The sequence below is a fragment of the Pristiophorus japonicus genome, chromosome 23 (genome assembly GCF_044704955.1).
Source record: "Pristiophorus japonicus isolate sPriJap1 chromosome 23, sPriJap1.hap1, whole genome shotgun sequence".
Classification (NCBI taxonomy): Eukaryota; Metazoa; Chordata; class Chondrichthyes; family Pristiophoridae; genus Pristiophorus; species Pristiophorus japonicus.
In genome coordinates, this window is record NC_091999.1 from 41,212,805 (window position 1) to 41,284,893 (window position 72,089).

Genomic DNA, 72,089 nt, shown 5'->3' on the forward strand with positions numbered 1-72,089 from the left:
GGATTTATGAAAGTGAAATCATGCTTGACGAATCTTTGAGAATTTTGTGAGGATGTAACTAGTAGAGCGGACAAGGGAGAACCAATGGATCTGGTGTAGTGGGACTTTCAAAAGACTTTTGACAAGGTCCCACACAAGAGGTTGGTGTGCAAAATTAAAGCACATGGCATTGGAGGTAATGTATTGATGTGGATAGAGAACTGGTTGACAGAGTCGGGATAAACGGGTCCTTTTCACAATGGCAGGCAGTGACTAGTTGGGTGCCGCAGGGCTCAGTGCTGGGACCCCAGCAATTTACAATATATATCAATGACTTAGATGAAGGAATTGTGTATAATATCTCTAATTTTGCAGGTGACATTATGCTGGATGGCGGTGTGAAATGTGAGGAGGATGCTAAGAGGCTGCAGGGTGACGTGGACAGGTCAGGTGAGTTGGCAATTGCGTGGCAGATGTCGTGTAATAACGATAAATGTGAGGTTATGCACTTTTGTGGCAAAAACACGAAGGCAGAATATTATCTGAATGGCGGCAGATAAGGCAAAGGGGAAGTGCAACGAGATCCGGGTGTCATGGTACATCAGTCATTGAAGGTTGGCATGCAGGTGCAGCAGACAGAAAGAAGGCAAATAGCATGTTGGCCCCATATCTTGGGGATTTGAATATAGCAGCAGGGCGGTCTTGCTGCAGCTGTACAGGGCCTTGGTGATGCCTCACCTGGAATACTGTGTTCAGTTTTGTTCTAATCTGAGGAAGGACGTTCTTGCTATTGAGGGAGTGCAGCGAAGGTTCACCAGACTGATTTCCGGGATGGGAGGACATATGAGAAGAGATAGGATCGACTGGGCCTGTATTCACTGGAGTTTAGAAGAATGAGAGGGGACCTCAGAAACATTCTGACGGGACTGTCAGGTTAGATGCACGAAGAATGTTCCCGATGTTGGGGAAGTCCAGAACCAGTGGCCACAGTCTGAGGACAAGGGATAAGCCATTTAGGACCGAGATGAGGAGAAACTTCTTCACTCAGAGAGTTGTTAACCTGTCGAATTCTCTTCCGCAGAATGTTGTTGATGCCAGTTCATCAGATATATTCAAGAGGGAGTTGGATATAGCCCTTAAGGTAAAGGGATCAAGGGGTGTGGAGCGAAAGCAGCAAAGGGGTACTGAGGTGAATGATCACCCATGATCTTATTGAATGTTGGTGCAGGCTCGAAGGGGCGAATAGCCTATTCCTGCAACCTTTTTCTATGTTTCTGTGTTTCAGGGTGCATGCATCTAATGGCCCAGTGTGTTGTGCCATTTCTTTCAACTGGGTACTATTTATTGAATCTGTAACTCGCCCGGTTTGTATCTGATCCATATTGTGTCTCACCTGACCAATCATCCATCTCCCATAGGCATGACATGTGTCTCTTTTCCTGTCCTCGGCATCGTCCTCTCAATTCCTGCTTATTTTGCTCGTTAATTGTTCGTGCATGGCCTTCCAATACGGATACACCCTCTAGCATTTGTTTGGATGTTTTAGATCCTAACTGTGAAGATTGTATCTCAATCCTGGTCTGTTTCCTGATTAGTAACTCCGTTGTTCCCCTCAAACTATCTACACCTGCCTGGATCGCCTGTATATCTGGTGCATCTACTAGAGATGTCCCTGTAAAGTTAATACGTCATTCGCTGTAAATCTCCTCTGTCTTCCTTCTTTGTGTCTCAGCTTCTTGTGTTACTCCCTTGCTCCTGATGTGTCACTAGCTATTCTCAGGATTGTGTCTAGCAATCCTATTTACAAAGCTTTAGTCTTGTGGCTATTTTTTTCTGGCAGGTATAGGGCTGATTAATTTATGCTCACAGGTAACATTTCATGCTGCACATTGTCAAATAACAACATTACTTCTGTTCCAGGTTTAACTACCACGCAATTTCGCAAGGTTAATTCCCCTGGTTTACAATATTCAGGTAACATTTTTTACACACTTATCTTATGGCTTCAAGACAAACGCTCCGGACACTTAGATGCCGCCCCCTAGAGGCTGCTTTACGTAGTTGTTGTTCCCTCCGCTGTGGTAAAATGCTTCTGGGCCCCCTCGGGGCGGCCTTGTAGCTTGTCCTTGTAGAATCGGAAGGACGGTGATGATCACGTTTATATTCTGTTGATAAAACACGTCCTGGATATTCCAGGTTTTAGTTAGACTCTTACCATTTCCATTTCAACCGGATTTTCCTTTCACTAGCCATTGTATTGGTTCTGCAATTGCTGTGGTTAGGCACAAAATTCCTACAATAGCTAACGAACCCCAGTTCCTTACACACCCCTCAGGCTGGTTTTGGTCGGGGCATAATTCTAATGTCCTCCTTCCTGTCATTGGACATGGTCCGAGTTCCTTGAGATATTTCGTGTCCCAGGTACTGTACCACAGGTTGTCCGATTTGTGCCTGTTTGGGATTTACGTTAAATCCTGCTTTCCGTTATCTCAAATGTATTTTTCATAACTAGAACAGAGTCTAGCACGGAGGCTTTGATAGCTGCTTTCTGTTATCTCAAATGTTCCAGTTTCAAAGCCTTTACGTCTCAGTTTCTGTGGTTCTTCAACCACTGTATCTTAAGTCACAAGTTCAACTTATATTTTCCTTTGTTCTAAACTGCTAAAGCCTGCCGTTTTAACATTTAATTTTTTTCAAAATTCATTTTACACTTTCGCAGATAACTCCCCACTTGCCCAGGAGTTTGACCTGATCCCTGAAGGTATTTCTACATTGTTTCCAAACATTATAGTTTTATTTCTTTTTTTTATGAGATCAGATTTAAATTTTTATGTTAAATGTATTTCATTTTGTTGTGTATTTTCTTAAAGAGTGGTACTTGAAATATTCACAACAAAATTAACTCTTCACTGCTCCCATCCTAATTTCTGCTCCCCTTTTGTAGTATTTGTATTCATTGTTGGATTATGAAATGTCAAATATGGTAATACTGTTTTTTAATCGGACTTATCATTTATGCTTATAGTGATTCACAGATCACAGAATGCAAAGTACTTGTTTTATAATTATGTGCCTGACTTCTGTTTTAGAAGCTGAACATCAAAAACTCTAATCTTTTGCGCTGTAACTTCAATTTTGTGATACAGTATCTCATAATTTTAATCTTTTTAAGCTTCAGCTTCAGACGCAATATGTTTACTTTTATTAAAAGTCTTCCAAACCCAAGATTTTCCAATACAACCAAAATGTTTATCAAGGAGAATCACCAGAAATATCTCAAAATCCCAATTCAAATATCGTATTGCAAATCTTTTATTTAAAAATCTTTTTACTGAGCTAGAAGCTTTCGCATCAAGATTTTACACAAAGGAATATGGGGGCGTATTTCCCCAGCCCACAGCCTTGAGACACCCACGCAGGCTTCTTTTTTTAAGGCATTGCAATTTCCCTTCTCCGTTCTTTATTTCATTCCTAGACTAAATGTATTGTCTTTCAACAAAATGTAATCAATGCATACGTGTTTTCTTTTGACAAGTGAGCGTGTCAAAAATTTTTTTTTAAAACCATCGGGACCACACATTTTTTATCTTTTGCTCAACAAACCTATCCTTTGTGCATTTCCTAGCTCCATAACATATCATCTGAATAAATCCACACCTGCGTTTCTAAATTAAAATGTAATTCAATTCTAGGTTCACACTTTCTTAAAACTTCCCTCATACAGGACAACACTGCAAAGGGTTAAAAAAATTCACTCTGTCTGAAAAAGTGGGTGGGGCCATAACAACAGACAGCTCTACCACTTCTGAAGCAGGCTTTCAGACACCTGAAAAATTCATTAATTCCCACCTCAAATATTCCGAAGTTAAAAATCACACAAGCACTTTCATTCAAAAACAGACATTCACAAAAATCTCTCTTCATTCAACAAAGCTTATTGTTTGGCCGGCTCTATTTTTGTATCCATACTTCACTTAAGATAGTCACGAACAGTTTTTGTTATGGACTTCCTGAAAATATCTACTAAGCGAGCCTTCTGGCCCCCAATCAATCCTAATCATAACCCTGTTAGTGGGGGATACAAATTTGGGCCAAATTCCTCTGTCTATTCCCTTCAGTCATCTATATCTATTTTTATACTTACATCCTGTTGTCTTTTGTCACTTTCTCTGTCCATCTCACCTTCGGTTATCTTTTTATTCATCTTTCCGGCTGTTAAAATTATCTCTTTCCCTTCATCATATCCTGCCTTAACCATCTTCATGACCTTTTCAGATTTATCTCTCAGAAACTCTTCTGGTAGTTTATACATCAGCCCTCCAAGGGCCTTGGCAGATTCCTTTGCCATTTCTTACATTGGGGCTCTTTCCCCAGTTCCTGTTTTACCATCTTTACTTAAGCAGAACTTTTTAAACCAAGGCTTTTTACCTAGTGCTGTTTTTCCGCCTTTACTTATGCGGAACTATTTACACTGAGGCTTTTTCCCCGATATCTCGTATACGTACTTATTGTCCCAACACTTGCAGTACATATTTACATTGTCCTGACGCACCCTTCAACTGGATTTACTGGCTGCATGGACTCTACCTCAGATTCGTTGGATCTCTGGTTACTTTGCGAGGAGAATTTCTCAAGGTAATTCTCTACTCACTCGTTATTCGGTTGGTTTGGCTTTTTGAGTCTAATCTGCCCGTCCAGTAGATCCTGCTGACTGCGCCAAGTTGTTAGAGTTAACTTCAAACCACAACTCGGAGATACAAGCTGGCAGGTGATCTATCCTTGAATGAATGCTTAGAGAAACTGCCAGAGACATCTTATTTTATACAGTTTCAGATTATCGTCTTACTTAATTACGCAAGTTACAATTAATATGTGCTGATTGATTAATACATGATTATCTGGTAGGTTGCTTCCTCCAATCTGGCCTCTATATACTTTAATTAGTAATTCAGGATACGTGTTGTTATGATTCCTTTTATTTAACTTGTATCTTATTACAGAATTCAAATTCTATGTTATCTGTGTCTGTGCCCAGCTCCCAAGGCCTTTGGTCTATGAATTGAAACATCTGACCCTCTGCGGAAGGCATCCCACACATGCTTCCCAAATTCTGAAAAACAGGCTGTGGGATCTATTTTAAAAATCTGTTAACTCCATTTTAAAACATCCCAATTATTATTATTAATTGTAATTACAATTTGTGATCTGCCCTTTCAGTCTATTATGGGGTATCTTATCGAAGGCCTTTCGAAATCTAGATAAATTACATCTACTACATTACGTTAGTTTACGCTATCTGTTACTTCTTCGAAAAATTCAAAGAATTTGGTCAATTCAAGACTTTCCCTTTATAATCCATGCTGACTATTCATTTTTGGTTTCTAGTTGTTCTTCCACTTTCTCCTTTAGTAGGGAATCCATTATTTTTCCTCCCAACGACGTTAAGTTGACTGGACTATAGTTCCTCAGACACGTTCTACCACCCTTCTTAAAAATAGTTATTACATTAGGTATCTGCCAATCCTCCAGCACTGCACTTTAGTCCAACGAAATATTAAATATGTTTATTAATGCCTCTGCTATCTCTTCCCTCGATGTAATTTGTCCGAAGCCGGCATTTTATCCATTTTCGGTTTGATTAGTTTATATAATATTTTCCCTCTTGTTATTTTAAATGCAGTTATTTCATTTCTAATATCATCCAATGTCATGTCCACCTGTGTTGACTCCCTGATAAATACTGATGCAAAGTAATTGTTTAATATTTCTTCCTATCTCTGCCTGTGGACAACCTTCTGAGCCACGTACCTTGGTATGTATTGTGGATGTCCTCCACGCAATCTTTATCCTTCTCGTTGGGCAGGAGCAGTATCTCATTCTCAGCCTCACCTCAGTTCTCGCTACACGGCACCCAATCAGACACGGACTTTCCTGAACCTGCGTTTTTCTGTGGGATATGACTGTTTTCTGGATTAAATTACTTATCCGGTGTGTTTCAGAGTGTGTCGAACTCGCACTCCAGCCCAATTACCCTGAGCCAGAGAGAATAAAGCAGAGACATTTCCTGCAGATGTGGGAATGTGGGACAGATTTGATGTCCACAAACTCACACACATTAATGTCTCGACTCATTGCCTGCCCTGCCATCTTTAGATATTTTTTATAAATGTATTTGCTTATTTACACACTGAATTAATTTAATTACTTAGTTTTTATTCAATGGTTATTTATAATGATATTAATTAATTAGTAATTATAGTTAAATTATTAATTTAATAAAGTATTTTATTGCTCCCAGGTCTTCGTGTGGACCAAGCTTCGAGAAAAAAGGTAATACTCACCAAACGTTCATCTACCTGCTGTATTTTGGAGGCCAAAGCAGCACCTCCTTCAACCACTGTTCCCATTCAAACTCTCACCAAATTCCGTTTAATATCACTGTGCAGAACACACTGTGATTCAGCAGTTAGTGTTTAGTTTTATAATTTTGGAGCCACACACAAGTTACAAGTGCTGTCTCAGCTCCATGCCCATTGCTCGCAGTAATTAGCACATATTTAAGACTAACACTTACAGCTGACTGATAGTTAACTACCACTAACAGGCAGTTTCTGCTAACTTCTGTTTTTAAAGTTCTAAGTTCAATTCAAAACGTTAAACTAAATTTCCCTTCTTACAGCTAATACTCAGCCAGACTCACCACGGACTTACCACCGAATCTCACCTTTCTCTACGTTCCCAAGTTTACCACTCTCTTTGTGCACTCTGTTTAAGATCAGGATGTGATGATCGAGTAATCTCTGGCATGCTCTGCTGGGCCGAAAGGGTCGGGGTGGGGAAGGTCGCTCTGTAAATTTGCAGTCCACAGGCAGACGGGCTGCTAACTCCCAGCACCCCCAGGGAAACCTCAGGGGAACGCCTCAGACCAGTTTGCAGCCGCGAGCACCGAATGGCCTATTTCTGTGCTGCAGACATTAAGTAACTCTATGTGAGGTGATGTGTGATGGAGATGGGATGTCTGAAATGCGATTCTGAGTCAGCCACAGGCCAGGGCGTGGTCAGAAGGGCAGGTCTGTGATGTCACAATGCTCAGGCACAGTGTCATGGGGGTTTCACCGCTGTATTACTTCACAGGTACAGCAATACCTAGTAAAAAAGCTCGTTACCACCCTCCCTGAACACTGCATATTATGGGCTATGTTGAGCTCGGAGATTTTACACAGAGTGAGGAGGAGCTGAGTTTAATGCGTGTCGAGTGTGTGCGGGGAACACTTCATCCTGCAGATCACCGCATTGTTCAGGCAAACTTACAAATGAACGTTATAGTGGTGAATGTTACTGGGATACACTCCGTCTGCAGGAGACCCTTTAATCCCAAAGGTAGATTATCTGAAACAAGGATACGCCGCTATCACCAGGCGTTGGAGCCGCTCAGGTTAAACCCCACTGGGAGAAAAACACAAGGAGCCTGCAAAAGGATGAAAGCACTGACCTTTGAGCCTTTGAAACCTTCCCTCTCTGGCTGTTGTTTGGTCCCAGGCTATTTCCCCCCAGCTTTTCCTGGGAGTGCTGGGGACTGACGGCCCGCCCATGGACTGAAAAGTAACAGAGCCACCTTCCCCGTGCCGCTCCCTTTGGGTAAACACATCCGACACGAGCCTGGCGGTCGGGAGCTTTATAAATCCGTCCCAGGCCGCAGCAGACGTCTTAGCGGGGATAAAACCTGCTGGAGTCCAGCGGGACTGATCTCCGTGGACTTCCTCACCTCTATCAGTTTTGTTAGTCGCTGAATACGCGCGGTGAAAGATGAAAACAGGCCTCACTGTGTGTGTATAACAGAGATGAGCGGATTGGGCAGAATACACGCCCAAAACATTGTGTGATTCTTATTATTTAATACATTTAACAATTACAGTAAAGGGATATTTCACCACATTCTTCAACTCCTCTCTGAATTTCGTCTGGGTCACGGCATAAATACATGTGTTGGTGCAGCAACTCAGGAGCTGAAGCATAAATCCCATTTCCTGTACATATTCAGGTAGATATACAGGAATAACGTTTAACAAATACAATCGTGTAACCACAGAATATAACAGAAACACTGCCCATAACAGGATAAAATTGCCGGATATAACAAACAGTAAAATGATGGATTTCCTTCGCTTCTCCATCTCTGGGTCACTGCGACTCTCCCCACTGCTGTGGGTCCTGAGTCTCCTGCGGGCTCTGCTCGATACTAAAACCTGTCTGACAGTTAAAGTATTGAGCAGAAGGATCAGAACAAATGGAATAAACGGTGTTATAATATAATGAAGGAATTCAATTACTGCCCATGATAGTGACTCATAGACTTCCCATGTAACAAAACAAAACCAGGGATTATTGTAAATCTGATACATACCTCCATACATAAAGTACCAGAAAGTGTTCTTTACACAGAACAGCGCAGTCACTGTTCCCATAGCCACAGTCGCCGTTTTCTCGGTGCAATATTTGGTTTTGAGCTTCTGACAACAAATGGCTATACATCGATCAAAGGTAAAAGCAACTGTGAACCAGACGGAACAGTCTGTGACTGCGTAAAGCAGGATGGCATGGATATTACAAACATTCATCTTCCACATGAACTCAAACACGGTTGAATAAAGAATAGGAATCTGCCTGGATATCAGGTCGAGGATAACGACCAGTAGATCTGCCGCTGCCATTGCCACCAGGTAACGGCTGACACACTTGGAGAGACCGCACCTTCCTCGAGACAGGATCATTATCGTCACTAAGTTCACTGCAAGAAAGAGAAAAACAGGGAATTTATATTTCAGATGGAGAGCAACATCAGCTGTCTCAAAGAATTATGTGTGAAATGTGTCAGGATTAAATGAACCATCCAATGGGACGTGTGGTGTTTGGGTCAGGACTGATTACACCAGCGGATGGAACGTGTGGTGTTTGGGTCAGGACTGATGACACCAGCGGATGGGTCCTGTGGTGTTTGGGACAGGACTGATTACACCAGCGGATGGGTCGTGTGGTGTTTGGGACAGGACTGATTACACCAGCGGATGGGTCGTGTGGTGTTTGGGTCAGGACTGATTACACCAGCGGATGGGTCGTGTGGTGTTTGGGTCAGGACTGATTACACCAGCGGATGGGTCTTGTGGTGTTTGGGTCAGGTATTGAAAGAACCAATATATGGGACGTGTGGCTGTCGGGGCAAGGACTGAATGTACCAATGGATGGAACGTGTGGGTGTTGGCTCTGGACTGAATGTACCAGTGGATGGGATGTTTGGGTGTTGTGACAGGGAGTGAGTGAAGCGGTGGATGTGATGTGTGGTTGCTGGGTCATGACTGAAAGAATTAATGTGTTGGACTTTTGCCGGGATGTTAAAGCGCTGAATGAGACTAATAAAAAACGCCATATCCAAGTCAGAGTGAGCAATAATTCAGCACAAGAAGCCGCGATTTTGTCAATAACCTGTGTCCATTGAGGGGAATAGAGTCATTGTCCAGGGATGGGAATGTAGTCTGGGGACAGCGAGGGGAATGGAATCTGTGTCCAGGGAGGAGAATGGAGTTGTGGGCCAAGGGAGGAATGGAGTCTGTGGCCAAGAAAAGGAATGGAGTCTGTACAGGGAGGGGAATGGAGTCTGTGGCCAAGGTGGGGAATGAAATTTGTTGCCAGAGAGGGGAATGGAGTCTTTGGCGAGATTATGGCGGTTGTGTCGAAGGCTGAAGAAGGTGAATTAAATTGCATTATGTATCGAAATCAGAACCTTTCCAACCATTGTATTGAAAGTACACTTTGTAACTGGCTTAAGCTGACTTTCCAAGAATATTGCAAATAATCTTTAAAGAAGGGACTGTCGCTTTACAATAGACTAATGATGACCCATGTTGTATGATGTCACAGAGGATTTTCGAACGTGTCTGTTTACAGCTGGAACTGTGTCAACCAACTTCCTTTCACCTGGTGTGAGAAAGTTACAGACTTCCAGTTGACAGAGAGAGTTTGAGACTGGAAATATCAAAATATTTCACAATATAGTGCTCCATTTTGAATAGTTGCTACCGTGCGGCCCACACCGAGCTCTCCTGAACTGTGGCTGAAGAAAGGAAATAAATCAATTCAAACACAACTGAACAAACATTTTACTGGAAGACGTATTGCAGTTTTAACCCTGTCCTGACCATCTGGAATTAGTGACTGTGAGGCAGAGCGGGAGGCAGTGGAAATTACGACAACTGTCTATAGCTGAATCATTCGTGGATAATGTCTCATATCTCAGTGTATTTGTGAAGGATCTCTCAACGGTGATTTCCACAGAGCAGTGTCATTAACAATAACCAGCGGTCCTTAAAACACTTGTTACCGCTGAACACGTATTTATTATCCAACACTGGGCATCAGTGCAGAAAGCTGACTGCAAGCTGTTCAATAATATAATCGTTCACTAACATATCTTGTGTCAATAAAATCAAATTTCTGTTAAATCCTGTAAACCACTATCACTGAAACAAGTTGCGGAAACAACACACTATTTATTGAACTGGAAGCAGTGAGTCAGCAAATGAGCAAACATTACATGACAGAAACTTCTGTGCATTGCCAGACTCAGAACAAGAGGTTTAAATTGTGAAAACAACATTCTCTTCATTGAACTGGGAGCAGCGAATCAGCAAATGATCAAACATTACATGACAGAAACTTCCGTGCATTGCCTGACACAGAAAACAGGTTTAAATTGTGAAAACAACATACTGTTCATTGAACTGGGAGCAGCAAATTAACAAATGATCAAACATTACATGACGGAAACTTCTTTGCATTGCCAGACACAGAACAAGAGGTTTAAATTGAATACAATTAATAACTAGAACTAAAGGACAAGGACAGAAAATACAGAGAAACATGCGTTACATAATTAATTGCAGATGAAGGACTCACCAGGAACACCAACAGCAGCGAGGAATGGGTAATAAATACGTTCCACATTTAAAAGTGCCCACACGATCCTAAGCTCAGTTGGAATCTCCCAGAACATGATTTGACTTTCTGTGACCTCCAATGAGAACTGTTCGTTTTAGACAACAACTTCAGTCAAACGTTGCTATATAGGCTGAAAAAAAATCCCTATTTTTAGCCTGAGTGAACTCTCCAGTGAGACAATTAAACTGCACACTGAAGGATATTAATCACAGTCACTGAATAAACAAGTTGTCCGAACCTTTTCTTTGCATCACTTTCAATTGCAAAATATCTTAAAAGCAACGTGGCTTTCAGATCAAATAACTTTATCCAAAACCAAGCACTATTGGTAAAAGCAGAAATAGTTAAGTCCACAGAATCACAGCATGCATGTGAAGGGAGCAGCTTCATTTATGGAGTTTCTATTATTACTGAGATATAAAATAACTCTGTAATTTCAGATTTTCAATTCACTTCTCGGCGTAACACAAGTGAAATAAAACAAATGGAAGGATAGATTTCTAAGTAAAGGTCAGTAACATACATGGGGACTGACAGTACAGTGCTAAGTAAGGATACATTGGCACTGATAATACAATGGTCAGTAAAGATATATGACGACTGATCACACAATGGTCAGTAAAGATACATGAGGACGGATAATACAATGGTCAGTAAGGATACATGGGGACTGATAATACAGTGGTCAGTAAGGGTACATGAGGACTGATAATACAATGGTCAGTAAGGGTACATGGGGACTGATAATACAGTGGTCAGTAAGGGTACATGAGGACTGATAATACAATGGTCAGTAAGGGTACATGGTGACTGTTAATATAATGGCGAGTAAGGATACATGGGACTGATAATACAGTGGTCACTAAGTGTACATGCGGATAGATAATACAGTCGTCAATTAGGATACATGGTGACAGATAATACAATGGTCAGTAAGGGTACATGGGGACTGATAATACAGTGGTCAGTAAGGGTACATGGGGACTGATAATACAGTGGTCAGTAAGGGTACATGGGGACTGATAATACAATGGTCAGTAAGGGTACATGGTGACTGTTAATATAATGGCGAGTAAGGATACATGGGACTGATAATACAGTGGTCACTAAGTGTACATGCGGATGGATAATACAGTCGTCAATTAGGATACATGGGGACAGATAATACAATGGTCAGTAAGGGTACATTGGGAAGGATAATAAAATGGTGAGTAAGGGTACATGGTGACTGTTAATATAATGGTGAGTAAGGATACATGTGGATACATAATACAGAGGTCAGTAAGGATACATGGGGACAGATAATACAGTGGTCACTAAGGGGACATGGGGCATATAATATATTGGTCAGTAAGGGTTCATGGGGACAGATAATACGGTGGTCCGTGAGGGCATATGGGGGCAGATAACATATTGGTCAGTAAGGGTACATGGGGACAGATAATACAATGGTCAGTAAGGATACATGTGTGCTGTTAATACAATGGTCAGTAAGGATTCATGGCGACCGATGCCATGCAGATAGTCACGCGCCATGCTATCGTTTATTTTACTCAGAGCATGGAATGGAGAGACTGGAGGTGAGGAAAGGCGATGAAAGGAGCAGAGAGGTGAGGAGGGGAGAAGAGAGAGGACAGGAGGCGGGAGGGGAGTAGGCGAGAGTAGATGAGTGTGGAGGTGAGGAGAGGAGGGGAATAGGAGAGCAGAGGTGAGGGGAGGAGATGAGTGGAGTAGAGAAGACAGCAGAGCAGAGTAGAGGATAGGAGGTGAGAGGAGAGGTTGGAGGAGGAAAGAGAGAAGATGAGCAGGAAGGGGAGGAGGGTTTAGTGGAGGAGAGGATAGAGGAGAGGGGAAGTAGAGAGGAGAGCAGAGCAGAGATGAGTAGAGGAATGGAGAGGAGAGTTGATAAGAGATAAGGAGAGGACAAGAGAGGAGAAAAGAGGGCAGAGGAGAAGATAGGAGAGGGGAAGAGAGGAGAGGAGGGGAATGGAGATGAGAGTGTAGGGGAGACGGTAGGAGAGGAGAGTGGAATAGAGGTGGGGAAAAGGTAGGGGAGAGAAGAGAGATGAGAGGGGAGAGGAGGAGAGGAGCGGAACGCAGAAGGGAGGAATGGAGTGAAGTAGAGAGGGGAGAGAGGATGCGAGGGAAGGAGAGTAGAGCAGAGGAGAGGGGAAGGGCGGCGGGAGAGTAGAGGAGAGACCATCAGAGGAGAAGAGAGGAAGAGAGTGGGGAGAGCAGGGGCGAGAAGAGATGAGAAGGGAGGGGCGGAGAGGGGAGAAGAGAGGGGAAGTGGGGAGGAGAATGGATGGGAGAAGTGCTGTGGAGAGTCGAGCAACGGAGAGGAGAGTAGAGGAGATGAGAGGAGAGGAGAGAAAAGGAGAGAAAAGAAGAAAAGGAGATAGGAGGGTAGTAGATTAGAGGAGAGGAGAGAATGAGACATGGGACAAGAGAGGAGAGTAGAAAAGAGGGCAGGAGAGGAAAGAAGAGTGGGTAGTGGAGAGGTGAGTAGAGGTGAATGGAAAAGAGGGGTGGTGAAGTTAGGGGAGAGGAGAGGAGAGAGAAGACAATGAATGAGAGGAGGAGGTGAAAAGAGGGTAGAGGAAAGGAGAGCAGATGGAAGGAGAGGGTAGGAGGGCAAGGAGAGGAGTGGAGAAGAGAGGAGTGGAGAGGGTACAGGAGAGCAGAGGGAACGAGAGGAGCGGGAAGGAGAAGAGAGGGGAGAACATCAGAGGACACAAGTTGAGGAGAGGAGTTAAAATGAAAGGGGAGAAGAGGTGAGACGGAGGGGAGAGGGGAGAGGAGAAGAGGGGAGAATTTAGGGGAGCGGAGTAGAGATGATTGGAGTGGAGAGGAGAGTAGAGATAGAAGCGACTTGAAAACAGGGGGGAGGAGAGGATAGGGGAGGAGAGGAGATGATTGGAGATGAGAGAGCGGAGGAGAGGAGATGAGAGGAGATGAGAGGAGAATGGAGGAGAGGAAACGGGAGGAGAAGAGGGTCGGGGTGAGGGGAGAATGGAATAGAGGCATGGAGAAGGTAGGCGAGAGGGGAGAAAATGAGGACATAAGAGAGTTGAGAGAACAGCTGAAAGGGGAGGAGAGTTGTGGAAAGGCGGGGAGATGGGAGAGGAGAGAGGAGAGAACGGGAAAACAGCTGAGGAGAGAAGTGGAGAGGAGAGAGGAGCAGATGGGAGAAGGGATGAGCCGAGTGGAGAGGATAGAGGAGGAGAGGGGAGAGGAGGAGAGAAGATGAAAGGAAAAGGAGGTGAGCAGAGGAGAGAGGAGATGAGAGGAGTGTGGAGGAGAGGGGAGGCGATAGGAGGAGAGTTGTGGAGAGGGGAGGAAAAGAGGGACGAGCGGCGAGAGGAGGGTAGAGATGAGCAGGGAGGGGACGAGAGTGTAGGGGAGGAGAGGTGACAAGAAAGCAGAGCAGGGGAGAGTAGACGAATGGAGAGTAGATGTGATGAGAGGAGAGGAGAGGTAATTGGAGTGAAGAGGGGAGGGGATTAGCGGAGAGGGCTGGGCAGGGGAGAGGAGAGGGTAGGGGCGAGGGTAGGAGAGGAGAATAGAGTAGAGGAGGGGAGAAGGCAGAGGAGAGGAGAGGAGACGAGCATAGGAGAGATGTGAGGAGAGAGGAGAGGAGAGGGGAGGGGTGAGGAGGGGAGGTGTTGGGGTAAAAAGGAGGCTTCTCTCCTTTAAGGTGGACTAACTGATGTAGTTAAACGACATCTCGCCCAGCTTCCCACTGTATAACGACCAAGGAAGTAAACAAACGAAACCTCAGGTTTATTGGTTTTATTACGAGCAATGCACGGGAAGGTTCAATCTTGGAACCTCTGAAATAGAAGCGTTTTCAAGCATAATTTATACAGGTGTTGGAGAGGAGCTAACCTCCTGCAAAAACATCGATAGTTCTATTGCTATTAGCGAAGTTACATTGATTTGTTGACTCTTATCAGACGGGCTCTGAGTGGTACATGCAACTGCCCATCTCTCATCTTTGTTTTGTTCCATTTTGCCCTCTACCCCAGTATATCCGATGCCTCGTATGGTTGTCCTGGTTTCTTTATCTCTTCTCAGGGACTTGTAAAGAAAACTGCTGATTTTGGCTGATTAAGTCTTACTAAGGTTAAGCTATAATATACTGCGTTTAAGCGTGTTATACCTTTATAAGCAAGTGTTACATACATAGGTAATTGATAAGTTCACAACCTTCAGCATAATTCTGACCCCATATCTAGAACCTTACTATTTATCCCTTACAATTACCCCCTAATGGCCCTTGGCTTTATGCCCAAGATAGGTCATTTCGCAATTAATTCCACATGGGTGAGCTTCCAGGGGTGACCTTTTACTTGGGTAGTGCTACTTCCCGAGCTCCTAGATCTATCTGTTGGTTTTCCCATCAAGGTTATACTATGTACGTCCTTTCTGCCGGACAGTCTGATTTCCCTTTCTTCAATGTTTTATCCATAGTACGGACTAGGGCCTGCCTCTTACGTCGGTTACAGCTTTTTAAAGGATAATACTAGCAAGGTGAGTTCCATTGCACTACAACCAGTACAATGAGTCCAGCATAGTTCGTGTATAAGTCCTTTCTAGCCAATATTTTCTCGGTGTTCGAATTATGCCCCGCCTGGTGTATACTCTCTTTCTTCTATTTTTCCTCCACTTGGGGTCTTCTCTATTCTACCGAATTCTTGCCCTGCCTGGAGTATCCTCTATGTTGTCGAATGGTGTCCAATTCAGTCCAGTTTGTTTCTCTTTCAATTCGAGTATCGGTTTTCCTTGTTGTCCGATGGCCTTCGCATAACCTCCTCAGGTAATGTCCATCATTGTCCCATCGATCATTCCTCCTTTAGCTCAGGGGTTATAATAAACCCATTTATATCTGTCTCGTTAAGTGGAGTAAAGCAGAAGTCAATATCCATAATGGTGCATGAGGTGTTCCTTTCTTCATTTCAGTTGCCGTGATGCTCACACATGAATCTCCATAACCTCGTGAAACAGCGATAATTTTGTAGTCCTGTGTTAGTGGGGGTGATACTCAAGATGCACCCGTCCACTTGATTATATCCACAGTCATCTTTGATCATTCGTAGTGGATCTCGACATAAAGCAACTTGGTTATTTTTATAACAATCGACATATGCTGAGACTCTTAGTACTGTTGTACTCTTCAATTAAATTTCTGTTTTTTCATCGTACCGCACACGAGTTTGATTCCTTTTTACTCCTACATTGTTTAGTGTAGAGTATCTACCATTGTCACATCATACTGTCCTATAGATAATAAAAAATCTATTTAATGTGCGGTTACACAGCAGGCCTTTGAAACCCAAGCATGACTGTTTCTCTGCACCTCGCAGGCATGAGTCATGTTTTTTCTAAGGTCCAGTTGGTAAATATATCGAGTGTTATCCAATCCGGCACCTTTCTATTCTGAAGCTGTTCAATGTTATGTTGTATTCCATTCAGCAACCATACTCCATATCCTATACATAATAGTTCTGTCTGTATGGTTTTACTTAAGTTCGTTTCTGCTCTATTCATTTTTAGTTCTGGCGTGGTCTCGCAATGTGTGGGCCACTTTAATAATTCCCTTTCTGCGCCATTACCCAGTTGTGTCTGTAACTTTTCATGATCCTCATCCCTTTCCAGCAATCCCTGTAAGGTTTGTGTTTGGGCGTTAACTCGATCATCTATCGTGTCTGGCCGTTTAGTGTTCCAACTCCCGCATTGTATCCCACCGTGTACCATTTCTAGCATCCCTCTTTTTCCCCTGTCCCGTTTTTTACCTGACCCTCTTTCGACAATAAATTTCATGGCTTTTGATTGAGGGCCTTTAAGTGCTCGCAGGGTCAGGTTTCAATACAGGCTTATACTGTTTAACCTGCAGATGTTGGTGTTAGTTATATTGTTTAAATTTACGAATACAGTAATTATTCGCTGACGTACCCTGACGTGTATCTTATCCTTGGTCTGCCATAGCAATTTCTCTTTTGCCCCAGTGTTCACAGTTGGACACGTTTGTGGCGCTGGGCGTGTGATGGTCGAGGTCCTGGTAATGCTCACTTTTGCTAAACTAGTGGATGTGGCTGTGTTGGTGGGTCTATCTCTGGAGATATCCCTCCACCACCATTCATAGATGTTGAGTGAAATCTGCACCCACTTCCCCGGGTGCAGTATGTTTGACCCTCCTGATTATAAAACACACCGCGGTCTTATTCCCACTAATTATGGTTCTATATTATTGACACATCCCCAATGTTGTTTCGTTTCCTTGTTACGTTGTTTTATGCCCGTTATTTAACTCTACAGTTGTTCCGTCCGTCACCATCAGCGTTTTTGATGTTTTATTAAACTAATGTCGCCCAAGTTCCTGTAATACAGGCCTTGCCATCCCTCAGTCTGTTGTCCCTGATATGAGGCTGCGTTACTCCACGTTATTTCCACGAGCTCTTGAATCCTGCAAAAAGCAATATTTTCCGGTCGTCACTGGTTAGTTAGTGTCATGCTTTTTTAACTGGATCCAGTGTTTCCACTTGCCGATACTCCTTATAAGTACCATAACTTACCATGATTACCTGATAGAGACCGATCCATTTGGATGCGATCCCGAACCTCTCTGGGGTAATCTCTTGACTGCCTATTTGGGGTGTTTGGAACTTCTGTTTCTTAGTGTCGTTCTCTAAATCCATCACCAGCATCTGGATATCGAGCTTATCATGTTGGTTCTACCTGTATGCACATACCCGTGGTATAAATTTAATAGGCTCCCCTGGATGCATTCCGGGGCCACCACATTCCCATCTTTTCTCCATATCCCGTCGGTCCCTTGTTTGGCCCTCTCTGCTTCCACTCCTCCTGTTCCTGCGGAGTGGCCTCTCCCTGTACCTCAAGCATATTTACTTCCTCAGGCCCAATTGTACATGCTCTGCCTTGGGCTTCCCCGGCCAGTGTACCTGCCACTCGCTTTGCTGCTTCATCTGTCCATGCATTCCCCTGTTTATACTGATCATTATTTTTTACGTGTGCTTTGATCTTTATTATCGCACACTCCTGGGGTAGGAAGGAGGCTTCTACTAGATGTTTCCCAATCTCCTCATGTTTAATCGGTCCTCCTCCTGAGGTCGTGTATCACCGTCTGCTCCAGGCTATCATATAAACATGCTCTACTCCGATAGCATATCGACAGTCTGTATAGATATTTACTCATTTTCCCATCGCAAGCCTCAGAGCCTCAGTGAGAACCACAAATTCAACCACTTGAGCTGATAGATTCTCTTCTAACCGTCCTTCCTCTTTGACCTGACCGCTGCTATCTACCACGACCCATTCCGTCTGTGGTGTCCCATTGATATAGCGCCGAAACTCATCTACATATAGATCCATGTCTGCCTCCTCAAGCAGGGTTTCACTTGCCTGACTACTTCCCTCATCTTCTGTTGTGCTACAATGATGCTCCTCTCCCTCTGTAATGAGCCACCCTGCAGGCGTCTTTTATTATTGTTACCGTCCTGTTGAGTGGGGCGGGGGCGGGGTGGGGGGTGGCGGGAGAGGAGGGGGGAGAACATTATTTACCACCTCGCCATTTGTGCATCGAATACATTTTTAGCCTTCCAGTTTTAAGTAATTCTACTAAGGTACGCTGGGTTTGTAGAATAATTCATCCTGACATTATTATTGGTTCGTTAACTCTGATGGCCCAAGCCGCACAGTCGAGGGCAGCAACGCACCTGGACAGTCCTGCAGCTACAGATTGCGGTTTATCTGAGTAATATGCCACGGTCTATGCCTGTCTCCATGTAATTGAATCATCACCGCGTTATAATGATGGTTAATATGGTAGGTATAGACGTGAAAGGGCCTATTCTGGTCTGGTAGTCCCAGGGCTGGAGCACTTGTGAGAGTTTGTTTTAACCGCACACATGCAGTTTCTTCATCTAGGCCCCAGTTTTCTGGCTCTTAGGAGGGGTCCCATCCTTTGACCTGTTTCTGTATAGGTTAGGCCACCTTGGCATATTCGGGAATAACATTTCTGCAGTAGTTTAATAGCCCGAGTACCTGCCTGACCCCTTTCACGGTTCCTGGTCTGGGGATTGATTGAATTGTTCCTTACTGTCCTCGGGCATCTGTTTCTTCCCTTACGATATTATGTATCCCAGATATGTTACTTCGCTCCTTCTTTCTCCTAAGTCTACTGGTTCCAAAATCCCTGACAATATTCGATGAAGTATGCTCCAGCTGTTATTGAATCCCAGTGGTACCTTCGCCCATGAGTTTTGTTATCCATTTACCTTGAAGACAAATTTTCCTTGAGACTCTTTGGCTAAGGGAATGGTCCAAGTTCCATTCATTATATCCAGCACTGTGAATATCTTATGATCTGGATCCAGGCCATTAAAAATTGTGGCTGGACTTGCCACTATTGGGTGTTCTCCGGAAGTCACCTTATTCAGGGTGGTATAATCGATAGTCAATCGGTAAGACCTGTCGGGTTTCTTCATCAGCCACACAGGTGAATTAATAGAGGCTATTACATGTTTCAATATACTTTGCTCCTCTAATTCATGCACTATCTGACAGACCGCTACCTCAGCTTCGGGTGTTAATTGGAACTGTCGGTGAGCTTTGTGTTAGGGTCCAGGAAATTTGATGGGTGATATCTCTGCTAATCCATAATCTTGTTTGCATTGTGCCCACAGAGTCGGGTATAATTGGCACACGCTACCCCATACAGCCTTTGTTTCCCACTCGGGTTGGATTATGGTTGTTCCTAGCACTCGTTGCTGCTGGTGTCCCGGGTTTTCGAACTTAATTGGGTTTCTTGCTTATCTCCCAAAATTATCCGATTACGCTGAAGAACTATCAGTACCCCTATCTCCCGAAATGTATCGCTGCCTTCTGTATGCCTTCTTTATGTTGTCTTCTGTATTCTGACAGCACCTAAACTGAGCAGGTAGCATTAACCTTGTACTTCGACAACACCATCTCACTTCGGGTTGCTTTCTGATATCCCCCACTCTCTCCTTGTATGTTGATGGTCCTATGGGTCAGGGGCAAATCTAAGTTGGTTATTGGGTGTTCTCGGGTTGGGGCGGTGGTGGCAGTGGTACCAGTGGTGCTGGTACCTGTCTGAGCATGTCCATCAGATCTTCCCTGGTTAATGGTATTCCCTTCTTTGCCTGTTTGTGGTCTCGCCATCCAGCGCCTTCCTCATAACTCCAGCAATCTTTGGCCAAATGTCCAAGTTTACCACAATTTTGACATGTCCCTTTAGAATTGCTGTAACGTCTGCTTTTCTGCAGGCAATCCCTACTGAAGTTACCTTCCTGATTGCAGTTTAAACATATCAGTGGAGCTGCGCGGGAGTCTGTCTCTTCCTCCTTCGTCTCTGCTGCTAACGCTGTTGCTGCTATTTTTGCTCATTTATCCCTTGTTCTAACTTTAACCACTCTACATGTTCTGCCCATTCCAAAGTTTTATCATAATCATCTCCTGTCTTAAATACTCACTTAATTATCTTTTGATGTGCCTTTCCTAGTCCATCCTTAAACATTTTCAAGAATGCTGCATTATTTCTGTTGCGGTCATCAGCCCCAGAGTGGTTTTTGTATTCAATCCACTTTCGTTCCCCGTACTCCCCAACCCTTTTCCCTGCCTTTTGAGTCACAGTATTCTACTCCAGTCTTTTGTCAGAGTTCTGTATCTCTACCATTTGGCTTTAGCGGGTGGTAACTTATTCAATAGAATTTGTCTCCTGTGGGCTGAGGGGCACCTCCTGTATGGCAATGTGGGCTGCTCTACATCCGCTGGAGCGAATGGTGGTCGTGCGTATCAGTGCCACTGATAAATAGCCATTATCATGTGCCGGGGCCACCTCTACTCCAAACTCATTATCCCTGTCTGATTGACTGTTAGGTTGGGGTTGTGGACTGCACTTACCCACCTTGGGGTACATTATCTCTATTACCGTAGGTGATGGTGCTATGGCTGTGCTCTGCACTGTCTATCTGGTCCTGTCTTTTTCTCTGCCAGCTTATTTATCTTAGCTTCTAACTCTTGAATTTGATGTGTTTAAGTATCTAAATGTCCTCTGTAGCAGGTGATTATTATTACATAGGCTTTCTTCGTTTTGTTTTCATTCTGAATATCCCCACATTTCTTCTGTCTGTCAGGTGAGTCTTTTTTCTTTTATTAAGAAATCCAAACTAATAATGTCCAGTATAAAACATCTTTCAATGGAAAGGGTTAACTCCACTACAGGTTTGTAAGAAGGTTTGGCGTCATTATGTGACTTCGGGTATCCATCTGAAAATATTACCCCAAGCCTTTGTGCTTTCAAAACTTGATAAGAAATTAGGAATCCGTTAAAATAGCAGAAATTATTGGTAAAGTTGTCAAAATAAAACTTTCTCAGCGGGAAAGGCAGCATTTTAGATTAAACTCCAATTTCTCTACACACCCAATTCAAATACGTGCCAACGAGTTTTTCATTGATTCAAAGCGAGACCACACATTTTAATAGCTATTTTGTTTACAGAAATCCAATTTCCACGCAAGCTATATACATTCCAGCATTTTGTTTTTTTATGGTCCCGTTCACTGAGCAAATCTTGTGTTTTATTTTCTCTCGGCACAAAATCTAAACTTCGGTGCTGGTCCATCTTTTTAAGAATCCTGTAATTCCCAGTTTTTCTTTCTGTGCTGAGTTCACATAGCTTCGATCTTTTCCCCCTTTTGAATCTGAACTTAATCATTTTTTGATGACCTTACTCCAGTCCATAGTTAAACATCTTTGTTTCTCTTCCTCGGCACAAAGCGTTGTCGGGTTTAACTCATAAGTTTTTATATTTTAACCAATATCCTTTTCACAGCCAATTTAAATCTCGTTTCCTCAAATTAGGTTTTGTATTTTGATGATCTTCCTCCAGTCCATTTTGCTCAACATCTTTGTTTCTCTGCAGCTTTCAAGGTCAAATTTCTATCTCTTGATAAAAACAAACTGTCCTTTGTAAATTCAATTTGTATTTCCAACATTTTTCTTTTCTTTTATTAATTTTCCATTTATCTCAGCTCGCATTTTATCCCACTGGCCAGTTTTCCTAGGATCCTGGGGTCCCACCCCATGGTTTAGGTTGCATTCCTTCTTTTTCAGGCATACACCTATCCCACCCTTGGTTTTCAACCATCTGTGGTTCGTTTGCAGTTGTCCTACAGCTGACCCCTTCAAATTCTTTATACAAATTAGCTCCTTCCCCGTAAATGCTACAGCTGCATGTGGTATAAAACATGCTCACTACCATTTAGCTGTCACGTGATCCAGGTCGTAAGGTCTGCATCCGGTTCATGACGCCAAATGTTGGGGTTAAAAAGGAGGCTTCTCTTCTGCGACGTGGACTAACTGCTATAGTTCATCGACACCTCACCTTTCTCCCACTGTATAACGACCACGGAAGTGAACACACGAAATCCCAGGATCAACTCGCTTTTATTACGAGCAATTGCAAGGGAAGGTTCAGTCGTGGAACCTCCGAAATCCAAGAGTTTTCAAGCATAACTTATTCAGGTTTTGGAGAGGAGCTATCCTCCTGCAAAATCATCGATAGGTCTATTGATATCAGCGGAGTTACATTGATTTATCGACTCTTATCCGACGGGCTCTGAGTGGTAAATGCAACAGTCCATCTCTCCTCATTGTTTTGTTCCATTTTTCCCTCTACCCCAGTCTATCCGACGGTTAGAGTGGCTGTACTTGCTTATTTATCTCTTCCTCAGGGACGCAAAAAAACTGCTGACCGGCTGTTTAAGTATTACAGAGGTTACGGATTCAGTTCTATGTGTTATACATTTGCGCTGTACCTACATAAGCAAGTGTTACCTACATAGCAATTATAAGTTCAAGACCTCCATCATAATTCTGAGCTCCTATTTGCAACCTTACAATTTATCCCTTGAAGGGGTCGATGCAAAGCCTCCATCATTGTTTCCCATGAGTCCTCTAATTGTTTGGTGAGACGTTTATTCTCTCTGCTTAGATCTTCTTTTTAATTCTCAAGATTTCCTAATTGTTTACATTGCAGCCCCTACGTGAATTGCATTGATACTCTGCTGTTGCATTACTGCAGTAGCTGAGGCAAATTGACTCTGCAAATTCACAATTTTCTGTTTAATATCTGAGTCTATTTTCTGCAATTCTTCATTCTTAGCCGAATTTTTGTTATCCAGTTCTGATATTTTATCCTCTAATTCTTTCTTGACCATTGATTGACGTCCTGCGAAGTACGAAGCTGCACAGGTGACTAGACTCATCGCCTTACCCAGCTTCCATTTCTTAGCTTTAATCTGTTCATCAATAAAAGTGACCATTTCCTTAAGGGATACATTCGGATTCTTCCCTAGGCAATCTAGCAACAGTGTCTGCACTTGCGTTTCGTCACATCTTTTTTCTAACTTTTCTGATACTCTTCCAAAAGACACACCTCCGGCATCTGAAAATTAATTATTTTTAAGTAAGCTTCCTTAATGAAGATAACAGTCACTAGCAGTTGTCGTAAATCAACATTACACAAGATTTGATCTGCCTTGCATCTGCTGGTGACACACAAGAACTTGTTTTCAAATAGACAGAAAAAATTACAAGAGTTCCCAATTAACTTGATTATTGAGTATATTGCATTTTGTTCAATATCTCTTTGTTTTGTTCCTTCGTGGTCGCCAGATGTAGTTTTTAACCAATGAGCAGCTTTTTGCCGCTTTGCTAACTATAGCAATTCAGCTATTTCCAGGGTATATACTTAATTCAAACTGGGAGACTCTTGTTCACATCATACCAAATACTTTTAATACAGGTATAGTGAGTAAAAACAGTGTTTTATCAAGTAAATTACATTCTGTTACAAAAAGTAATACTTAACAAATTATAGTCACAGCCTAATTCTCGATAGCGTCCTCTCGAGCTGACCGTGGTGCCGACTCCTTATCTCCTGTTCGCTTGATTCGCACAGCCTTCTGAGTAGAAGAGCTGTTACTTTATACCATTTTTCTCCCATTCAAAAGCTGTGAAAATTTACAGCTGTTGTAGCCTTACAGTAGATCATATTATCTACTGCCTTTGACTTTCTATGTTATCTCTATCTCCCTCCTTCTCTGTGGCAGGAATCACTTCTCTGAGAACAATTATACAGACCATGGTCACACAGAATTCATGACTGAGCTTGGCTTTACAAAAATATGACAAGAACTGGTCCGCAATATATACCTTTATGTTATCGATTAAAAATTTTTGCCTTGATCTTTCTATTTCTAAATGAAGCTTTATCAGCAGTTACAAAAATGGATAAAATAATAATGACTCAATTTTAAAATTATGCTTTGTTCATGTTTGTAAATGTATATGTGTGGTTATGTCGAAATGTTTGTTTATGTTAAGGTGTAAGTGTGTGTGAGTTTTCGTGTAACATTGTGTTCACATGTAAGTGTGTGTGTGTGTGTTTTGTGTTAGTTTGTGTTTGGATTTATAGGCATGTCCATGCTTGTGTAAGTGTGTTGAGGTATGTGTTATCCTGTAAGTGTATGGTTATGTCTCAATGTTGTTCATGTTTAGGTGAGTGTTTGTGTGTGTATGTTTCGTGTAAGTGTGTGTTTTGATGTGTGTGTATAAGTGCAATAGTGTGTTTGCATGTAAGCGTGTGTGTGTTTTGTGTAAATCTGTATTTCATTTGATGCATTTGTTTACGAGTGTGTGTGTGTTTTGTGCAAGTCTGTGTGTGGATTGACGTGTGTATTTACCTGTGTGTAAGTCTGTTTTTGTGTTTTGTGTAAGTGTGTGTGTGGATTGATGTGTGTGTAAGTGTGTTTTTGCAAGTGTGTGTGTGGGTAGATGTGTGTGTTTATGTGTGTGTAAGTGTGTATAAATGTGTTTTGTGTAAGTGTGTGTGTGTGGATTGATGTGTGTGTTTATGTGTGTGTAAGTGTGTGTGTGCTTTGTGTAAATGTGTGTGTAAATTGATGTATGTGTTGATATGTGTGTAAATGTGTGTAAGTGTGTTTTGTGTAAGTGTGTGTCTGGATTGAAATGTGTGTCTATGCTTGTGTAAGTGTGTATAAGTTTCCGTTGTGTTAGTGTACGTTTCGATTGACGTGTATTATTGTTTTGTTCAAAGTTTCAGAGAGTACCAATAACTGGATTTGACAATGATGGTTTTCATTATATTCTAGTTATGTATAATATTATGTTTCAGGTTGTTAGTATGTCTTTATATGTAAGTCTTTGTGTGTTCATGTGTAATTGTGCACTTACACAAAAACACAAACTTATACAAAATCATCAAAACACTTACATGTGAACACACACAAACTCACTTTCACATGTATTCTCCTCCGCTCTATGTAAATGTGTTCTGTGTGAGGCGCAATGTGATATCAGCCGAACGAATGTAACAATTCAACCGATGGGCTTCAGCAACATCAGGGACACAACTGTGAGAAACTCGGAGAGGATTCAGACACCAGTTGAGACATGGCCCATTAGAATTCAACATGTTAGTTTACAATTAACAGGGACTGTTGCATCCCCAAGCCTATTTAAAAATATTATGTGGAATAAAAAGATATTTCAGAATATAATACTCATATGGCAAGTTTAAAATTTTTAGATCATGGGTTAGAATGTACGATGGCAACTTAGTGCATTAAAAAGAGAGTGGTTCACTTCCCATCAGCCTGCGGGACGGGCAGTGGGGGTTACATGAATTACACGTTTCTCTTTCTCCTCTCGCTGGTGCGTGTGAGAGGTACAGTGAGTTAAAATTACCCATTACTCCCTCTCAGCTGAAGTTACCTTCAGGAATCCTGTAATGAGAGAACTCCACCCAGTTTCTAACTCATGCTGTATCTGAGCTGGGAGCGCTGGCTGTACAAGCCTTGGGACCGAGATCCGCAAACACCCTACTTCTGATAAACAGCCCTCACATTGGCCAAAATAGGAAACATAATTAATTGAGTGGCTGTGTGTTTAACTCACGATGTTTTTGTTTTTTATTTAAGAACTGAAATGCAATCGAGACATTCTCATTGACAAGAATGACTAAGAAAGCAATAAAGGAAGGAAAGATAGATTACAAAGGTAAACTTGCGCAAAACATGAAAACGGATAGTAAAAGGTTTTACCGATATGTAAAACGGAAAAGAGTGACTAAAGTAAATGTTGGTCCCTTAGAAGATGAGAAGGGGGATTTAATAATGGGAAATGTGGAAATTGCTGAGAGCTTAAACAATTATTTTGCTTCGGTCTTCACAGTGGAAGATACAAAAACCATGCCAGAAATTGCTGGTCAAAGGAATGTGGGAAGGGAGGACCTTGAGAAAATCACTATCACTCGGGGGTAGTGCTGGACAGGCTAATGGGACTCAAGGGAGAAAAGTCCCCCGGTCCTGATGAAATGCATCGCAGGGATAAAGAGATGGCGGAAGTTATAGCAGATGCATTCGTTAAAATCCACCAAAACTCTCTGGACTCTGGGGAGGTACCAGCGGATTGGAAAGCAGCTAATGTAACACCTCTGTTTAAAAAAGAGGGCAGACAAAAGGCAGGTAACTATAGGCTGGTTAGTTTAACATCTGTAGTGGGGAAAATGCTTGAAACTATCATTAAGGAAGAAAGAGCGGGATATCTAGATTGGAATAGTGCAATCAAGCAGACGCAGCATGGATTCATGAAGGGGAAATCATGTTTAACTAATTTACTGGAATTCTTTGAGGATATAACGAGCATGGTGGATACAGGTGTACCGATGGATGTGCTGTATTTAGATTTTCAAAAGGCATTCGATTAGGTGCCACACAGAATGTTACTGCAGATGATAAAGGCACGTGGAATCAGAGGAAAAGTAATAGCATGGATAGAGAATTGGCTGGCTAACAGAAAGCAGAGAGTCGCGATAAATGGGTCCTTTTTGGGTTGGAAATCGGTGGTTAGTGGTGTGCCACAGGGATCGGGGCTGGGCCTACAACTGTTTACAATATATATAGATGACCTGGAAGAGGGGACAGAGTATAGTGTAACAAAATTTGCAGATGACACAAAGATTAGTGGGAAAACGGGTTGTGCAGAGGACACAGAGAGGCTGCAAATAAATTTAGATAGGTTAGAGAATGGGCTAAGATTTGGCAGATGGAATACAATGTCGGAAAGTGTGAGGTCATCCACCTTGAGGGAAAAAAACAGCAAAAGGTAATATTATTTGAATGGGGAGAAATTATAACATGCTGCGATGCAGAGGGACCTGGGGGTCCTTGTTCATGAAACTCTTTTAGGAGCAAACAAAAAACATTAAGCCGTGCCCCCCGATCTGGGGGAAACACCAACATTTACAAGGTTTATTTTTGGCACAAAAACATATTTTTTCTCCAAGTGCCCCCTATAAAAGGGGAGGGGGACACTAAAAGCACCGGCAATTAAAACAAATTAACTTAAAAACATGAAATCAAGTTAAAATTTGGTTGCCGGGCGTGATGATGCATTCCAGTCCCTCTGGTGCCCACCTCTTGCGGAAGGCCACGAGCGTACCGGTGGACACCGCGTGCTCCATCTCCAGGGACACCCTTGACCGGATGTATGCGCGGAAGAGAGGCATGCAGTCTGGCTGAACGACCCCCTCGACCGCCTGCTGCCTGGACCGCCTGAGGGCCCCCTTGGCCGTGCCCAGGAGCAGTCCTACGAGGAGGCCCTCGGACCTACCCGCTACCCTCTGCACAGGGTGCCCGAAGATCAGGAGTGTGGGACTGAAGTGCAGCCAGAATTTCAGGATCAGCCCCTTTAAATAACAAAACAGGGGCTGCAACCTCGTGCACTCTATAAAAACATGGAACACGGACTCTTCCAGACCGCAGAAATTGCAGACGGCCTGGGAGCCCGTGAACCGGCTTAAAAATTTAAGGAATTCCGTCCGGACGGGGGTCAGTTCGGATGGGATCTCCCCGCGTGCTTGAGCCTCCTCGATGCACCTAATGGAGTCAGGGCCCAGAGCTGTTTTTAGCGACTCGATGGCATCAGCCGCGCAGCGGACGTTGGCGGAATTTAGGCGCCGCGACAGCGTGTCTGGCGCCATCCAACCCGCTCCTCCGCCATCGAGCAGGTCCCTGACCCTGGTCACCTCACCAGCCAAAGCCCTCTCATCCAACCGCCACCTAAAACCTCGGTCGTGGAGGTACGGATTCCCGAGCAGCGGCTCCTGTAGGACGGCCGCCACTCCAGCCGGTGGTGAGCCCCGCTTGGTGGAGACTTTGTTCCAGACCCTGATGAGTTCCTTGTAAAAGACAGGCAGCTCCCGGAGGGCGGTCCTGACGCCCCTCACACTCACAAACAGGAGCTGCGTGTCGTAGTTGGCGTCGTGCTGCTGGCGGAAGAAATACATCGCCAGAGCACGCCACCTAGGAGGGGGTTCAACGTAAAGGAATCTCTGCAGGGTCTGAAGATGGAAAGTCGCGAGCTGGGCGCTGACGCACACCAACGACTGACCGCCCTCCCCAAGCGGGAGACTCAAGACCGCGGCAGAGACCCAGTGCTTCCTGTTGTTCCAGAAGAAGTCCACCAGCTTCTTCTGTATCTTGGCGACAAACGCAGGTGGAGGGGTCAAAGTGACCAGCCGGTACCACAACATGGCGGCCACAAGCTGGTTTATCACTTGCGCTCGACCCCTGCAGGACAGCATTCGGAGCAGTCCTGCCCAGCGCCCGAGGCGAGCGGCGACCTTGGCCTCCAGCTCTTGCCAGTTCGCCACCCACACTTCCTCGTCGGGGCTAAGGTAGACTCCCAGATAGAGGAGATGGGCCGTGCTCCAGGCAAAAGGCATGAGCTCCTCCGGCAGGGAGTCCACCCGCCACTGACCCACCAGGAGTCCGGAACATTTCTCCCAGTTGATTCTGGCGGAGGATGCGGCTGAGTAAATCTCCTGGCATCCTCCGCAGGACAGCGGGATCCTCTACCGTGAGGAGCACGTCATCGGCGTAAGCCGAGAGGACGACCTCTACGCCCGGCCCTTGCAGAGCCAGTCCCGTCAACCTCGTCCGCAGGAGGCGCAGGAAAGGCTCCACGCAGACGGCATATCAATGGCCGGACATGGGGAATCCCTGGCGCACCCCTCTCCCAAAGCGAAGGGGCGCCGTCAAGGACCCGTTAACATTAATCAGACACTCTGTGGCGGCGTATAAAAGTCGGATCCGGGCGACGAAATGCATCCCAAACCGGAAAGCGCGCAGAGTTCCAAGCAGATAGTCGTGATCCACCCTGTCGAACGCCTTCTCTTGGTCGAGGGATAGGAAGGCGACCGACAGACCAGCCTCCTGGGAATAATGGATGAGGTCCCGGACCAGATGGATGTTATCGTGGATTGTCCGGCCCGGGACCGTGTAGGACTGGTCGGGGTGGATCATGTGGTCCAGCACGGCACCAAGGCGAGCAGACATCGCCCTGGCGATGATTTTGTAGTCCGTGCTGAGGAGGGAGACTGGGCGCCAGTTATTAAGGAGGCGGAGATCGCCCTTCTTATGCAGCAGGACAATGACTGCCCTGCGCCAACAGAGGGGCATCTCCCCGGTCGCTAGACTTTCCCCCAGGACCCGCGCGTAGTCGCCCCCCAGGACTTCCCAGAACGCCCTGTGGAACTCCACGGTCAGCCCGTCCAGACCCGGGGATATCCCCTCGAGAGCCGGTCGAGGGCGCCGGTCAGCTCCGCCAGGCTTAGCGGAGCTTCCAGATTTTCGGCGCCCTCCGGGCTGTCCTTCGGCAGGTCCTCCCACAAAACTCTATGCACTTCCTCGCTGGACGGCTCCAGAGAGAACAGGGCCCCGTAATATTCACGGGCCCTGTTGTTGACGTCCTCCGGATCCGAGACGAGAGAGCCGTCGTTGGCCAGCAGCGTCAAGAGCTGCTTACGGACACTCTGTCTTTTTTCCAGCGAGTAGAAGAAAGACGGAGCCGCGGTCCACATCCCGCAGGAACTGGATCCGTGACCTCACGAACGCGCCTCGGGACCCTACGAGCTGCAGGTCCTTCAGCGTGGCCTTCTTCGCTTCGTACACCGTCCGCAGGGCCGGGTCCCCGACGACTTGCTCCAGGTCGAGCACCTCCTTTTCTAGACGCCCGACCCTGGCCGCCCGCCTCTTGGTCGACCCCCTCGCGTACTCTTGATAGAAGACGCGGACTTGAGCCTTGCCCACGTCCCACCATAGCCTCAAGGAGGGGAAACCCCCCTGCTTCCTTCTCCAGTCGGCCCAGAAACGACGGAACGAGTCCTGGAACCGCACGTCCTCCAGCAGCCGGTTAAAGTGCCAGTAAGCGGACCCCAGGTGGTGGTCCGAACAGGGCACCTGCCGCATGGAGGCCGCCGGGACGCAGGAAACGTACGCCCGAGACACGTAAAGGCGGTCGACTGTGGACCATCCTACTCCAGGCCTCACCCAAGTAAAGGCGCTGGAGTTGGGATGGAGATTTCGCTAGACGTCCACCAAGTCGAAGGACCCGACCAGGTCCCACAACTTCTCCATCGCCGTCATGCTCTGCGGGGCACCGGAGCGGTCCCTCGCCTCGAGGGTGCAGTTAAAATCCCCCCCGAGGACAATGCAGTCGCCGACGTCGACGGAGCCAAGAAGAGCGGACACCTCTTCAAAGAAGCGCGCTTGCTGCGGGCCGGGCTGAGGGGCGTACACGTTCACGAGATGGAGCGGCACGTCCCCCAGGCGAACCATTACGTGCAGCAAGCGGCCTGGCACGGGTTCCTCGACCCCCAAGATCTCCGGCTGAAAATGCGGGACCAGCAAGATGGCCACCCCACTAGAAGTGGCAGTGAGGTGGCTCATGCGGACCTCTCCTTGCCATTCCAGGAGCCACGTGGCTTCGTCTCCCGGAACGGTGTGGGTTTCTTGCAGGAAGCACGTCGCATATTTCCCCTCCTGCAGGAGCGAAAAATTGTTAAATCTACGGCGTGCCTCTCTGCTGCCGTTGATGTTGAGGCTGGCTATGGTTATCTTCATGACTAGAGCATAGTGCAACCTCTACCTAACCTATTGTGGGTGGGGGGAATGGAGTCGTTTGTTGACCTCCACTCCTTCAGCAGCCCAGTGAGGAACCTTTTGAGCCGGCGCAGCTCAAGGCCTTGCGCCTTTGATAAGGACCCGCCCGCGGCCATGGTTTTAGCGGCGGCGCGGACGGAAGCGCTGAGCAGCCCCGGCTCGGACCATCTTTCCCGGGCCAGATGGGTTCGGTTGCAGCGACCCTGGCTCTGGACCGAAAAGTCCCGGAGTTCCTCTACGGGAATGAGGGAAGATTCAGCGGCGGTCACGAGGAGATCCACCGCCTCACTGGCGATGGACTCGAGATCTTAACCCGCCTCCTCCACCGAGTCCCCGTCCTCCTCCGGGAGGTCGCCGTCAGCAGCCGGCCCGTCGACCTCACGAGGTATGGCAAACGGCCCGGCCGCTCTAATTTTGCACACCAACCTCTTGTGTGGGACCTTGTCAAAAGTATTTTGAAAGTCCAACTACACCATATCCACTGGTTCTCCCTCGTCGACTCTGCTAGTTACATCCTCACACAATTCTAGAAGATTTGTCAAGCTTGATTTTCCTTTCATAAATCCATGCTGACTTGGACCAATCCTGTCACTGCTTTCCAAATGGGCTGCTATTTCATCCTTAAAAATTAATTACAACATTTCCCCCACCACTGATGTCAGGCTAACTGGTCTATAATTACCCGTTTTATCTCTCCCTCCTTTTTCAAAATGTGGTGTTACATTAGCTACCCTCCAGTCCATACAAACTGACCGAGAATCGATGGACTGTTGGAAAATAATCACCAATGCATCCACTATTTCTAGGGCCATTTCCTTAAGTACTCTGAGATGCAGACCATCAGGCCCCGGGGATTTATCGGCATTTAGTCCCATCAATTTCCCTAACACAATTTCCCACAAATAAGGATTTTCTTCAGTTCCTCCTTCTCACTAGCCCCTCGATCATGTACTATGTCCAGAAGATTATGCGCATCTTCCTTCGTGAAGGCAGAACCAAAGTATTTGTTCAACTGGTCTACCATTTCTTTGTTCCCTATTCACCTGAATCTGACTGCAAGGGACCTACGGTTGCCTTCACTACTCTTTTTCTCTTCACATATTTATAGAAGTGTTTATGTTTCCAGCAAACTTCCACTCATACTCTATTTCCCCCCTCCTAATTAAACCCTTTGTCCTCCTCTGCTGAATTCTAAATTTCTCCCCGTCCTCGGGTTGATGCTTTTTCTGACCAATTTCTATGTCTCTTCCTTGGATTTAACGCTATCCTTAATTTCCCTTGTTAGCCAAGATTGAGCCACCTTCCCCGTTTTATTTTTACTCCAGACAGGGATGTACAATTGTTGAAGTTCATCCATGTGATGTTTATATGTTTTCCATTGCCTATCTGCCGTCAACCCTTTATGTATCATTTCCCAGTCTATTCTAGCCAATTCATGTCTCATACCATCGAAGTTACCTTTCCTTAAGTTCAGGACCCCTTCTCAGAATTAACCGTTTCACTCTCCACCTTAACAAATAATTCTACCTTATTGTGGTTACTCTTCCCCAAGGGGCCTCGCACAACAAGATTGCTAATTAGTCCTTTCTGATTACACATCAAGCAGTGGAGGATGGCCAGCCCTCTAGATGGTCCCTCGACATATTGGTCGAGAAAACCATCCCTAATACACTCCAGCAAATCCTCCTCCACTGTATTGCTACCAGTTTGGTTCGCCCAATCTATATGTAGATTAAAGTCGCCCATTATAACTGATGTACCTTTATTGCACACATCCCTACTTTCTTGTTGGATGCTGTCAGCAAACTCACTACGATTGTTTGATGGTACACAACTCCCACTAGCGATTTTGTCCCTTTGATATTCCACAGATCCACCCACGTAGAATCCACGCGAATGTCCTTCCTGACTATTGTGTTAATTTCCTCTTCAACCAGCAATGCCACCCCACCTCCTTTTCCTTTGTGTCTATCCTTCCTGACTGGTGAATACCCCTGGATGTTGCGTTCCCAGCCTTCGTCACCCTGGAGCCATTTCTCCGTGATGCCAATTACATCATATTCATTAATAGCTGCCTGTGCAGTTAATTTGTCCACCTTATTACGAATACTCCTCGCATTGAGGCACAGTGCCTTCAGGCTTGTTATCTTACCAGACCTTGTCCCTTTAGAATTTTGCTGCAATGTGGCCCTTTTTGATTTTTGCCTTGGGTTTCTCTGCCCACCACCCTTACTTTTTTTACCCCAAAGGTTCCCATCCCGCTGCCATATAAGTTTAACCCCTCCCCAACAACACGAGCAAACTCTCCCTCGTGGATATTGGTTCTGCTGAGGTTTGCACAGGTCCCAGCTCCCCCAGAACGGTTCCAATGTCCCAAGAAATTGAATCCCTCCCTTCTGCAACACACATTCATCTGAACTATCCTGCGCTTCCTACTCTGAAAAGTGGTAGCTATCCCTGAGATTGCTACCTTTGAGGTCCGATTTGTTAATTTAGCTCCCAGCTCCCTAAATTCAGCTTATAATTCCTCAGACACAGGGAGTCAGACTCAAACACATTAAGAGCACTCAAAAGACAGAGAGTGAGAGGCACAGATACATTGCACAATCCCATTTCTTTGAATGTTACAAAGTTATCGACAAATGCAGATTCAACAGAATAGATTCGGGTATAACTGAGCAGGATGGGAGGAAATCGGTTTGAATTTAAAGATTTACCAGGAGTGGGGTTCGAACCCACGCAGGTATAAACCCATCGGAATTTCCGTCCAACGCCTTAACAACTCGGCCATCCTGGTTTTGTCAACACTCGGATTTTGTCTCTGTGAGAATCTGGGCTGCAGCTCCACTCTCACAGACACAGGTTTTCAATGAGCATTTTCGAATATTTATAGTAATATTGACACAGGGGCAACTCTCCTGTTCTTTTTCGAGTAATGCACTGGGAACTTTCACATCCACCCGAGGGTGCAGACGGAGCTTCAATTTAACATTTTATCCGAAAGTCAACAGCTTCAACAATGCAAAATTCCCCAAATACTGCATTTGCGTGTCAGCCAAGATTATATGCTCAAGTTGCAGGAGTGGGACTTGCACATACAACCTCCTTATTCAGTCGAGAATGCTGCCACTGAACCAAAGCGGATACCAAAGTTCACATCCGTATTATTTTCCCCAAGTCTTTTTATAAAGTATCAGGACATACAGAAGTAATATTCAACATTTTAAAAATGCTTCATCCTGGTTGGGGAATTGAACGCCGACCTCGCGTGTGACAGAGAGGGATATTAACTAAGACACGAATGAGGAGCTGACGGGTGTGGATTCTGTCAGTGCAGGAATCGAGCTGAGAACAGAAATGGACACCATGAGAAGCAGACAGGCACATTGAGAGACAGAGATAAACCGACAAACAGGGAGAGACAGACAGCGAGATCGAGACAACGTGAGACAGAAAGTGTGAGACTGAGAAGGATAGGCAGACTGAGTCAGAAAAAGACACAAACACACACACATACAGATATAAAGAGAGAGAGGGAAACAGTGAGAGAAAGACAGTGATAAAGACAGTAACAAGGCGAGAGACAGATGAAGAGTGAGCGACAGATAAAGAGATATACAGAGATATAAACAGAAAATGATGGAAATACTCAGCAGGTTAGAGACAGGAACTAACAGAGACAGGCAAATAGAGACAGACAGGTAGAGACATAGACAGACAGAGATGATGGGATGAGAGAGACAGTCAGACAGAGAGACTGAGAGAATCCTTCTGGAACCTTCCGAATGTACTAGGGGACTGTGGGTCTCGTGAGAATGAGGAACTGAAAGATATCCTTATTGGCGGGAAATTGATGGGATTAAAGGCCGTTAAATCCCCGGGTCCTGATAGTCTGCATCCCAGAGTACTTAAGGAAGTGGCCCTAGAAATAGTGGATGCATTGGTGATCATTTTCGAACAATCTATCGACTCTGGATCAGTTCCTATGGACGGGAGGGTAGCTAATGTGATGGCACTTTTTTAAAAAGGAGGGAGAGAGAAAGCGGGTAATTCTAGACCGGTTAGCCTGACATCAGTAGTGGGAAAAATGTTGGAATCAATCATTAAGGATGAAATAGCAGCCCATTTGGAAAGCAGTGACAGGATCGGACCGAGTCAGCATGGATTTATGAAAGTGAAATCATGCGTGACGAATATTCTGGAATTTTTTGAGGATGTCACGAGTAGAGTGGACAAGGGAGAACCAATGGATGTGGTGTATTTGGACTTTCAATAGGCTTTTGACAAGGTCCCGCACAAGAGATTGGTGCACAAAATCAAAGTGCATGGTATTGGGATTAATGTACTGACATGGACAGAGAACTGGTTGGCAGACAGAAAGCAGAGAATCGGGATAAACGGGTCCTTTTCAGACTGGCAGTAAGTGACTAGTGGGGTGCCGCAGGGCTCAGTGCTGGGACTCCAGCTCTTTACAATATACATGAACAATTTAGTTGAAGGAATAGAGTGTAATATCTCCAAGTTTGCGGATGACACTAAACTAGATGGCGGTACGAGCTGTGAGGAGGATGCTAAGAGGCTGCAGGGTGAATTGGACAGATTAGGTGAGTGGGCAAATACATGCCAGATGCAGTATAATGTGGATAAATGTGAGGTTATCCATTTTGGGGGCAAAAACACGAAGGCAGATTATTATCTGAATGGCGGAAGACTAGAAAAAGTTGAGGTGCAATGAGACCTTGGTGTTATGGTTCATCAGTCACTGAAAGTGGGCATTCAGGTACAGCAGGCGGTAAAGAAGGCAAATGGTATGTTGGCCTTCGTATCTAGGGGATTTGAATATAGGAGCCAGGAGATCTTACTGCAGTTGTTCAAGGCCTTAGTGAGGACACACCTGAAATATTGCGTTCAGTTTTGGTCTCCTAGTCTGAGGAAGGACGTTCTTGATGTTGAGGGAGTGTAGCGAAGGTTCACCAGACTGATTCCAGGGATGGCAGGACTGTCATATGAGGAGAGATTGGATCAACTCGGCCTTTAATCACTGGCGTTTAGAATGATGAGAGGGGATCTCATAGAATCATATAAGATTCTGACGGGACTGCACAGGTTAGATTCGGGAAGAATGTTCTCGATGTTGGGGAAGCCAGAACCAGGTGACATAGTCTTAGGATAAGGGGTAGGCCATTTAGCAGTGAGATGAGTAGAAACTTCTTCACTCAGAGAGTTGTTGACCTGTGGAATTCCCTGCCACAGAGATTTGTTGAAGCCAGTTCATTGGATATATTCAAGAGGGAGTTAGATATGGTCCTTACGGTTTAGTGGATGAAGTGGGATGGAGAGAAAAACAGGAAAGGGGAACTGAAGGAATGATCAGCCATGATCATATTGAATGGCGGTGCAGGCTCGAAGGGCCTAATGGCCTACTCCTGCAGTTATTTTCTATGTTTCTATGTTTCAAAAACAGAAAATGATGGAAATACTCATCAGATTAGAGACAGGGACAAAATGAGACAGGCAAAGACACGGACAGGGATGATGGGAAAGAGAGAGACAGTCAGACAGAGAGTCTGAGAGAATCCCATTGGAACAGAACTGGACACCGTGCGAAAGAGACAGATTGAGAAACAGAGACAAACAGAGAACCAGGCTCAGACAGAATGAGTCAGAGAGAGGCAGACTGAGGGAGACAAAGGCTCAAGCACACAAACACACACGCAGTTCTCTAAAGAGAGAAAGGCAGAGACTGAGATACACAGATACATTTCACAATTTCATTTCATGATCGGCTCAGAGTGTCACAGAGTTACAGATTCAACAGATGAAAATCCGATATCACTGGGCAGGATGGGAACAATCTCTGTTAAATTAAAGAGATTCTAGGATTGGGGTTCGAATCCACGTGGGAAAAATCATTTGAATTTTAAGGCCAACGCCATAACCACTCGCCCATCCTGGTCTTTGTAGCGTTTGGATTTTGCCTCTGTGAGAATGTGGGCTTCAGCTCCACCCCCACAGCAACACACACACATATACATCGGGTTTCAGTGAGTATTTACGGAAATTTTTAGTAATATTGACACGGGCGCAACTCTCCTATTCTTTTTCGTGTAATGCTCTGGGAACTTTCACATCCACCCGAGGTTGCAGACGGAGCTTCAATTTAACATTTCAGCCGATGGTCAACAGCTTCAACAATGGAAAATTCCCCAAATACTGCATTTGAGTGTCATCCAAGATTATCTGCTCAAGTCTCAGGAGTGGGACTTACACACACAACCTCCCGATTCAGTCGAGAATGGAGCCAATGAACCAAGGCCGATACCAAAGATCACAACCGTATTATTTTCCCCAAGTTTTTAAAAAATTTCCAGGACATACCAAATGCATGGTTATCATTTCTACAGACAGTTGCACATACACAGAGACATATAGATAGATAGACATACACAGACACGCGCACACACAATAACCAAAAATATACACGCATCAACAAAAAAACATAGAAACATAGAAATTAGTAGCAGTAGCAGGCCATTCGGCCCTTCGAGCCTGCACCACCATTCTTTAAGATCATGGATGATCATTCAACCTCAGTACCCATTTCCTGCTTTCTCTCCATACCCCTTGAACCCTTGAGCCGTAAGGGCAATATCTAACTCCCTCTTGAATATATCTAACGAACTGGCCTCAAGAACTTTCTGCGGTAGAGAATTCCACAGGTTAACCACTCTCTGAGTGAAGACGTTTCTCCTCATCTCGGTCCTAAATGGATTACCCCTTATTCTGAGACAGCGACCCCTAGTTCTCGAACTACCCAGTAACGGAAACATTCGCCCTGCCTTTCACTTGTCAAATTTCGTCAGAATTTTATTTGTTTCAATGAGATCCCCTCTCATTCTTCTCAACTCCAGTGGATACCAGCCCAGTTGATCCAGTCTCTCTTCCTATGTCAGTCCTGCCATCCCGGGAATCATGCTGGTGAACCTTCGCTGTACTCCCTCAATAGCAAGGACGTCCTTCCTCAGATTTGGAGATCAAAACTGAACACAATATTCCAGATGTGGCCTCACCAAGGCCCTGTACAATTGCAGTAAAACCTCCCTGCTCCTATACTCAAATCCCCTAGCTATGAAGGCGAACATGCCATTTGCCTTCTTCACAACCTGCTGCACCTGCACACCAACTTTCAATGACTGATGTACCATGACACCCAGATCAAGATATACACAGGTTGCCTTAGACAAATAGATGGATAGACATGCAGGGTCACTGTCGTTACTTTGTCTGGCTTTTGCGTTTTTCAGTCGAGGATGCTGCCACTGAACCAAAGCCGATACCAAAGTTCACAACTGTATCATTTTCCCCAAGTCTTTTTAAAAAATTCCAGGACATACCAAATTCATGGTGATGATTTCCACAGACAGTTGCACATACACAGAAACATATATACAGATAGACAGACACAGAGAGACAAACATACATGCATAACCAAAAATATTCAAGCACCAACGGACATGCACAGATGCCTTCGACATCTCGAGGGATAGACAGGCTGAGTCACTGTCGCTACTTTGGCTGATGTTTGCGTTTTTCTATCCGTATGTATCGTGAATAATAAAAATGAGAAATAGATGTCAGTGTTGAAAGATGTGGGACGTTATTCCACCTATCTCAGGATTAGTTTTGCAAAAACCTGGTTAAATTGTAAAATCGAATGAAAATTGCAGTCGACAGGATTCGAACCTGAGCGCAGAAAACCAAAGAATTTCAAGTCCATCGCATTAACCACTCGGCCACAACTACTGCGTCTCTGGCACTTTAAATGTTACTCAGAAAAAACTCAGTCATCCATCTCTGTGCAGCAGACAGCCACAGAATCCTGAAAAAGTCTCTGTTTGCAAAAAATCTGGAAGAGGCAATCGCCTCTTGCTGTATTTTTACTGTTCTATATTGTTCTGGAACTTTTTAATATGAATCTATACCAAGAAACAGAAGTAAAATTAGACATTTTGAAAAAACTGCTTTTTCGTCGGGGAATTGAAACCGGTTCTCCTGCATAACAGGGGAGCAAAATCACGACTATACGGATGAAGGTCCGGGCTGTGTCAGAGCAGTAATCGAGCTGCGAACAGAAGTCGACAGACACATTGAGAGATAGAGACAAACCGACAAACAGGGAGAGACAGACAGCGATAGAGGGACAACGAGAGACAGAAAGGGCGAGACTGAAAAGTCAGGCAAACACTGAGAAAAAGACTCAAACACCTACATATACAGAGATGTGTGTGTGTGATCAATAAAGAGAGAGAGGGAAAGAGTGAAAGAAAGATAGTGATAAAGACAGTGACAAGGAGAGAGACAGATAGAGAGAGAGCGACAGATCGAGAGAGAGACAAAGATATAAACAGAAAATGATGGAAATACTCAGCAGGTTAGATACAGGAACTACCAGCGACAGTCAAAGAGAGACAGATAGGCAGAAACATAGACAGAAAGACATGATGGGAAAGAGTGAGACAGTCAGACAGAGAGACTGAGAGAATCCCATTCGAACAGAACTGGACATTGTGAGAAAGTGACAGACACATTGAGAACCAGAGACAAACAGGGAAATGGGGACAGACAGACAGCGAGATAGAGACAAAGAGAGACAGAAAGTTAGAGACTGAAAGGGAGGATCAGACTGAATGAGAAAAAGACTCAAATACATGTATTTGCGTGCTCCATAAAGAGAGGGAGGCAAATAGTGATGGAATGACAGAGAAAAGGACAGGGACAAAGAGAGAGTCAAAGAGGGCGACAGATAGAGAGAAAGACAGATAGAGAGAGAGACATAGAGACAAAAACAGAACATAATGGAAACACTTTTCTGATTAGAGACAGGGATTAACAGAGACAGGCAAAGACATGGACAGACAGAGATAATGGGACAGAGATAGGCAGTTAGACTGAGAGTCTGAGAGAATCCCATTGCAACAGAACTGGACACCGTGAGAAATAGACAGATTGAGAGACAGAGACAAACAGAGAAACAGTGACAGAGAGAGTGTGTCAGAGAGAGGAAGACACTCAAACACATTCACAGCTCTCTAAAGAGAGCGAGAGAGAGGCAGAGACCGAGCAACACAGATACATTTCACAATTTCATTTCATTGTCGGCTCAGAATGTCACATAGTTGCAGAAAATTGGAGATTCAGCAGATGAAAATCGGGTATCACTCGGCAGGATGGGAAAAATCTCTGTTTAATTAAAGAATCACCAGGAGTGGGGTTTGAACCCACGCGAGTATAGAACGCATTCGATCTTAAAATCAACGCCTTTACAACTCGGCCATCCTGGTCCTGATCCTATCAGTGGTTGGACTCTGCCTGTGTGAGAATCTGGGCTTCAGCTCCACCCCCACAGACACACAGACACATAGGATTTCAGGGTGCATTTACGAACATTTTTCGTAATATTGACACGGGCGCAATTCTCCTATTCTTTTTCGACTAAGGCTCTGGGAACTTTCACATCCACACGAGGGTGCAGATGAAGTTTCAATTTAAAATTTCAGCCGATGGTCAACAGCTTCAACAATGCAAAATTCCCCAAATACTGCATTTGAGTGTCATCCAAGATGATGTGTTCAAGTCTCAGGAGTGAGACTTCCACAACAACCTCCTGATTCAGTCGAGAATGGAGCCACTGAACCAAAACCGATACCAAAGATCACAACCGTATTATTTTCCCCAAGTGTTTTAAAAAGTTCCGGGACGTACCAAATTAATGGTGGTGATTTCCACAGACAGTTGCATATACACAGAGACATACATACAGATAGACATACACAGACACGCGCACACACAATAACCAAAAATATACACGCATCAACATAGAAACATAGAAATTAGTTGCAGGAGTTGGTCATTCGGCCCTTCGAGCCTGCACCACCATTCAATAAGATCATGGCTCATCATTCAACCTCAGTACCCCTTTCCTGCTTTCTCTCCATACCTCTTGATCTCTTTAGCCGTAAGGGCCATATCAAACTCCCTTTTGAATATATCTAACGAACTGCCCTCAACGACTTACTGCGGTAGAAAATTTCACAGGTTAACCACTCTCTGAATGAAGAAGTTTCTCCTCATCTCGGTCATAAATGGCTTACCCCTTATTTTTAGACTGTAATCCTTGGTCTCAAACTCCCCAGCAATGAGAACATTCTTCCAGCCTCCAATCTCGTCAGAATTTTATATGTTTCTGTGAGATCCCCTCTCATTCTTCTGAACTCCAGTGGATACCAGCCCAGTTGATCCAGTCTCTCCTCATATGTCAATCCTGCCATCCCGGGAATCATGCTGGTGAACCTTCGCTGTACTCCCTCAATAGCAAGGACGTCCTTCATCAGATTCGGGGACCAGAACTGAACACAATATTCCAGGTGTGACCTCACCAAGGCCCTGTACAACTGCACTAATATCTTCCTGCTCCCATACTCAAATCCCCTAGCTATGAAGGCGAACATGCCATTTGTTTTCTTCACCGCCTACGGCACCTTCATGCCAACTTTCAATGACTGATGTACCATGACACTCAGATCAAGATATACATAGGTTGCCTCAGACAAGTAGATGGATAGACAGGCAGGGTCACTGAGGCTACTTTGGCTGTTTTTTGCATTTTTCTATCCGTATGTATCGTGAATACTGCAGATTAATGAAAGAAAGAAAACAGCGGCTGCATCGAAAGAATTGGGACGTTGCTCCATCTATCTCAGAATCAATTTTACAGTAACGTGGTTAAATTGTGAAACAGAATGAAATATGCTGAGAAACATAGTCGGCAGGATTCAAAACTGCGCAGAGAAATCCCGATGGATTTTTTGTCCATTGTCTTACCACTCAGCCACGACTACTAGCTCGCTGCATCATTAAATGTTACTCAGATAAAACTCAGTCATCCATCTCTGTGCATCAGACGGCCACAGAATCCGGAAAAAGTCTCCGTTTGCTAAAAATCTGGAAGAGGCAATCTCCTCTTCCTGTATTTGTACTGTTCTATATTGCTCTGGAAATTTTAATATGAATCAACACCAAGAAACAAGTAAAAGTCTGTATTTTGTAAATGCTGCCACCGCGTCGGGAAGTAGAACCACGGTCTCTGGCGGAACAGGCAGTGATACTCACCACTATACGAACGAGCATGAGTTCTATCAGAGCAGGAAGCGAGCTGTGAATGGAACTGGACACCATGAGAAGACGACAGACACATTGAGAGACAGAGACAAACCGACAAACAGGGAGAGACAGACAGCGAGATAAAGACAATGAGAGACAGAAAATGTGAGACTGAGAAGGAGAGGCAGACTGAGTGAAAAATGACTCAAACACACACATATACAGAGATGTGTGTGTGTGATCTATAAAGAGAGAGGAAAAGAGTTAGAGAAAGAGAGTAATAAAGTCAGTGACAAGGAGAGAGAGCGACAGATAGAGAGTGTCAGAAATAGAAACACAAATGATGCAAATATTCAGCAGGTTAGCGATAGGAACTATCAGAGACAGGCAAAGACATGGACAGACAGAAATGATGGCAACGAGAGCCAGTCTGACAAAGAGTCTAAAAGAATCCCATTGGAACAGAACTGGACACCGTGAGAAAGAGACAGAGACACAGGAACAGTCAGAGTGAGTCAGACTGAGAGTGACAAACACACAAACACAAACACACCTCTCTAAAGAAAGAGAGAAGCAGGGACCGAGCGACACCGATACTTTTCATTATCGGCTCAGAGTGTGACAGAGTTGCACATTCAACAGATGAAAATCGGGTATCACTGATGAGAATGGGAGGAAATCCGTGTTAAATTAAAGAAGTACCAGGAGTCAGGTACGAGAACACGCGGGAAACATCGCATTGAATTTTAAGGCCAACGCCTTAACCACTCGGCCATTCTGCTCCTGTCAGAATATGGATTCTGTCTCTGTGAGAAACTGGGCTTCAACCCCACCCCCTCAGACACACATATATGTCGGCTTTCAGTGAGCATTTACGAACATTTTTTAGTAATATTGACACGGGGGAAACTCACCTATTCTTTTTCGAGTAAGGCTCTGGGACCTTTCACATCCACCTGATAGTGCAGACTCAGCTTCAATTTAACACTTCATCCGAATGTCAAAAGCATCAACAATGCAAAATTCCCCAAGTGCTGCACTTGAGTGTTAGCCAAGATTAAATGCTCAAGTCGCAGGATTGCGACTTGAACACACAAACTCCTGATTCAGTCGAGAATGCTGCCACTGAACCAAAGTCGATACAAACGTTCACAACCGTATTATATTCCCCAAGTCTTTTTTATAATGTCCAGGACATACCAAATTAATGGTGATGATTTCCACAGACAGTTGCACATAAACAGAGACATATATACAGATCGACAGACAGAGAGACACACCCACATACATAACCAAAAATGTATACGCACCAACGGACATGCACAGATGCCTTCAACATATAAAGGGATAGACAGGCTGACTCACTGTCGCAACTTTGACTGATTTTGTGTTTTCCTATCCATATGTATCGTAAATATTGCAGATTAATAAAAATGAGAAAAAAATGTCAGTGTTGAAAGGTGTTGGACGTTATACCATCTGTTTCAGGATCAGTTTTACAAAGTTCCGGTTAAATTGTGAAATGGAATGAAAAATGCGGAGAATCCTAGTGGACAGGATTCAAAACTACGCAGGGAAAACCCAATGGATTTTTAATCCATCGTCTTAACCACTTGGCCACTTCGAATGCGACTCTGCCTTCTTAAACGTTACTCAGAAAAAAACTCAGTCATCCATCTCTGTGCAGCAGACGGCCAAAGAATCCTGAAAAAGTCTCCGTGTACTAAAAATCTGGAAGAGGCAATTTCCTCTCCGTCTATTTTTCCAGTTCGATATTGCTCTGGAACTTTTTAACATGAATCTCTACCAAGGAACAGAAGTAAAATTCTACATTTTGAAACGCCTGGCTTCCAGTCGGGGAATTGAACACCGGTCTCCCGCCTGAAACGTGGGGATACTCACCACTATACTAACGAGGAACTAACAGGTGCCAGCTCTGTCAGAGCAGGAATCGAGCTGTGCACAGAACTGGACACATGAGAAGTCGACAGACACATTGAGAGACGGAGACAAACCGACAAGCAGGGAGAGACAGACAGCGAGATAGAGACAACAAGAGACAGAAAGAGTAAGACTGAGAAGGAGAGGCAGACTGAGTGAGAAAAAGACTCAAACACATAAATATACAGAGATGTGTGTATGTCTGATCTATTAAGAGAGAGAAGGCAAGAGTGAAAGAAAGAAAATGATAAAGACAGTGACAAGGAGAGGAACAGACAGAGAGAGAGCGATAGAGAATAAAACAGAAAATGATGGAAATACTTCTCAGGTTAAAGGCAGGGTCTAACAGAGACAGGCAAAGACATGGACAGACCGAAATGAAGGGAAAGAGAGAGCCAATCAGACAAAGAGTCTGAGAGAATCCCAACACCTTAGCCACTCGGCTATCCTGGTTCTGTGAGAACCTGGATTCTGTCTCTGTGAGAAACTGGGCTTCAACCCCAACCCCACATACAAACACATGCACATCGGCTTTCAGTGATTTACGAACATTTTTAGTAATATTGACACGGGGGCAACTCTCCTATTCTTTTTCGAATAATGCTCTGCGACCTTTCATATCCACCCGAGGATGCAGATGGAGCTTCACTTTCACATTTCATCCGAAAGTCAAAAACATCAACAATGCAAAATTCCCCAAGTGCTGCTCTTGAGTGTTAGCCAAGATTATATGCTCAAAGTCGCAGGAGTGCGACTTGAAGACACAAACTCCTGATTCAGTCGAGAATGCTGCCACTGAACCAAAGTCGATACAAACGTTCACAACCGTATTTTTTTCCCAAGTCTTTTTTATAATTTCCAGGACATACCAAATTCATGGTGATGATTTCCACAGACAGTTGCACATACACAGAGATATATATACAGATCGACAGACACGGAGACACACCCACATACATAACCAAAAATTTAAACGCACCAACGGACATGCACAGATGCCTTCAACATACAAAGAGATAGACAGGCTGACTCACTGTCGCAACTTTGACTGATTTTGTGTTTTCCTATCCGTATGTATCGTAAATATTGCAAATTAATAAAAATGAGAAAAAAATGTCAGTGTTGAAAGGTGTGGGACGTTATACCATCTGTTTCAGGATCAGTTTTACAAAGTTCCGGTTAAATTGTGAAATGGAAGGAAAAATGATGAGAATCGTAGTGGACAGGATTCAAAACTACGCAGGGTAAACCCAATGGATTTTTAATCCATCGTCTTAACCACTGGCCACTTCGAATGCGACTCTGCCTTCTTAAACGTTACTCAGAAAAAACTCAGTCATCCATCTCTGTGCAGCAGACGGCCAAAGAATCCTGAAAAAGTCTCCGTTTACTAAAAATCTGGAAGAGGCAATCTCCTCTTCCTGTATTTGTACTGTTCTATATTGCTATGGAACTTTTTAATATGAATCAACACCAAGAAACAAGTAAAATTCTGCCTTTTGTAAATGCTGCCACCGCGCCGGGAAGTAGAACCACGGTCTCCGGCGGAACAACGGGGATACTCACCACTATACGAACGAGCATGAGTTCTATCAGAGCAGGAAGCGAGCTGTGAATGGAACTCGACACCATGAGAAGACGACAGACACATTGAGACACAGAGACAAACCGACAAACAGGGAGAGACACACAGTGAGATAGAGACAATGAGAGACAGAAAATGTGAGACTGAGAAGGAGAGGCAGACTGAGTGAGAAAAAGACCCAAACACACACATATACAGAGATGTGTGTGTGTGGTCCATAAAGAGAGAGGGAAAGAGTGAGGGAAAGCGAGTAATAAAGTCAGTGACAAGGAGAGAGAGCGACAGATAGAGAGTGTCAGAAATAGAAACACAAATGATGGAAATATTCAGCAGGTTAGAGATAGGAACTATCAGAGGCAGGTAAAGACATGGATAGACAGAAATGATGGCAAAGAGAGCCAGTCTGACAAAGAGTCTAAGAGAATCCCTTTGGAACAGAACTGGACACCGTGAGAAAGAGACAGAGACACAGGAACAGACAGAGTGAGTCAGACTGAGAGTGACAAACACACAAACACAAACACACCTCTCATTGGAACAGATAGAGTGAGTCAGACTGAGAGTGACAAACACACAAACACAAACACACCTCTCTGAAGAAAGAGAGAAGCAGAGACCGAGCGACACCGATACATTTCACAATTTTATTTCATTATCGGGTCAGAGTGTTACAGAGTTGCACATTCAACAGATGAAATTCAGGTATCACTGATGAGAATGGGAGGAAATCCGTGTTAAATTAAAGAAATACCAGGAGTCAGGTACGAGAATACGCGGGAAACATCCCATTGAATCTTAAGGACAATGCCTTAACCACTCGGCCATTCTGCTCCTGTCAGTAGATGGATTCTGTCTCTGTGAGAAACTGGGCTTCAACCCCACCACCACAGGCACACATATATGTCGGCTTTCAGTGAGCATTTACGAACATTTTTAGTAATATTGACACGGGGGAAACTCTCCTATTCTTTTTCGAGTAAGGCTCTGGGACCTTTCACTTCCACCTGATAGTGCAGACTCAGCTTCAATTTAACATTTCATCCGAAAGTCAAAAGCATCAACAATGCAAAATTCCCCAAGTGCTGCACTTGAGTGTGAGCCAAGTTTATATGCTCAAGTTGCAGGAGTGCGACTTGAACACACAAACTCCTGATTCAGTCGAGAATGCAGCCACTGAACCAAAGTCGATACAAACGTTCACCAACGTATTATTTTCCCCAAGTCTTTTTTATAAATTCCAGGACATACCAAATTCATGGTGATGATTTCCACAGACAGTTGCACATACACAGAGACATATATACAGATCGATAGACACAGAGACACACCCATATACATAACCAAAAATTTACACGCACCAACGGACATGCACAGATGCCTTCAACATATAAAGGGATAGACCGGCTGACTCACTGTTGCAACTTTGACTGATTTTGTGTTTTCCTATCCGTATGTATCGTAAATATTGCAGATTAATAAAAATGAGAAAAAAACGTCAGTGTTGAAAGGTGTGGAACGTTATAACATCTGTTTCAGGATCAGTTTTACAAAGTTCCGGTTAAATTGTGAAATGGAATGAAAAATGCCGAGAATCGTAGTGGACAGGATTAAAAACTACGCAGGGAAAACCCAATGGATTTTTAATCCATCGTCTTAACCACTCGGCCACTTCGAATGCGACTCTGCCTTCTTAAACGTTACTCAGAAAAAAACTCAGTCATCCATCTCTGTGCAGCAGACGGCCAAAGAATCCTGAAAAAGTCTCCGTTTACTAAAAATCTGGAAGAGGCAATCTCCTCTTCCTATATTTGTATTGTTCTATATTGCTGTGGGACTTTTTAATATGAATCAACACCAAGAAACAAGTAAAATTCTGCATTTTGTAAATGCTGCCACCGCGTCGGGAAGTAGAACCACGGTCTCCGGCAGAACAGGCGGGGATACTCACCACGATACGAACGAGCATGAGTTCTATCAGAGCAGGAAGCGAGCTGTGAATTGAACTGGACATCATGAGAAGACGACAGACACATTGAGAGACAGAGACAAACCGACAAACAGGGAGAGACAGACAGTGAGATAGAGACAATGAGAGACAAGAAAATGTGAGACTGAGAAGGAGAGGCAGACTGAGTGAGAAAATGACTCAAACACACACATATACAGAGATGTGTGTGTGTGATGTATAAAGAGAGAGGAAAAGAGTGAGAGAAAGAGAGTAATAAAGTCAGTGACAAGGAGAGAGAGCGACAGATAGAGAGTGTCAGAAATAGAAACACAAATGATGCAAATATTCAGCAGGTTAGCGATAAGAACTATCAGAGGCAGGCAAAGACATGGACAGACAGAAATGATGGCAAAGAGAGCCAGTCTGACAAAGAGTCTAAAAGAATCCCATTGGAACAGAACTGGACACCGTGAGAAAGAGACAGAGACAGAGGAACAGACAGAGTGAGTCAGACTGAGAGTGACAAACACACAAACACAAACACACCTCTCTTTGGAACAGACAGAGTGAGTCAGACTGAGAGTGACAAACACAAACACACCTCTCTGAAGAAAGAGAGAAGCAGAGACCGAGCGACACCGATACATTTCACAATTTCATTTCATTATCGGCTCAGAGTGTTACAGAGTTGCACATTCAACAGATGAAAATCGGGTATCACTGATGAGAATGGGAGGAAATCCGTGTTAAATTAAAGAAGTACCAGGAGTCAGGTACGAGAACACGTGGGAAACATCCCATTGAATTTTAAGGCCAACGCCTTAACCACTCGGCCATCCTGCTCCTGTCAGAATATGGATTCTGTCTCTGTGAGAAACTGGGCTTCAACCCCAGCCCCACAGACACACATATATGTCGGCTTTCAGTGAGCATTTACGAACATTTTTAGTAATATTGACACGGGGGAAACTCTCCTATTCTTTTTCGAGTAAGGCTCTGGGACCTTTCACATCCACCTGATAGTGCAGACTCAGCTTCAATTTAACATTTCATCCGAATGTCAAAAGCATCAACAATGCAAAATTCCCCAAGTGCTGCACTTGAGTGTTAGCCAAGATTATATGCTCAAGTCGCAGGAGTGCGACTTGAACACACAAGCTCCTGATTCAGTCGAGAATGCTGCCACTGAACCAAAGTCGATACAAACGTTCACAACCGTATTATTTTCCCCAATTCTTTTTTACAATTTCCAGGACATACCAAATTCATGGTGATGATTTCCACAGACAGTTGCACATACACAGAGACATATATACAGATCGACAGACACAGAGACACATAACCAAAAATTTACACGCACCAACGGACATGCACAGAAGCCTTCAACATATAAAGGGATAGACAGGCTGACTCACTGTCGCAACTTTAACTGATTTTGTGTTTTCCTATCCGTATATATCGTAAATATTGCAGATTAATAAAAATGAGAAAAAAATGTCAGTGTTGAAAGGTGTTGGACGTTATACCATCTGTTTCAGGATCAGTTTTACAAAGTTCCGGTTAAATTGTGAAATGGAATGAAAAATGCCGAGAATCGTAGTGGACAGGATTCAAAACTACGCAGGGAAAACCCAATGGATTTTTAATCCATCGTCTTAACCACTCGGCCACTTCGAATGCGACTCTGCCTTCTTAAACGTTACTCAGAAAAAACTCAGTCCTCCATCTCTGTGCAGCAGACGGCCAAAGAATCCTGTAAAAGTCTCCGTTTACTAAAAATCTGGAAGAGGCAATTTCCTCCACGTGTATTTTTCCAGTTCGATATTGCTCTGGAACTTTTTAATATGAATCTCTACCAAGAAACAGAAGTAAAATTCTACATTTTGAAACACCTGGCTTCCAGTCGGGGAATTGAATACCGGTCTCCCGCCTGAAACGTGGGGATATTCACCACTATACTAACGAGGAACTGACGGGTACCAGCTCTGTCAGAGCAGGAATCGAGCTGTGCACAGAACTGGACACCATGAGAAGTCGACAGACACATTGAGAGACAGTGACAAACCGACAAACAGGGAGAGACAGACAGCGAGTTAGAGACAACGAGAGACAGAAAGTGTGAGTCTGAGAAGGAGAGGCAGACTGAGTGAGAAAAAGACTCAAACACATACATATACAGAGATGTGTGTATGTCTGATCTATTAAGAGAGAGAAGGTAAGAGTGAGAGAAAGAAAATGATAAAGACAGTGACAAGGAGAGGAGCAGACAGAGAGAGAGAGATAGAGACTAAAACAGAAAATGATGAAATACTTCTCACCTTGCAGGCAGGGACTAACAGAGACAGGCAAAGACATGGACAGACCGAAATGATGGGAAAGAGAGAGCCAGTCAGACAAAGAGTCTGAGAGTATCCAAACACCTTAACCACTCGGCTACCTGGTTCTGTGAGAACCTGGATTCTGTCTCTGTGAGAAACTGGGCTTCAACCCCAACCCCACACACAAACACATACATATCAGCTTTCAGTGAGCATTTACGAACATTTTTAGTAATATTGACACGGGGGCAACTCTCCTATTCTTTTTCGAATAATGCTCTGCGACCTTTCATATCCACCCGAGGATGCAGACGGAGCTTCACTTTCACATTTCATCCGAAAGTCAACAGCTTCAACAATGCAAAATTCACCAAGTGGTGCACTAGAGCGTTAGCCAAGATTATATGCTCAAGTCTCAGGAGTGAGCCTTGAACACACAAACTCCAGATTCAGTCGAGAATGCTGCCACTGAATCAAAGCCGATGCAAAAGGTCACAACCGTATTATTTTTCCTAAGTCTTTTTTATAAGTTCCAGGACATGCCAAATTCATGGTGATTATTTCCACAGACAGTTGCACATACACAGAGACATATATACAGATCGACAGACACATAGACACATAGACACATACATAACCAAATATGTACACGCACCAACGGGCATGCACAGATGCCTTCGACATATAGAGGGATAGACAGGCTGAATCACTGTCGCAACTTTGACTGATTTTTCCATTTTCCTATCCGTAAGTATCGCGAATATTGCAGATTAATAAAAATGAGACAAAAATGTCAGTGTTGAAAGGTGTGGGACGTTATTCCATCTATCTCATGTTCAGTTTGGCAGAGAACTGGTTAAATTGTGAAATGGAATGAAAAATGCTGAGAATCGTAGTCGGCAGGATTCGAACCTGCACAGTAAAATCCCAATAAATTGCTAGTCCATCGCCTTAACCACTCGGCCACGACTACTGAGTCGCTGCCTTTTTAAACTTTGCTCAGAAAAAACTCAGTCATCCATCTCTGTGCAGCAGACAGCCAAAGACTCCTTAAAAAGACTCCGTTTGCTCAAAATCTGGAAGATGAAATATCCTCTACCTCTATTTTTACAGTTCTATCTTGCACTGGAACTATTTAATATGAATCTCTTCCAAGAAACAGAAGTAATATTCTACATTTTGAAAAAACTGCCTTTCTGTCGTGGAATTGAACTTCAGTCCCCCGAATGACAAGCGGGGATATTCACCACGAAACTAACGAATACGAGTTCTGTCAAAGCAGGAATGGAGCTGTGAACAGAACTGGACACCAGAAGATGTCGACAGACACATTGAGAGACAGAGACAATCCGACAAACAGGGAGAGACAGACAGCGAGATTGAGACAACGAGAGACAGAAAGTGTGAGACTGAGAAGGAGAGGCACTGAGTGAGAAAAAGACTCAATCACATACATATACAGAGATATGTGTGTGTGATCTATTAAGAGAGAGAGGGAAAGAGTGAGAGAAAGACAACGATAAAGACAGTGACAAGGAGAGAGACAGATAGAAAGAGATAGAGACTAAAACAGAAAATGATGGAAATACTTCTCAGGTTCGAGACAGGCAAAGACATGGACAGACCGAAATGACGGGAAAGAGAGAGCCAATCAGACAAAGAGTCTGAGAGAATCCCATTGGAACAGAAGTGGACACCGTGAGAAACAGACAGATTGAGAGACAGAGATAAGCAGAGAAACAGGGACAGACAGAGTAAGTCAGAGAGAGGCAGAGACCGAGCGACACAGATACATTTCACAATTTCATTTCTTTATCGGTTCTGACTGTCACTTAGTTACAGAAAATTGCAGATTCAACAGATGAAAATCCGGTATCACTGATCAGAATGGGAGGAAATTCGTGTTGAATTAAAGGGTAGAATAAAAGGAAAAGTAGGTGGGGTAGCATTGCTGGTTAAAGAGGAGATTAATGCAATAGTTAGGAAGGATATTAGCTTGGAAGATGTGGAATCTATATGGGGAGAGCTGCAGAACACCAAAGGGCAAAAAACATTAGTGGGAGTTGTGTACAGACCTCCAAACAGTAGTAGTGATGTTGGGTAGGGCATCAAACAGGAAATTAGGGGTGCATGCAATAAAGGTGCAGCAGTTATAATGGATGACTTTAATATGCACACAGATTGGGCTCACCAAACTGGAAGCAATACGGTGGAGGAGGATTTCCTGGAGTGCATAATGGATGGTTTTCTAGACCAATATGTCGAGGAACCAACGAGGGGGAAGGCCATCTTAGACTGGGTGTGTTGTAATGAGAGAGGATTAATTAGCAATCTCGTTGTGCGAGGGCCCTTGGGGAAGAGTGACCATAATATGGTGGAATATGCATTCGGACGGAAAATAAAACAGTTAATTCAGAGAGCATGGCCCAGAACTTGAAGAAGGGTAACTTTGAAGGTATGACGCATGAATTGGCTAGGATAGATTAGCGAATGATACTTAAGGGGTTGACTGTGGATGGGCAATGTCAGACATTTAGAGACTGCATGGATGAACTACAACAATGGTACATTCCTGTCTGGCGTAAAAATAAAAAAATGAAGGTGGCTCAACCGTGGCTATCAAGGGAAATCAGGGATAGTATTAAAGTCAAGGAAGTGGCATACAAATTGGTCAGAAATAGCAGCGAACGCGGGGACTTGGAGAAATTTAGAACTCAGCAGAGGAGGACAAAGGCTTTGATTAGGGCAGGGAAATGGAGTAAGAGAAGAAGCTTGCAGGGAACATTAAGACGGATTGCAAAAGTTTTTATAGATATGTAAAGCGAAAAAGGTTAGTAAAGACAAACGTACATCCCCTGCAGTCAGAATCAGGGGAAGTCATAACGGGGAACAAAGAAATGGCAGACGGATTGAACAAGCACTTTGGTTCGGTATTCACTAAGTAGGACACAAACAACCTTCCGGATATAAAAGGGGTCAGAGGGTCTAGTAAGGAGGAGGAACTGAGAGAAATTCTTATTAGTCGGGAAATTGTGTTGGGGAAATTGATGGGATTGAAGGCCGATAAATCCCCAGGGCCTGATGGACTGCATCCCAGAGTACTTATGGCGGTGGCCTTGGAAATAGCGGATGCATTGACAGTCATTTTCCAACATTCCATTGATTCTGGATCAGTTCCTATCGAGTGGAGGGTAGCCAATGAAACCACTCTTTTTAAAAAAGGAGGGAGAGAGAAAACAGGGAATTATAGACCGGTCAGCCTAACCTCAGTAGTGGGTAAAATTATGGAATCAATTATGAAGGATGTCATAGCAGCGCATTTGGAAAGAGGTGACATGATTGGTCCAAGTCAGCATGGATTTGTGAAAGGGAAATCAAGCTTGAAAAAACTTCTGTAATTATTTGAGGATGTTTCTAGTAGAGTGGACAAGGGAGAACCAGTTGATGTGGTAAAATTGGACTTTCAGAAGGCTTTCGACAAGGCCCACACAAGAGATTAATGTGCAATGTTAAAGCACATTGGATTGGGAGTAGTGTGCTGACATGGATTGAGTACTGGTTGACAGACAGGAAGCAAAGAGTAGGAGTAAATGGGTACTTTTCAGAATGGCAGGCAGTGACTAGTGGGGTACAGCAAGGTTCTTTGCTGGGGCCCCAGCTGTTTACATTATACATTAATGATTTAGACGAGGGGATTAAATGTAGTATCTCCAAATTTGCGGATGACACTAAGTTGGGTGGCAGTGTGAGCTGCGAGGAGGATGCTATGAGGCTGAAGAGTGACTTGGATAGGTTAGGTGAGTGGGCAAATGCATGGCAGATGAAGTATAATGTGGATAAATGTGAGGTTATGAACTTTGGTGGTAAAAACAGAGAGACAGACTATTATCTGAATGGTGACAGATTAGGAAAAGGGGAGGTGCAACGAGACCTGGGTGTCATGGTACATCAGTCATTGAAGGTTGGCATGCAGGTGCAGCAGGCGGTTAAGAAAGCAAATGGCATGTTGGCCTTCATAGCGAGGGGATTGGAGTACAGGGGCAAGGAGGTGATGCTACAGTTGTACAGGGCCTTGGTGAGGCCACACCTGGAGTACTGTGTACAGTCTTGGTCTCCTAACTTGAGGAAGGACATTCTTGCTATTGAGGGAGTGCAGCGAAGGTTCACCAGACTGATTCCTGGGATGGCGGGACTGACCTATCAAGAAAGATTGGAATAACTGGGCTTGTATTCACTGGAGTTCAGAAGAATTAGAGGGGACCTCATAGAAACATTTAAAATTCTGATGGGTTCAGACAGTTTAGATGCAGGAAGAATGTTCCCAATGTTGGGGAAGTCCAGAACCAGCGGTCACAGTCTTAGGATAAAGGGTAAGCCATTTAGGTCTGAGATGAGGAGACACTTCTTCACCCAGAGAGTGGTGAACCTGTGGAATTCTCTACCACAGAAAGTAGTTGAGGCCAATTCACTAAATATATTCACAAGCAGTTAGATGAAGTCCTTACTACTAGGAGGATCAAGGGGTATGGCGAGAAAACAGGAATAGGGTACTGAAGTTGCATGTTCAGCCATGAACTCATTCAAAGGCGGTGTAGGCAAGAAGACCGAATGGCCTGCTCCTGCACCAATTTTCTATGTTTCTATACCAGGAGTGGGGAACGAACCAACGTGGGGAAAATCCTATTAAATTTGCTGGCCAACGCCTTAAACACTCGACCATCCTGGTCCCATGCGAATCTGGGCTTCAACCCCAACCCCACAGACAAACACATACACATCGGCTTTCAGTGAGTATTTACGAACATTTTTAGCAATATTGATACAGTGGCAACTCTCCTATTCTTTTTCGAGCAATTCTCTGGGAACTTTCATATCCACCCGAGGGTGCAGACGGAGTTTCAATTTAACATTTCATCCGAAAGTCAACAGCTTCAACTTTGCAAAATTTCCCACGTGGTGCACGTGAGTGTTAGCCAAGATGATATGCTCAAGTCTCAGTCGAGAATGCTGCCACTGAACCAAAGCCGATACAAAAGTTCACAACCGTATTATTTTCCCAAAGTCTTTTTCATAAGTTCCAGGACATACCCAATTCATGGTGATGATTTCCACAGACAGTTGCAAATACACAGAGACATATATACAGATCGTCAGACAGACACACACACACATACGTAACCAAAAATTTACACGAACCAAAGGACATGCACAGATGCCTTCGACATATAAAGGGGAAGAAAGGCTGACTCACTGTCGCAACTTTGACTGATTTTTGTATTTTCCTATCCGTATGTATCGTGAATATTGCAGATTAATAAAAATGAGAAAAAAATGTCAAAGTTGAAAGGTGTGGGACGTTATTCCATCTATCTCAGGATCAGTTTGGCAGAGAACCGGTTAAATTGTGAAATGGAATGAAAAATGCTGAGAATCGTCGTCGGCAGGATTCGAACCTGAGTGGGATAACCCAATGGATTTCTAGTCCATCGCCTTCACCACTCGGCCACGACTACTGCGTCGCTGCTTCTTTAATCGGTACTCAGAAAAATCTCAGTCATCCATCTCTGTGCAACAGACGGCCAAAGACTCCTGAAAAAGTCTCCGTTTGCTAAAAATCTGGACGAGGCAATCTCCTCTACCAGTATTTTTACAGTTCGATATTGTTCTGGAACTTTTTAATATGAACCTCTACCAAGAAATAGAAATAAATTTGACATTATTAAAGAATTGCCTCCCCGTCGGGCAATTGAACCAAGGGCTCCCGTGTGACAGGCGGGGATACTTACTATTATACGAATGAGGAACTGACGGGTACCAATTCTGTCAAAGCAGGAATCGAGCCACTGTGAACAGAACTGCACACCATGAGAAGTCGACAGACACATTGAGTGACAGAGACAGCCCGACAAACAAGGAGAGACAGACAGCGAGATAGAGACAACGAGAGACAGAAAGTGTGAGACTGAGAAGGAGAGGCAGACTGAGTGAGAAAAAGACTCAAACATATACATATACAGAGATGTGTGTGTGTGATCTATTAAGAGAGAGAGGGAAAGAGTGAGAGAAAGACAATGATAAAGACAGTTACAAGGAGTGAGACAGATGGAGAGAGAGCGATAGAGACTAAAACAGAAAATGATGGAAATACTTCTCAGCTTACAGGCAGGGACTAACAGACACAGGCAAAGACATGGACAGACCGAAATGATGGGAAAGAGAGAGCCAGTCAGACAATGAGTCTGAGAGAATCCCATTGGAATAGACGTGGCACCGTGAGAAAGAGACATATTGAGAGACAGAGACAAACAGAGAAACAGGGACAGACAGAGTGAGTCAGACTGAGAGAGACAAAGACTCAAACATACAAACACATACACAACTCTCTGAAGAGAGAGAGAGAGGTAGAGACGGAGCGACACAGATACATTTCACAATTTCATTTCATTATCGGTTCAGAGTGTCACATTGTTACAGAAAATTGCTGATTCAACCGATGAAAATCCGGTCTCACTGATCAGAATGGGAGGAAATCCGTGTTAAGTAAAAGAGATACCAGGAGTCGGGTACGAACACACGCTGGATAAAACCATTGAATTTTGAGGCCAACGCCGTAACCACTCGGCTATCCTGGTCCTGTGAGAACCAGAATTCTGTCTCTGTGAGAATCTGGACTTGAACCCCAACCCCACATACAAATACATACACATTGGCTTTCAGTGAGCATTTACGAACATTTTTAGTAATATTGACACGGGGGCAACTCTCCTATTCTTTTTCGAGCAATGCACTGGGAACTTTCATATCCACCCGAGGGTGCAGACGGAGATTCAATTTAACATTTCATCCGGAAGTCAACAGCTTCAACATTGCAAAATTCCCCAAGTGCTGCACTTGAGTGTTAGCCAAGATGATAATGCTCAAGTCTCACGAGTGCGACTTGAACACAGAAACTCCCGATTCAGTCGAGAATGCTCCCACTGAACCAAAGCCGATACAAAAGTTCACAACCGTATTATTTTCCCCAAGTCTTTTTTATAAGTTCCAGGACATACCAAATTCATGGTGATGATTTGCACAGACCGTTGCACATACACAGAGACATATATAGAGATAGACAGACACAGAGACACACACACACACATAACCAAAAATGTGCACGCACCAACGGGCATGCACAGATGCCTCAGACATCTCGAGGGATAGACAGGCTGAATCACTGTCGCAACTTTGGCTGATGTTTGCGATTTTTGAAACGGATGTATCGTCAATATTGCAGATTAATAAACATGAGAAAAAATGTCAGTGTTGAAAGGTGTGGGACGTTATTCCATCTTTCTCAGGATCAGTTTGGCAGAGAACTGGTTCAATTGTGAAATGGAATGAAAAGTGCTGAGAATCGTAGTCGGCAAGATTCGAACCTGCACGGGATAACCCAATGAATTTCTAGTCCATCGCCTTCACCACTTGGCCACGACTACTATGTCGCTGCCTTTTTAAACGTTATTTGGAAAAAACTCAGTCGTCCATCTCTATGCAGCAGACGGCCACAGACTCCTGAAAAATTCTCCGTTTGCTAAAAATCTGGACGGGACAATCTCCTCGACCTGTATTTTTACAGTTTTATATATAGCTCTGGAACTTTTTAATATGAATCTCTACCAATAAACAGAAGTAAAATTCTACATTCTGAAACAACTGCCTCCCTGCCGGGAATTAAAGCACGGTCTCTGGCGTGACAGGAGGGGATACTCACCAATACACTAACGAGGAACTGACGGGTATCAGCTCTGTCAGAGCAGGAATCGAGTCACTTTGAACAGAACTGGACACCATGAGAAGTCGACAGACACATTGAGAGACAGAGACAAACCGACAAACAGGGAGAGACAGAAAGCGAGATAGAGACAACGAGAGACAGAAAGTGCGAGACTGAGAAGGAGAGGCAAGCTGAGTGAGAATAAGACTCAAACATTTACATATACAGAGATATGTGTGTGTGATCTATTAAGAGAGAGAGGGAAAGAGTGAGAGAAAGACAATGATAAAGACAGTGACAAGGAGAGAGACAGATAGAGAGAGAGCGATAGAGACTAAAACAGAAAATGATGAAAATACTTCTCAGCTTACAAGCAGGGACTAACAGAGACAGGCAAAGACATGGACAGACCGAAATGACGGGAAAGAGAGAGCCAGTCAGTCAAAGAGGCTGAGAGAATCCCATTGGATCAGACGTGGCACCGTGAGAAAGAGACAGATTGAGAGACAGAGACAAACAGAGAAACAGGGACAGACAGAGTGAGACAAAGACTCAAACATACAAACAAATACACAACTCTCTGAAGAGAGAGAGAGGCAGAGCCCGAGCGACACAGATACATTTCACAATTTCATTTAATTATCGGTTCAGAGTGTCACATTGTTACAGAAAATTGCTGAGTCAACCGATGAAAATCCGGTCTCACTGATCAGAATGGGAGGAAATCCGTCTTAAATTAAAGAGATACCAGGAGTGGGGTACAAACCCACGCGGGAAAAAACCATTGAATTTTAAGGCCAACGCCTCAACCACTCGGCTATTCTGGTCCTGTGAGAACCTGGATTCTGTCTCTGTGAGAATCTGGGCTTCAACCCCAACCGCACATACAAACACATGCACATCGGCTTTCAGTGAGCATATACGAACATTTTTTGTAATAATGACACGGGGGCAACTCTCCTATTCTTTTTCGAGTAATGCACTTGGAATTTTCATATCCACACGAGGGTGCAGACGGAGCTTCAATGTAACATTTCATCCGAAAGTCAACAGCTTCAACATTGCAAAATTCCCAAGTGCTGCACTTGATTGTTAACCAAGATGATATGCTCAAGTCTCAGCAGTGCGACTTGAACACACAAACTCCCGATTCAGTCGAGAATGCTGCCACTGAACCAAAGCCGTTACAAAAGTTCACAACCGTATTATTTTCCCCAAGTCTTTTTTAACCAATGGGCATGCACAGATGCCTTAGACATCTCGAGGGATAGACAGGCTGAATCACTGTCGCAACTTTGACTGATGTTTGCCACGACTACTTTAACATTCACCCGTGAGAGCAGACAGAGCTTCAATTTAACATTTCATACGAAATTCAACAGCTTCGACAATGCAAAATTCTGCAAGTACTGCACTTGAGTGTCAGCCAAGATTATATGCTCAAGTCTCAGGAGTGGGACTTGAAGTCGAAAATGCTGCCGCTGAACCAAAGCCGATATCAAATGTCACAACCGTATTATTTTCCCCAAGTCTTTTTAACAAGTTCCAGTACATACCAAATTCATGGTGATGATATCAACAGACAGTTGCACATAAACATTGACATACATACAGATAGGCACACATAGAGACACACACACAGACAACCAAAAATATACACGCACCAACGGACATACACAAAGTGCCTTAGACACATAGAGGGATAGACAGGTTTAATCACTGTCGCTAATTTGGCTGATTTTTGCGTTTTTCTATCCGTATGTATCATGAATATTGCAGATGAATGAAAATTAGAAAAAATGTCAGCGTTGAATGGTGTGGGACATTATTCTACCTAACTCAGGATCCGTTTTGCAGGGATCTGTTTAAATTGTGAAATGTATTGAAAAATGCTGAAATCAGTAGTCGGCAGGTTCGAATCAGTAGTCGCAGGTTCGAACCTGCGCAGGAAAACCCCAATACGTTGCTCAGTTCATTGCCTTCACCAACCAGGCATGACGACTGGGTTCGTGCCTCTCTAAATGTTACTCAGATAAAACTCAATCATCTATCTCTCTGCATCAGAACGCCACAAAGTCCTGAACAAGTCTCTGTTTCCGAAAAATTTGGAAGAGCCAATCTCCTCTTGCTGTATTTTTACTCTTCTGTGTTGCTCTGGAACTTTTAATATGAATCTATACCGAATCACAGAAGTACAATTCTACATTTCGAAAATGCTTCCTCCCGCATGACAGGCGGGGATACTCACGACTATACGAACGAGGTGCTGACGGGTGTAGATTTTGAGACTGCTGGAATCGCGCTGTGAAAAGAACTGGACACCATGAGAAAGAGACAGACACATTGAGAGACAGACACAAAAAGAGAAACAGGGAGAGACAGACAGCAAGCTAGAGAAATAGAGAGAGAGAGCAAGTGTGAGACTGAGAGGGATAGGCAGACTGAGTGAGACAAAGACTCAAACACACACATACACCGAGATGTGTGTGTGTGTGTGCTCCATAAAGAGAGGGAGGCAAATAGTAATGGAAAGCCAGAGACAAAGACAAAGACATGGACAAAGAGAGCGACAAAGAGAGAAAGAGAGAGATAGTGAGAGAGAAGATAGAGAGAGAGAGACAGAGATAAAATCAGAAAATGATGGAAATACTCAACAGGTTAGAGACAGGGTCGAACACAGACAAGCAAAGAGAGACAGACAGGCAGAGACACAGACAGACAGTGATGATGGGAAAGAGAGAGACAGTCAGACAGAGAGACTGAGAGAATCCCTTTGGAATAGAACTGGACACTGTGAGAAAGACACGGGCAGAATGAGAGACCAAGACAAACAGAGAAACAGGGAGAGACAGAGTGAGTCAGAGAGAGGCAGAGTGAGGGAGACAAAGACTCAAACACGCAAACACATGCACAGATCTCGAAAGAGACAGAGGTAGAGAGTGAGGCAGAGACTGATAGACAGAGATACATTTCACGATTCCATTTCTTTATCGTTTCAGAATGTCATAGAGTTACAGTAAAATGCAGATTCAACAGATTCTTACTGCAGTTGTACAGAGCCTTGGTGAGGCCTCACCTGGAATATTGTGTTCTGTTTTGATCTCCTAATGTGAGGAAGGACGTTCTTGCTATTGAGGGAGTGCAGCGAAGGTTCACCAGACTGATTCCCGGGATGGCTGGACTGTCATGTGAGGAGAGACTGGATCAACTGGATTTTTATACATTGGAGCTGAGAAGGATGAGAGGGGATTTCATAGAAACATAAAGATTCTGGCGGGACGAGATAGGTTAGATGTGGGTAGCTTGTTCCCGATGTTGGGGAAGTCCAGAACCAGGGGACACAGCCTTCGGACAGCCATGTCAACGTGGTGCCAATTATATCATATTCATTAATTGCTGCCTGTGCAGTTAATTCTTCCACCTTATTACGAATACTTCTCGCATTGAGGCACAGAGCCTTCAGGCTTGTCTTTTTAACAACTTTGTCCCTTTAGACTTTTGCTGTAATGTGGCCCTTTTTGAAAGGAATGACAAGGGTGTATGCGGTTACAGGAGGATGTGAGGGAAAACAAACATAATACGAGGGGAAGAGTACATCTGCAATGGACCAGTACGAGATCAAATTGAATGGAAATATCAGGGGAATATCGTTATCCGTGTGCCGGAGAGAAGGAAGCCTAACTATAGGTCCTCACCCAGTGGGAGACGGGAGCAAGGATAGCTGCGGGTATGACAATACTACGGAAGGATGTGTCATTGGAATAAACCCTGCCCGAACCGAATCCACACATTACAACTATCAAGGGCGAGGAGAATATTGTGCGGTAACTAGCCTGGGAACTTACGTTACTCCAAGACTATCGGTGGCAGCGGAAAGGCACGCATGACATGCCAGGAAGACAGTGACATGAAATATAAGCGATGAGATTAAAGAAGATATTGCTGTTTACATGTAAGAGCAAGCACAATCAATTCCCCTGTTACTTGAAGATTTAACTAGCTCACGAAATAACTTTAAAAGATATTAAGAGCTGAAGGATAAAGCTAAAGAACTGGACAGTGAAATAAAGGATAACCTGAAAAACCCGCCTTGGTATTTGAGATTATACATCCTTGGATAACGATCCTTTCACATAACCTAGTGGCAGTACAGATAGTAATAGCCTTGAGTTGGTTGGTGATGTTATGTAACAAGTGCAAAGATAGGCGAGGCTTACCCGAGCAAAGTTGCAAGATAGGGATTTGAATTATATCCCGTGTGTTAGTCCTAGTGCAGCTGATAGTGGTGTTGATGCTCCTGGGAGACTGTGCAGGCAGATACAAGAGACGCAGAAAGAAGAGTTTGGCCAAGGCCCGTAACCAAGAATGCAGAAAGCCTTTGCTAGATCCAAAGAAGGTTAATCAAACAAAAAGACGGCATGAATACCTGATCTGAGTCTTGAATGTCCCAATCTGATCGCCTGATCAACGAAACCGAGGCGGGAGATACACGAATCAAGACAGAATAAGGCAGGGAAAGGAAAATTGTTGTTCATGATGGGATATTTTTAAGGGCTGGTCACCTGAAGCCTACGCAGTCCTCAAATTGATGTGGCATTCCAATTGAGGTAATAATGGTAGTGGAAGGGATATGTATCGTGATCCAACTATATGTGATGTGTCAGATCAGAGAGATATATAACCACGTGGTTCTAGCCGAACAGCAAACAGCCTTGTTAATTATGTAATGTAGGCATGATAGGGAGGCGAATGATTTTGTAATGCATTAGGGAAACAACCAAGACCCCGAGCTTATACACTGTATGTACAAAAAGAAATATAAGTGGCGTGCCAATATCCCAGGGAAATGGTCTGGGGTAGTATGTAAAGACTCTGCAAAAGATGGAACTACGAGCGATCCCAGGGATATGAACTTGATATCACCATTTCCAGCAGATGGCTCAGACCATATATGTGCTCAGCTGATTATTTAGAAATAATCAGGGACCAACAGGAGGGACTGAAAGGGCAGATTACAAATTGTAATTACAATTAATAATAATAATTGCGATATTTTAAAATGGAGTTAACAGGTTTTTAAAATGGAACCCACAGCCTGTTTTTCAGACTGTGGGAAGCATGTGTGGGATGCCTACCACAGATGAGCAGATGTTCCAATTCATTGACCAAAGGGAGCTGGCATGGACACAGATAACATAGAATTTGAATTGTATAGCAAGATAAGAGTTAAATAAAAATAATCACAACAACATGTGTTTGGATTTCCCAATTAAGGCATATAGAAGCCAGATTGGAGGAATCGCTGTACCAATCATTCATGTATTAATCAATCAGCATGTATTAATTGTAACTTGCGTAATTACATAATGCTATAATTTGAAACTGTATAATGTAAGTTGTCTCTGGCAGTATCTTCGAGCATTCTTTCAAGGATAGCTCCCCTGCCGGCTTGTATTAATAAAACCTGCATTTAGTTTAAGGCTAACAAAATCCGAAGTTAACCCTAACAAGGTTAGAGAGATAGGGAGAGGTGTAGGGGCCCGTGGAGGTTAGAGAGATAGGGAGGGCTGTAGGGCTGGATGAGTTTACAGAGATAGGGAGGGGTGTCGGGGCTGGAGGAGGTTAGAGATAAAGAGGGGCGGGGCCATCGGGGGATTTGAACATGAGGCTGAGAATTTTAAAAGCAGCGCCTCGATGGGGCCGAGGAGCGGGGAGAAGTGCAGGAACGCAACCCCCTCACTACCTACCCTGCACTAACCCCCATCATCTGTTAAATCACCTGGAGTTCCTGCGACACTCCTCCCCCTCTCTCTTGGTATTTATCTACTCACAGCCTCACTCAAAGCTTATCTCCTTTTGACAGTCCGTGTGAGTGCGCTCGTTGTCCCAGAATTGCTCCCCTTGGACACCGACTGACCTTCCCCGTGCCTCCGCCGCCCTCCTCCTATTCCATGACGGCCGACAAATTCAGGTTGTGTTCCAGCCAGCAAGCAAAAGATCGGGGCAGCGCCGGGGGAAGGGCTCGTATAAATTAAAACACATGGCGGGCCGGTTAGGGCATGGGGGGGCCCACAGGCCATATGTTTGACACCCCTGATCTACCCTGTCAAGCCCAATAAGAATTTTGTTTGTTTTAAAATGAGATCACCTCTCATTCTTCTAAACTGTAGAGAATATAGGCCTAGTCTACTCACTCTCTGCTCACAGGACAATCCCCCCATCCCAGGAATCAGTCAGGTGAACCTTCGTTGCCATTCTCAATGGCAAGTACATCCGTCCTTAGGTAAGTAATCAAAACTGTACACAATACTCCAGGTGTAGTCTCACCAGGGTCCTATATAATTGCAGTAAAACGTCCAAGAGCAAGTTATTATTTAAATGGAGAAAGATTGCAAAGTGCCGCAGTACAGCAGGACCTGGTGTTACTTGTGCATGAAACACAAAAGTATAGTATGTAGGTACAGCAAGTGATCAGGAAGGTCAATGGTATCTTGACCTTTATTGCAAAGGGCATGGAGTATAAAAGTGGGGAAGTTTTGCTACAGTTATAAAAGGTTTTGGTGAGGCCACACCTGGAAAACTGCGTACAGTTTTGGATTCCATATTTACGAAAGGATATAATTGCTTTGGAGGCAGTTCAGAGAAGGTTCACTAGGTTGATATTAGGGATGAGTAGGTTGACTTATGAGGAAAGGTTGAGTAGTTTGGGCCTCTACTCATTGGAATTGAGAAGAATGAGAGGTGATCTATCGAAACGTTTAAGATTATGAGGGGGCTTGACAAGGTGGATGCAGAGCTGATGTTTCCACTTATGGGGGAGACCCGAACTAGAGGGCATGATTTAGAAGAAGGGGCCGCCCATTTAAAACAGATGAGGAGGAATTTCTTCACTCAGAGGGTTGTAAATTGGCGGAACTTGCTGCCTCACAGAGCTGTGGAAGCTGGGACATTAAATAAATTTAGTACATAAATAGTTTCTTCAATGATAAGGAGATAAGGGGTTATGGGGAGCGGGCGGGTAAGTGGAGCTGAGTCTATGCTCAGATCAGCCATGATCTTATTGAATTGCGGAGCAGGCTCTGTGGGCCGTCTGGCCTACTCCAGTTCCTATTTCTTATGTTCTTATGTTTACTATTAGCCTCAAATCCTCTTGTAATAAACAATATACCATTTGGTTTCTTAATTGATTGCAGTACCTGCATATTAACTTTCAGTGATTCGTGTACAAGGACACCAAGATCCCTCTGAACACCAACATTTCCCAATCTCTCACCATTTCAAGTAGCTGTTCCAATCCACTTTGGCTAAACCACATCTCAGCTTAGTAAAATTGGCTTTTCCCCAATTAAGATCTTTTATTCCTGGTCTATCTTTGTCCTTTTCCATAACTACCCTAAATCTAACTGAATGACGATCACTAGCACCAATGCTCACCCACTGCTACCCCTTCCACCTGCCCAGCTTCAGTCCCTAATACTAAGTCCAGAACTTCCTCCTCTCTTGCTGGACTTGCTACGTACTAGCTAAAAGGTTCAGCTGGTTGCTGACCCCTCTGTGAAGGGAAATAGGTCCTTCCTATCCACTATATCTAGGCTCCTCATAATTTTATACACCTCATTAACGTCTGCCCTCAGCCTCCTCTGTTCCAAAGAAAACAAACCATTAAGTGGGTTGATGGGCTGGAGGAGGTTACAGTGATAGGGAAGGGTGAGACCCTGGAGAGATTTGAACAATAGAATGCGTATTTTAAAGGCTGATGCCACCAGCCATCACACCCAGTACAGAATGTGACTCACTACCAACAGGAAGGATGTTACGTTAACTACTACAAATGCATAATGAGAGGAAATCAATCTCTGTCCCTTTAACTAACAGTGACATGGAAAGAGGGAAATGAATGACCTTTAAATATCTGGTCCACTTGGCACTGAAGTGTCTGAAACTCATAATAGGAACTCATAAATGGAAATAAAATACTGACAGATGTTAAACTGTTTTGTTGACAAAAGAAATCTAGATTTAACTTTTCAAAGATAAATTATTTAACAGGGGTTGACACATACTCACCCGATAGGCCTACTCAGGATCCACCCCTCAAGAACCGCGATTGGTTGCAGAACACGCTGTTCCCTTGGCCCTCCGGTGTCTGATCTCTCTTCCTGTTGGTTCCCATGGCAATCAATCACCACTCGCCAACATCCCACTGCCAGATTAAGTTGAGGGGCTCGGAGGAAGAAATAAAATGAGGCCGTGAATCTGAGTTCAGAAATAAAATTAGAAAAGCATGATTAAATGAACGAGGAGAGACAATATAAACTAAAGGGTACAATCCTAAATAGGGATGCATGAACAGTGAGACCTGTGGATATATGTGGACAAATCGTTGAAGGTGGCAGGACAGGTTGGGAAAGCAGTTGAAAAAGCTTGCAGGATCCTGGGCATCACAGAGTACAAAAGCAAGGTGGTTATGATGAACCTTTGTAAAACACTGGTTCGGCCTCAAGTGGAGCACTGTGTCCATTTCTGGGCACCGCCCATTGGGATGGGATACCCTTAGAGAGGATGCAGAAGAGATTGACAAAATGATTGACGAGATGAGGGACTTCAAGTACGTGACTTGACTGGAGAAGCTGGGGTTGTTCTCCTTGTAGCAGAGAACGTTGAGAGCAGAATTGAAAGAGGTGTTCAAAATCATGACGGGTCCAGACAGAGTACATCGAGAGATACTATTCCCATTGGCGGAAGGGTCAAGAACCAGAGGAGAGGGATTTAAGGTGGATGAGCAGAAGAACCAAAGGCGATGTAAGAAAAATCTATTTCATGCTACGAATCGTCAGGATCTGGAATGCACGGCCTGAAAGGATGGTGGAGGCAGACTCAATCACAGCTTTCAAAAGGGAATTGGATAAGTATCTTAAAGAAAACATTTGCAGGGCCGGGGGGAAAAGGCGGGGCAGTGGGACTTGCTGGGAGCCGGCAAGGGCTCGACGGGCCGAATGGCCTTCCGTGCTGTAACCATTCTCTGATTGTGTGAGCAGAACCACTCTGTTCCCTGATCCAATCTAAAGCCTTCCAGATTGTGAGCACCTCTGTTAAACCTGTCTATCTCCGCCTTAAATATATTCAATGATCCAGCCTCCACAGCTCTCTGGCAGAGAATTCCACAGATTTGCAAGAAGAAATTCCTCCTCATCTCATTTTTAAATGGTCTGAGGGGAAAGGCTGCATTTGTAAATAGAACAGGATTTACTGGGATTGCTTTGGGCACTGAACCATGTTCAATCTGGCAGCTCTTGTTTGTTTCTGATTATCTTAATAAATCTCTCAATTATCTCAATCCCTCTCCCCAACATGTGTCTGTGCCTGAACCGGACTGTTAGCAACCTTGGTGCCATATTTAACCCTGAAGTATGTTTTTGACCACATATCCACACCATAATTAAGAATGCATATTTCCACCTCTGCAACATCGCCCTTGCCTCACCTCATCCGCTGCTGACCCCTCATCCCTGCCTTTCTTACTTCTGGATTTGACTATTACAACACACTCCTGCCACAAACTCGAGTTGATCCAAACTTCGGTTGCCCTGCCCTAACTTTCAGCAAGTCCAGCTCACCCATCAGCCCTGTGCTCGCTGAACTACATTGGCTTCTGGTTCAGCAACGCCTTGATTTCAAAATTCTAATACTTATTTTCAAAACTCTCCATGGCCTCGCCCCTCCCTAGCTCTGTAAACTCCTCCAGCCCCAACCAGCACCACACCGCCACCTCCACCCCCCCCGCCGACCCCCGCCCACCCATGAGATATCTATCTTCAAGAGCATCCCTGATTATCATTGGTGGCTGTGCCTTCTGTTGTCCAGGCCCCAAGTTCTTGAAAACCCAGCCTAAATCTTTCTGTCGAACCTGTGCAGTACCTGCCCTGGCAGTTCTTGATGCGATAGTGGAAAGCAAACTTTTCTCTCTTATCTAATCCGTGCTGCATCTTTCCACGGAGTGTTTGATAGGAGAGTGCAGGGTGAACTTTACTCAGTATCTAACCCGCGTTGTTCCTCCTCTGGGTGTGTTTGATGGGATGGTTTAGAGGGAGATTTACTCTGTATCTAACCCGTGCTTTACCTGTACTGGAAGTGTTTAATGGACAGTCTCGGGGGAGCTTTACAGCGTATGTAACCTTTACTGTACCTGCGCTGGGAGTGTTTGATGGGACATAGTCGCAGGAGTTGTACTCTATATCTAACCCATGCCGTAACTGCGATGGGAGTGTTTGATGGATCAGTCTATGGGGAGCTTTACTCTCTGACTAACCCATGCTGTGCCTATTCTGCGAGTGTTTGATGGGACAGTGTAGAGGGAGATTAACTCTGTATCTAACCAATGCTGTACCGACCCTGGGACTGTTTTGGACAGGCTAGAGGGTGATTTAACCTTCAATATCCAAGGCTGTATCAACCTGGAAATGTCTGGTGAGACATTGTAGAGGGAGCTTTACTCTGCATCTAACCTGTGTTGTTATCATCATCATCATCATCATAGGTAGTCCCTCGGAATCGAGGAAGACTTGCTTCCACACCTGAAGTGAGTTATTTGGCGGCTGAACATTCTAAAACGAGAGCCACAGACTCTGTCACAGGTGGAACAGATAGTCGTTGAAGGAAGGGGTAGTTGGGTGCAGCACGCTCTTTCCACTACCTGCACTTGTTTTCTGCATGCTCTTGGCGATGAGACTCCCGGATGCACTTCCTCCACTTAGAGAGGTCTTTGGCCTGCGACTCCCAGATGTCAGTGGGGATCTCGCACTTTATCAGGGAGGCTTTGAGGGTGTCCTTGTAACAATTCCGCTGCCCACTTTGGCTCATTATCCGCGAAGAAGCTCTGCATAGAGCACTTGCTTTGGGAGTCTCGTGTGTGGCATGCGAACTATGTGGTCTGCGTAGCGGAGCTAATCGAGTGTGGTCAGTGCTTCAATGCTGGGGATCAAGGGGTATGGCGAGAAAGCAGGAATGGGTGACTGAAGTTGAATGTTCAGCCATGAACTCATTGAATGGCGGTGCAGGCTAGAATGGCCGAATGGCCTACTCCTGCACCTATCTTCTGTGTTTCTATGTATGTTAGCCTGGACGAGGACGCTGATGTTGGTGTGCCTGTACTGCCAGGTGATTTGTAGGATTTTGCAGAGACTTCGTTGGTGATATATCTCCAGCGAGAAAAAGTGTCTACTGTACATTCTCCATGCCTCTGAGCCATACAGGAGGGCTGGTGTTCCTACAGCCCTGTAGACCATGAGCTTGGTTGTACCTGCCCAGGGAATGGTTAATGAGACAGTGTAGAGGAAACTTTACTCTGTCTCTAACCCATGCTGTATCTGTCCTGGGAGTGTTTGATGGGACAGTGTAGAGGGAGCTTTACTCTGTATCTCACCCGTGCTGCATCTGCCCCGCGAATATCCGCTGGAACAGTATAGAGGGAGATTTTCTCTACATCTAACAGATGCTATATCTGCCCTGGAATGGCTGGGACAAGTTAGAGGGAGATGTAGTCTGTGTCTAACCTGTGCTGTACTTGCACTGGAAATGTTTGGTGGAACAGTATAGAGGGAGGTTTATTCTATATTTAACATGTTAAGTCCAGAAAAAGTAATGTGATTGGGTACTGTAGACGTGAGTACATGTGACTTGTCTCTTTATTCTACTTCAGAGTGCACGTACAACATGGAAGGTCTGCTTATATACAGTGCTCCAAAGGGACGCTGGGATCCCTTGGGTCTCCAACAGATATGCCCTGTGGTGGCGGTAGAATTCTGGTTACATAGGGTTGCACACATAAAATCACTCCCTCCCAAATTCAATGGTACACTTATTTGCAAGTTGAGACGATCTGGAGCTTTTCGCTCCCAAGTCGATCGTCTCAGTACAAATGCAGGTGCTGGTGAGTTGGTTGGTTCTTCGCTGAGCTGCTGCACAGCTGACCTTGCTGGGCTGCTGGGGATGATGAATTCAGCTTCGTCATCAACCATGATGTTGATTGCCACTTGTGTGTGTGTCGGAGGGTCGAAGTTGGTTGCTTGTGGCTGTCTGTGAATCACAGTTTGGTTTGGTCCAAATGCTTTCTGCAAGTTTGACCTGAAACACCCTCCTCCCTTCTTTGGTTATGACATGCCAGCAAGCTATTTCGGACCATGTCCACAGTTGAGTACAAATACAGGGTCATTGAGTTCAATATTGCGTGACAAATTTGTGCGATCACGGCAAATGCTTTGTTGATGCCGCCTGGCCTCGACTTGATCATGGAGATCAGGGTGAACAAGAGAATGCCTTGTTTTGAGCACCTTTTTCAGGAGCAGCTCAGCTGGGGAACCCCGGTGAGAGAATGGTGTCTGGTGCAGTGGCTGAGCAGGACTCGGGACAGGTGGGTCTGCAGGGAGCCTTTTGACATGTGTTTCAAGCTTTGCTTGATGGTTTGGACTGCACGTTCTGTCTGGCCATTGGATGCGGGCCTGAACGGGGCAGATATGATGTGCTTGATCCCATTAAATGTCATGAATTCCTTGAATTCAGCTCTGGTGAAGCATGGCCCGTTGTCGCTGACAAGGATATCAGGCAGGCCGTGCGTGGCTCGTAGGTTTTCGAGGATGGCAGTGGAAGTGCTTACAGACATTATTACACACTCAATCCAGTTAGAATAAACATCCACACGAACGAAGAGCATTTTGCCTAGAAATGGGCCAGCAAAGTCAACGTGGATCCTAGACCACGGTTTGGAGGGCCATGACCACAAACTTGGGTGCCCTGGCTGCATTGCTCAGTTGCGAGCAAGTGGTGTATTTCTGCACGCAAGACTCCAAATCTGAGTCGATATCAGGCCTCCACACATGGGGTCTGGCTATAGCTTCCATCATTACTATGCCTGGGTGCGCACAGTGTAGGTCAGGTATGAACATTTCTCTGCCTTTCTTGGGCAAAACCACGTGATTAACCCACAAAAGACAGTCAGTCTATCTGGACATTTCGTCTTTACGCTGCTGGAATAGCTTGATCTCTTCATGCATCTCCGCTGGGACGCTGGACCAGCTCCCATGGAGGACACAGTTTTTACAAGGGACAGTAAAGGACCCTGGCTGGTCCAGATCCTCATCTGGTGGCCGTAACGGGTGACTTTTCATTTTCAAATGCATCCATCACCAAGAGCAAGTCTGAAGGCTGTGCCATTTCCACCCCGGTGGTGGGAAAAGTAGCCGACTGAGGGCATCAGCGCAGTTATCTGTGCCTGGCCAGTGGTGAATTACATACTTATCTGCATACAGCGTGAGCGCCCATCTTTGGATGCGAGCAGAAGCATTGGTATTAATACCTTTGCTCTCTGTGAATAGCGATATGAGCGGCTTATGGTGAGTTTCTAACTCGAACTAAAGCCCAAACAGATACTGGTGCATTTTTTCACCACGTAAACGCATGCCAGAGCTTTTTTTTCAATCATGCTGTTGGTCCTTTCGGCCTTGGACGAACTCTTGGACGCATAGGCGAATGGTTGCAATGTTCACAATTCGTTTGCTTATTGTAACACACGCCCGACCCTGTACAAAGATCCATCGCAAGCTAGCACTAAACGTTTTCATGGATCATACAGGTCAAGCAGTTTATTGGAACATAAGAGCTTTCGGGCTTTCTCAAAAGCATCTCTTTTGATTTCCCCCATGCCTAATAATCTCCCTTGTGCAGCCATATGTGTAGAGGTTCGAGCAAGATGCTTAACCCGGGTAGGAGATTGCCACAATAATTGGGGAGACCCAGGAACGACCGCAGCTCCGTCACGTTCTATGGTCTCGGTGCGTTATTGATGGCCTCCGTCTGGGTGTCAGTGGGTCTGAAGCCATCTGCCACGATTCTTCTCCCTAAGAACTCGACCTTTGGCGCCAGGAAAACACACTTCGAGCGTTTCAACCTGAGTCACACGTGATCTAGCCGACTTAGAACCTCTTCCACGTTCTGCAAGGGCTCGATGATATCCCGACCTGTGACCATTATATCATCCTGGAAAACCACGATGGGCAGAACCGATTTAGCAGACTCTCCATGTCCTCTAAAAAATAGCCACTGTCGATCGAATTCCAAACGGGCATCTAATGTCGATGAACAGACCTTTGTGAGTGTTGATGCAGGTCAGGCCTTTTTAAGGTTCCACCAGCTCCTGCGTCATGTAGGCTGAGGTCAGGTCCAACTTGGTGAATGCCTTTCCTCCTGCCAGTGTCACAAATAGTTTGTCTGCCTTGGGTTGCCGGTACTGGTCCTGCAGCGAAAAATGGTTAATCATTACTTTATAGTCCCCGCAAATTCTGA

General features: G+C 44.4%; 1 long non-coding RNA gene and 2 other non-coding genes across 3 annotated transcripts; 1 reads left to right on the plus strand and 2 right to left on the minus strand.

Moving 5' to 3' along the window:
- The first annotated feature begins 391 nt into the window (after positions 1-391).
- On the plus strand, positions 392-1,958 carry LOC139235386 (uncharacterized). The gene is made up of 3 exons (XR_011588473.1): positions 392-429; positions 1,061-1,120; positions 1,900-1,958. It is a non-coding gene; the product is annotated as an uncharacterized lncRNA (long non-coding RNA).
- Positions 1,959-33,758: 31,800 nt separating this feature from the next.
- Positions 33,759-33,841, minus strand: trnaf-gaa (transfer RNA phenylalanine (anticodon GAA)). The gene has a single exon. It is a non-coding gene; the product is annotated as a tRNA-Phe (tRNA).
- A 17,046-nt stretch (positions 33,842-50,887) lies between these two features.
- On the minus strand, positions 50,888-50,969 carry trnaa-agc (transfer RNA alanine (anticodon AGC)). The gene has a single exon. It is a non-coding gene; the product is annotated as a tRNA-Ala (tRNA).
- Between the last annotated feature and the right edge of the window lie 21,120 nt (positions 50,970-72,089).